The following is a 53,489-nucleotide window of genomic DNA, read 5'->3' as shown; positions in this document are numbered from 1 at the left end:
TGCCACTCCCTGCACCAAGTGCCTATCCGCTGCAGATCTTCCTGCATTTCGCTACAATTTTCTAATGCTGCTACTTCTCTGTATACTACAGCATCATCCGCGAAAAGCCGCATGGAACTTCCGACACTATCTACTAGGTCATTTATATATATTGTGAAAAGCAATGGTCCCATAACACTCCCCTGTGGCACGCCAGAGGTTACTTTAACGTCTGTAGACGTCTCTCCATTGATAACAACATGCTGTGTTCTGTTTGCTAAAAACTCTTCAATCCTTCCACACAGCTGGTCTGATATTCCGTAGGCTCTTACTTTGTTTATCAGGCGACAGTGCGGAACTGTATCGAACGCCTTCCGGAAGTCAAGAAAAATAGCATCTACCTGGGAGCCTGTATCTAATATTTTCTGGGTCTCATGAACAAATAACGCGAGTTGGGTCTCACACGATCGCTGTTTCCGGAATCCATGTTGATTCCTACATAGTAGATTCTGGGTTTCCAAAAACGACATGATACTCGAGCAAAAAACATGTTCTAAAATTCTACAACAGATCGACGTCAGAGATATGGGTCTATAGTTTTGCGCATCTGCTCGACGACCCTTCTTGAAGACTGGGACTACCTGTGCTCTTTTCCAATCATTTGGAACCCTCCGTTCCTCTAGAGACTTGCGGTACACGGCTGTTAGAAGGGGGGGCAAGTTCTTTTGCGTACTCTGTGTAGAATCGAATTGGTATCCCGTCAGGTCCAGTGGACTTTCCTCTGTTGAGTGATTCCAGTTGCTTTTCTATTCCTTGGACACTTATTTCGATGTCAGCCATTTTTTTCGTTTGTGCGAGGATTTAGAGAAGGAACTGCAGTGCGGTCTTCCTCTGTGAAACAGCTTTCGAAAAAGGTGTTTAGAATTTCAGCTTTACGCGTGTCATCCCCTGTTTCAATGCCATCATCATCCCGGAGTGTCTGGATATGCTGTTTCGAGCCACTTACTGATTTAACGTAAGACCAGAACTTCCTAGGATTTTCTGTCAAGTCGGTACATAGAATTTTACTTTCGAATTCACTGAACGCTTCTCGTATAGCCCTCCTTACGCTAACTTTGACATCGCTTAGCTTCTGTTTGTCTGAGAGGTTTTGGCTGCGTTTAAACTTTGAGTGAAGCTCTCTTTGCTTTCGCAGTAGTTTCCTAACTTCGTTGTTGTACCACGGTGGGTTTTTCCCGTACCTCACAGTTTTACTCGGCACGTGCCTGTCTAAAACGCATTTTACGATTGCCTTGAACTTTTTCCATAAACACTCAACATTGTCAGTGTTCATCCTGAGGGTTGGCGCCACATCACTGTCAACCTGCAATGACCAGCACTGTGTCCCCTTCCTAGGAGTTAGTACTACAGCGCCAGCCACCATCCAACTCATGCCAGGGAGCAACAGGTCGAATCCCACACAGCAGGTTCTGCACACTGTCGCAGCAGCCACATGTGGAGCCGAGGTACCATCCCAAGCACCATCATTGATGGAACCTTAGGTTTGCTGTCAGCATTGCGGGGTGCTTACACAGCATCCACTCACCAGGGCTGAAGCTGCTACATGTGTTCAGCACCAGCCATGGTCAACAGAGGAAGGTGTGGTTTCCATCCCAAGCCATGACGAATTATGTACCAAGATTGAATAAAAGCCTTCATCATTGTCAGCAGTGTTTCCACTGGACACTCCAGACAGTCATCATCGCCACTCACACCTCCGAGTGCAACTGCACTCTTCACATGGCGCTTTGTGGCAAAAAGAAACGCCATTCAAAGCAGAATTACATATTCCCTTCATGACAAGATGAAATAATATTGAATATCAATTCTGTCAAAAGCTGCTGACGCTGAGTTCTCCATTAAATGCGAGAAAATACAGAAACTGGATGCAAACAAAAATAAAGTTGAATAAAAGCTGTGTACTAACAATAATTGAGCAGTGCACAAGGGTTCGTAAGCAGTAACTTATATGCATAAACCCACAGAGCACCATGCGTTGAACAAGCTTCTGTCTCATATGAAACAAAAAACAAGTACGGAATCTTATACTCGACCCAATACTACGGACGGGAGCAGAAATCAAGCAGAAATCGCCCAACGTATTTAAAATGCAATTCAGAGTGCAAGACATAGCAGAAGTTGTAATAAGAAACACAATGCGATGAAACCCACTTGCTTACTAGGAAACTCAAACAAATTTTAAGACTTTCAATCACTCAATATAAACAACGAGACGATATATAAGTGTCCCCTCCTTGTTCAATGCTTCTCTCTGCGCAGAATGTGACTCACACCGGCAGATTTGAGTGGTTTTGCTCAAACCTCCAACTCCAACTTACATGTTTGTGGAGATCTCATTCTCCGCAAATGTTCTCTCCACACCCTACAATCCGTCTGCACCATAGTCTAACATAAACTGTGGTCTGCACAGACCTCATGTGCACACATATTTGTGCAAGCACATCGTTGAGTTGGACAGGCCTTTAGTCGATAGATCGATACTGTATTTTTGTACTGCTATTGTGATACACTGTTGAAATACTGTTGTGGTTAGTGTTTTGTTTCTTGTGTGGCGTAAAGTAAACAAACATACGAGTACGTGTGTACGCGGAGTAGTTGTTAGAGTTTAATGTGACGTGAATTATGAACTGCGCAACTGATTTTGACACCTCAGAATTTGTAGACCCTAATTTATTTTGCTATCTAGATATTTTCATTATGTCATTCGTGTTTCTTATATTCAGGATGTTAAATGAGTAGCGATCCACTGACAAAACAGTGAAGGTAATTACATACATTGTATACTTGCTGTAGTATTAAAGTGCGGGTGGGTTTTGCTTCAGAGTATTAGGATTGTACGAAACATTTCTTCTGTGTGGTGGCTTAATTATCACTGTGTAATGTTTAGTTGAAGTGACGTATGGCAGTTTTTCATAGTTTGTGGTAATATTTATATGAATTTTCTCTGTAGTTTTATAATATTGTTTACAGACCAGATTAGGTGATGTCCTACATGTGGTACTTGCCCTTCTAAAACGTATGCTTCGGATACAGTTGTCGAAGTACTCTGTGTATTATATTTCACTGATGTCCTCTTAGGGTAACATTTTGTGTTAATCCATAATTTAGATAAATGTGCTACACTTATGAAAAGAATCAAGAAATAGGCTAGTAGAAACGCCAACAATAGAGGATACATTCACTCCATTGACATACCGAACTATCAGACGCATTATTAAGGCACTCAACCGACATTCAGGAGGAGTGAAACATTGTGATTAATATATTGCTTCCCGTAATAACTTAAGGTTAACGCTTGGCTGCACACTTCCTTCCTATCAGTCTTGTCCAGTGAAAATAGACCCCCAAATTTAATGTTCTCGATTTCCCCCTCTCATGAAATGAAATGTGATGGGCAGCTCGTTTCATTTCTGTCTAGTGGAGACATTAAAGAGTGCAATGGCAGTTTTAAATATTATCTACAATGTCATTGGTGAATCTGTCTTTGGCTTAGAAAGGAGTGAACTACTCTGATAACCTTTCAGTAAAAAAGTTTGCAAAACAATGCATATGAGTTCAATGACAGATTTTTCGTTGTTTCTATTTTGATGATTCCTGTAGGCCGCCATAAACATGTTGTCCAATTGGAGCAAACAATTTTATATGTGTGCAACTGTGGGAGACAAGTAGCTCAGAATAGGGTGCATTTGTATTCATGGTGGAAATGTGGACATGATCAACATGTGTTTATATATGAAGTTCAATCAGACATGTTTAACTCTTGCATGAGAAATACATTCTGCTTGTCACATAAATAAGGAGTAAGATCACATTTTACTAGAAAGTCACAAAATTACTGGTGTTTTGTTCTTTGGAAAAATGTTGGCATTTTTTGTCGCTATCAGCAAATTGCAAACAAAATGAGTACACTCCACTGAAATATTAGAACACCATAGGTAGCTACAGGAATTGAGATGGCTGGGAAATACTGAGAACTATGAAATGTAACAAAACAAAATACACCAAAATATTGATATTGAAAAACATACCATCTTAGTGAAGTCAAAAAATGATATGTAAGTCATCTTGGAATGTAATCAGTGCTGGTAAAAAGAGACCAAACAAAGAAGAAAATAACAGGTCACTGAAAAGAGACAACACAGTGTTTACAGATAGAAAAGTAACTAACACTCCTAGTGATAATTAGGCCAATGTACATGTGTTAGAGATCTTAAAACAGGAAAGAAACTATCCTATAAAGAAAGGTACTAAGGTATCAACAAACTCATACGTTATCATATTCTTGAAATTAACACAAAAGTGACAGAGGAACGGTTCAAAAACTAAAAGCCAAGATTTGGCTGATGAATTGTTAGGTTTCTCAAAGATCCTGGAAACATTTGATAGATTTGTCACTTATCTTGACAAACATGGTTTAGAAAGGGAAAATCTATAGAATACAGTCATCACATGGGGAAAATGTTGTAGGCATATATCTGCAGTAATTCTGGATCATTTCAAAGAAATCGGTAGGCCTATCATTGCCCAGGAAACAGTTCTACAAAAACTGGAAAATTATGGAGTTTGCCATTGAGGAGGCGAGTGAATAGAGTCTTGCCTAAGCAACAGGAAATAGTATATGCCAATATGGAACTCATGCCACTCAGAAACAAAGTTATCAGATACAGATATGGATTGCCATACTGCAACAGCAAATGGATCAGAAAGCATCTTTCAACTTTTATTTCTGGAATGTCATGTAATGAATTACATTTTAATATCAAACTTTGTGCCTTTTTCTCAGTTCTACTTTTGAGAAAGGTGTAGCCTGCTGCAGTTTGCTGACATTTCTCGATTTCTTGCAAATTTCATGAAAAATAGGAATCCGTTGACTCTTGGCATAACTGCTTTTTACAGTATTGCTGTTCTCATAATTGCAAAGGTGCCTTGCATTTTGCTTTCATCAACAGTTGCTACCTCAAAATGTGGTATATGCGTTGTGGGAAGGTTTCATGTTGGACGTTGTAACTTTTCATTTTCTTTTTGTAGTTACTCATCAAGCAGTGGAAAATCCTGGATGGTAAACAACAATATGGAAAAGATAGATTGCTACTCACCACATAGAGCAGATGTAGAGTAACAAACAGGCATGATGAAAAAGACTGCTAAAATAGAAAACACCCATACATTCACCCAACCACAACTCATACACACATTACCATTGTCTTCAGGCACTGGATCCCAACTGCCCAGTACTCAGGGACAGTGGCCATGTGTTTGTTTTCTATTTTGGAAGAAGGACTTTGTCAGGAAGCTTAATACTTTAGCAGCCTTTTTCCATTGTGCCTGTCTGCAATCTCAATGCCTCTTATATGTGGTGAGTAGCAGTCTGTCCTTTCCATGTTGCTGTAGCTATACATCACTCAGATACTGCTTTCCTGGCCTGTAACAGGCGTTTTGAATTATGTTGTGTCAATTTAGTCTTACTATTAAAGAAATTTTGTGTATTCTGGAGAGCCCAAATGTTGAATCAGAAATTGCCTTTTTGGATACTATGGTAGTCATCTACCAGAGCCAGCTCACAATGAAAAAAGTGGGACTGAAAATGAGTTACCATCAGTAGATGTCTCCCCATGTCAGTTGTTTCCACAACAGTCTTCAGAAGTCAGGTATCAGGAGTCACCTGGTGCAACACTGAGGGTGGCAACCAGGGATGGAATGGAAATTCACTAACATGCCATCTCTATGGAGAAGAGCTCTTTGAACACCTGAAGGAGAGAGGAAGGCTCACTTCATATGTCAGTGAACTGATGCTGTTTTAAGAACCAAATGCTCAGAGTGGAAAAAAAAAAAGACACTGCTTGGTCCGTATCGTTGGAAGAATTGGAGACCATTATTGTTATCATGTAAGCCAGAGTAGCTTTTTATGCTAAAGGTGATGTCATTGGATGATCTTTTATAGCATTCTTACAAGCTTAATTTTAACAGGGATGAAATAATAATGGACAAATTCTGTAAACTTATTAGATTCCTCCTCGTGGAGCTATTTCAAAACCAAAGAAGGGACATGACAACAGACATATCATCTTCACAGCCCATCAGCTTGTAAAGAACATGGGCAGAAGAATATGTCATTAGTGAGAGTAATGAACAAAATTGACAAAGAAATCCCCAGCTGTGTAAAGAACAATTCTGGCTTACATTTCACTATCGTCTTGAATGAGACTACAAACAAGAGCGGCACCCTGACAGTGTACCAAGGGAAGAAGAACATCATTACTCTCAGCTCAGTAGATTTTGAAGTAGCAGAGAGCAAAGAAGGGAAGAAGAAACCAGAAAGTGTTACCTTCTGCAATTCCACAAAGTGCGATGTGGATGTTGTTGATCAAATGATTCATAAATATTTTATGAAGGTTGCTTACAGGAGATGGCTTATGCATGTCTGTAACAATATCCCAGACATGTTGTCTGTTGTGGTCTTCAGTCCAGAGACTAGTTTGATGCTACTCTATCCTGTGCAAGTTTCTTCATCTCCCAGTGCCTACTGCAACCTACATCCTTCTGAATCTGTGTACTGTATTCATCTCTTGGTCTCCCCCTACAATTTTTACCCTCCACACTGCCCTCCAATACCAAATTGGTGATCCCTTGTTGCCTCAGAATATGCCCTATCAACCAATCCCTTTTTCTAGTCAAGTTGTGTCACAAATTTCTCTTCTCTCCAATTCTATTCAATACCTCCTCATTAGTTACGTGATCTATACCCATCTAATCTTCAGCATTCTTCTGTAACACCGCATTTCGAAAGCTTCTATTCTCTTCTTGTCCAAACTATTTATCGTCCATGTTTCACTTCCATACATGGCTACACTCCATACAAATACTTTTAGAAACGACTTCCTGACACTTAAATTTATACTCGATGTTAACAGATTTCCCTTCTTCAGAAACGCTTTCCTTGCCATTGCCAGTCTACATTTTATATCCTCTCTACTTCTACCCTCATCAGTTATTTTGCTGCCCAAGTAGCAAAACTCCTTTACTACTTTAAGTGTCTCATTTCCTAATCTAATTCCCTCAGCATCACCCGACTTAATTTGACTACATTCCATTATCCTCGTTTTGCATTTGTTAATGTTCATCTTATATCCTCCTTTCAAGACACTGTCCATTCCGTTCAACTGCTCTTTCAGGTCCTTTGCTGTCTCTGACAGAATTACAATGTCATCGGCGAACCTCAAAGTTTTTAGAATGAGATTTTCACTCTGCAGCGGAGTGTGTGCTGATATGAAACTTCCTGGCAGATTAAAACTGTGTGCTGGACCGAGACTCGAACTCGGGACCTTTTTATTTCTTCTCCATGGATTTTAATTCCTACTCTGAATTTTTCTTTTATTTCCTTTACTGTTTGCTCAGTATACAGATTGAATAACATTGGGGATAGGCTACAACCTTGTCTCACTCCCTTCCCAACCACTGATTCCCTTTCATGCCCCTCGACTCGTATAGCTGCCTTATGGTTTCTGTGCAAATTGTAAATAGCCTTTCGCTCCCTGTATTTTACCCCTACCACCTTCAGAATTTGAAAGAGAGTATTCCAGTCAACATTGTCAAAAACTTTCTCTAAGCCTACAAATGCTAGAAACGTAGGTTTGCCTTTCCTTAATCTATTTTCTAAGATAAGTCATAGGGTCAGTATTGCCTCATGTGTTCCAACATTTCTACGGAATCCAAACTGATCTTCCCCAAGGTCGGCTTCGACCAATTTTTCGATTCGTCTGTAAAAAATTTGTGTCAGTATTTTGCAGCCGTGACTTATTAAACTGATAGTTCAATAATTTTCACATCTATCAACACCTGCTTCCTTTGGGATTGGAATTATTGTATTATTCTTGAATTCTGGGGGTATTTCGCCTGTCTCATACCTCTTGCTCACAAGATGGTAGAGTTTTGTTAGGCCCGGCTCTCCCAAGGCTGTCAGTAGTTCTAATGGAATGTTGTCTACTCCCGGGGCCTTGTTTCGACTCAGGTCTTTCAGTGCTCTGTCAAACTCTTCACGCAGTATCATATCTGCAATTTAATCTTCATCTACATTCTCTTCCGTTTCTATAATATTGTCCTCAAGAACATCGCCTTTGTATAAACCCCCTATATACTTCTTCCACCTTTCTGCTTTCCCTTCTTTGCTTAGAACTGGGTTTCCATCTGAGCTCTTGATATTCAAGCAAGTGGTTCTCTTTTCTCCAAAGGTCTCTTTAATTTTCCTGTAGGCAGTATCTATCTTACCCCAGGTGATCTGCGCCTCTACATCCTTACATTTGTCCTCTAGCCATCCCTGCTTAGCCATTTTGCACTTCCTGTCGATCCCATTTTTGAGACGTTTGTATTCATTTTTGCCTGCTTCATTTACTGCATTTTTATATTTTCTCCTTTCATCAATTAAATTCAATATCTCTTCTGTTACCCAAGGATTTCTACTAGCCCTCTTCTTATTACCTACTTGATCCTCTGCTGCCTTCACTATTTCATCTCTCAAAGCTACCCATTCTTCTTCTACTGTATTTCTTTCCCCCATTCTTGTCAATTGTTCCCTAATGCTATCCCTGAAACTCTGTACAACCTCTGGTTCTTTCAGTTTATCCAGGTCCCATCTCCTCAAATTCTCACCTTTTTGCAGTTTCTTCAGTTTTAATCTACAGTTCATAACCATTAGATTGTGGTCAGAGTCCACATCTGCCCCTGGAAATGTCTTACAATTTAAAACCTGGTTCCTGAATCTCTGTCTTACCATTATACAATCCATCTGAAACCTTCTAGTATCCCCAGGCTTCTTCCATATATACAACCGTCTGTCATGATTCTTGAACCAAGTGTTAGCTATGATTAAGTTATGCTCTGAGCAAAATTCTACCAGGCGGCTCCCTCTTTCATTCCTTAGTCCCATTCTGTATTCACTTACTACACTCCTGGAAATGGAAAAAAGAACACATTGACACCGGTGTGTCAGACCCACCATACTTGCTCCGGACACTGCGAGAGGGCTGTACAAGCAATGATCACACGCACGGCACAGCGGACACACCAGGAACCGCGGTGTTGGCCGTCGAATGGCGCTAGCTGCGCAGCATTTGTGCACCGCCGCCGTCAGTTTCAGCCAGTTTGCCGTGGCATACGGAGCTCCATCGCAGTCTTTAACACTGGTAGCATGCCGCGACAGCGTGGACGTGAACCGTATGTGCAGTTGACGGACCTTGAGCGAGGGCGTATAGTGGGCATGCGGGAGGCCGGGTGGACGTACCGCCGAATTGCTCAACACGTGGGGCGTGAGGTCTCCACAGTACATCGATGTTGTCGCCAGTGGTCGGCGGAAGGTGCACGTGCCCGTCGACCTGGGACCGGACCGCAGCGACGCACGGATGCACGCCAAGACCGTAGGATCCTACGCAGTGCCGTAGGGGACCGCACCGCCACTTCCCAGCAAATTAGGGACACTGTTACTCCTGGGGTATCGGCGAGGACCATTCACAACCGTCTCCATGAAGCTGGGCTACAGTCCCGCACACCGTTAGGCCGTCTTCCGCTCACGCCCCAACATCGTGCAGCCCGCCTCCAGTGGTGTCGCGACAGGCGTGAATGGAGGGACGAATGGAGACGTGTCGTCTTCAGCGATGAGAGTCGCTTCTGCCTTGGTGCCAATGATGGTCGTATGCGTGTTTGGCGCCGTGCAGGTGAGCGCCACAATCAGGACTGCATACGACCGAGGCACACACGGCCAACACCCGGCATCATGGTGTGGGGAGCGATCTCCTACACTGGCCGTACACCACTGGTGATCGTCGAGGGGACACTGAATAGTGCACGGTACATCCAAACCGTCATCTAACCCATCGTTCTACCATTCCTAGACCGGCAAGGGAACTTGCTGTTCCAACAGGACAATGCACGTCCGCATGTATCCCGTGCCACCCAACGTTCTCTAGAAGGTGTAAGTCAACTACCCTGGCCAGCAAGATCTCCGGATCTGTCCCCCATTGAGCATGTTTGGGACTGGATGAAGCGTCGTCTCACGCGGTCTGCACGTCCAGCACGAACGCTGGTCCAACTGAGGCGCCAGGTGGAAATGGCATGGCAAGCCGTTCCACAGGACTACATCCAGCATCTCTACGATCGTCTCCATGGGAGAATAGCAGCCTGCATTGCTGCGAAAGGTGGATATACACTGTACTAGTGCCGACATTGTGCATGCTCTGTTGCCTGTGTCTATGTGCCTGTGGTTCTGTCAGTGTGATCATGTGATGTATCTGACCCCAGGAATGTGTCAATAAAGTTTCCCCTTCCTGGGACAATGAATTCACGGTGTTCTTATTTCAATTTCCAGGAGTGTATGTTTCCTTCTCTTCCTTTTCCAACTATCAAGTTCCGGTCACCCATGACTATTAAATTTTCGTCTCCCTTCAATATTTGAATAATTTCTTTCATCTCATCATACATTTCATCAATCTCTTTGTCATCTGCGGAGCTAGTTGGCACATAAACTTGTACAACAGTGGTAGATGTGGGCTTCGGTAGATGTGGACTTTGTATCTATCTTGGCCACAATAATGCATTCACTATGCTGTTTGTAGTAGCTTACCTGCATTCCTATTTATTATTAAACCTACTCCTGCATTACCCCTATTTGATATTGTATTTATAACCCTGTATAATCAGAGACATATCAGCAATAAATTCGTGGATTGTGTACAATAAAATAACCTGTTGAGTGAAGCATTCATTCTTCGGGTGATAAATGAACTCGTGAGCAGAAACAAAAAAGAGCAGTACAGAAGGAGGAAGCCCAGTCAAACAGAGAAGTGTCTGTAGGACCAGGCAGGTCAAAAGTGCAAAAGAAGGTTTGAATTGGAATGTTGAAAGGAAACAAGATTGACGACATCCGCCTGAAGTGCATAAAAAAAGAGTTATAACTTTGAGATAAGGCTTTGATTGAAATATAAATAAACGGAAAATAAATCTTTCTTTACCCATGTTGTGGATTTTCAATGCAAATCTCATTAGGAGTCAAATGACCCCTCCACACTGATTTAGGTGTATAACATTTTCCACTGGTCTCATGTTAATCTGTTTATAAAAGACGTATGTGTGAAAGAGAAAGAGAAGCAAGTTTATTTTATGCAGGCGACATGACAACAAAGAATGTGTAACAGCTTGAGTGAAGAGCTCATATTTCTGCAAACATCTCAACACAGTGGCTTGTGGAAAATGAACTAATTATAAATGTGAGAAAAACATGTCTGCTATGTTCAGAAGCAAAGAAAAGTCTCAGCACGTAGATGTCAAGCTGTTTAAAATAAGTCTAGAGGAAGTAGAATGTACTAGGTCAGTAGGTATTACTGTGTATAATTGGCTAAAATGGAAAAACCGTATTAACAATATGTATAAGAGATTCACTTCTGTCATATGCATTATTGAAGCAACTTATCACCTTATGCTTTCAGCTTTTGTGCACCTAATACCATGGATTTTTTGAACTGCACCTGCGGTATGGAGTAAAAGTGTGGGGAAGCTCAAACATTCGAGTAACAAACAGAATGCTCACATTGAGAAAATAATAACAATAGTTGTGTTGATGTCATTGCACAAAGCTAAACACTACTACTGCAATATTCAATAGGTTCACAATCAGCGCCACACCAATTCAAACTATTGCCCCCCTCAGTGGATCATCTTTTCCACAAGTCTAAGGTGCCGCCCACATGAACTAAATAATAAAACACACAAACAACATGTACAGCTAAAACACCCAAACAAAAATATCACAGATGCCAGGTCCCGCACACCGTTAGGCCGTCTTCCGCTCACGCCCCAACATCGTGCAGCCCGCCTCCAGTGGTGTCGCGACAGGCGTGAATGGAGGGACGAATGGAGACGTGTCGTCTTCAGCGATGAGAGTCGCTTCTGCCTTGGTGCCAATGATGGTCGTATGCGTGTTTGGCGCCGTGCAGGTGAGCGCCACAATCAGGACTGCATACGACCGAGACACACAGGGCCAACACCCGGCATCATGGTGTGGGGAGCGATCTCCTACACTGGCCGTACACCACTGGTGATCGTCGAGGGGACACTGAATAGTGCACGGTACATCCAAACCGTCATCGAACCCATCGTTCTACCATTCCTAGACCGGCAAGGGAACTTGCTGTTCCAACAGGACAATGCACGTCCGCATGTATCCCGTGCCACCCAATGTACTCTAGAAGGTGTAAGTCAACTACCCTGGCCAGCAAGATCTCCGGATCTGTCCCCCATTGAGCATGTTTGGGACTGGATGAAGCGTCGTCTCACGCAGTCTGCACGTCCAACACGAACGCTGGTCCAACTGAGGCGCCAGGTGGAAATGGCATGGCAAGCCATTCCACAGGACTACATCCAGCATCTCTACGATCGTCTCCATGGGAGAATAGCAGCCTGCATTGCTGCGAAAGGTGGATATACACTGTACTAGTGCCGACATTGTGCATGCTCTGTTGCCTGTGTCTATGTGCCTGTGGTTCTGTCAGTGTGATCATGTGATGTATCTGACCCCAGGAATGTGTCAATAAAGTTTCCCCTTCCTGGGACAATGAATTCACGGTGTTCTTATTTCAATTTCCAGGAGTGTATTTCAAAGTGTGTATCAGTGTTTCTTGTTTTCTCACAGATATATTTTTAAATTGTCTTTCAAGCATGCATCTGGAACAGCAGTTTTCTTCTTCTGATATTTTGGTTGATAACCATACAGCCATCTTCAAGGAGAATCAGTCACTGAATTAATCCTTGAAATATGGGATGGGGAATGGGGACTTCGTGCCCATCATTTGAAAATATTGCAATCTAGTCAGGTAGACTGCTCAAAAAATATTATTGTTTCTAATTAATTCTCTTGCAGTACTAATGGGTGGATTGAGTAACATGTAAATGCTGCTGCCTGTCCCAAACCTGGATAAAGGTGGAGGGTTAGAACCCCAATAAGCCATAAAAGAGAAGCCAGCCACATCTCAAGGCACCTCTGAGGCTAATTACCCCAGTTGTAACCCTGTGAATGCCTGGGTTTTGACCCCAACATAAATTATTCTATTCAGCGTGATGGCAAGTTCACTTATAGAAAGCACTACCCCAGGTGGTAACCAATCCACCATTGTCAATGACAACATTAGTGAGCCAACGGGTTCTGGGGAGCTCACACCAGCATGCAAGAGATTGAAAAGTAAGAAAGTGTCATAGTTTGCTTCCTTCAATGTTAACTCACTCCTCAAAACTCCTGGGAGCCATCACTGACTTCAGCTCCAGAAACAGTAGACTTTCCACACTTACCTTTAGGGGAGCTAATAAGATTTATACCTTGGTCAATGTACATGCTCCCACAAATGAGGTTAATAGAACCGACCCAGAGAAAGGAGAAGAATTTTGGAAAGATCTGGAGGCAACATTATCCAAGATTCCAACTAAGAATGTTATCATACTACCTGGAGCCTTCAGTGCTTAGTTAGGGAGAGAGAGGAAATTCAGAAACATAATTGGCAACTATCCAGCCCACAACAGGACTAATTGAAATGGCGAACGACTAGTGGAAATTTGTAAGACCTTTTACCTGATAATGGAATCCGTGGCATTTAAACGCCTTCCAAGAAAACAGAAAACATGGGTATCTCCCAATCCATCACTGGGAGAGTTTCAGCTTGACTATGTAGCGATACCAAGACATGCAGAAAAGGAAATTCAAAATGTCAAAGTCCTCAGGGGTGCAAATTTAGACTCAGGTCACTTTCTATCCAAAATAAAAATCAGTATTCTACCAAGAGACTAAAATCACTACACGTATTGTGAAGTATGATACTGAGAAACTTACAGCTAGCAAAGATTTTAAGGTGAGCTTGAATCAGAAGAACTATCAAGGTTGGAAACAGTTGAAAGATGCACTGATTGACTGGCGCAAAGGAAACAGTTTGCCTGGAGAAGAGGAAAAAACATGCAGGGTGGTCGGTAGAAGGAGATAAAGCAATTGAAAAGCATTGGAAAGTGTGGATTGATTGGTGCTCTCATAAAACACCAGAAAATCTAAAGAACTTTCAAGAAGTAATGGAAACCACTGCTAAAACTATCAGAAATCTCAAGAGTAAATATTTGCAAGAACATTTAACTCAAATAGAAAAAGACTTCCAGAAGAACAACAGGTGAGACTTCTATAGATCGTCCAAGACCAACTTAAGTAGCTATGATGTTCCAAACCTCAACTTTAAGAAGAAAGAAGGAAAGACAGTGTATGGAGCCATGAAAAACAGTCATATCTCGGTGGAACACTTTGAAGACCTCCAGAATTGTGAAGCGCCATCCGAAGACATTCAATTACAATGAGAAAGAACCAAACCCCGACTCGGAACCACCAACTATAGAAGAGGTTAAGAACATTATAAGAACCTTGAAAAATAACAAAGCATCTGGGGGAGATGCGATCATCGCAAAACTCTTAAAGCGTGCGAATGAGAATGTGATCGTAGAACTAACACAAATCATATGAAAAATCTGGGAAGAAGAGCAACTTCCAGAAGGTCAGACATCGGCACTAATACATCCTATACACGAGAAAGGTGATAAGGTGGAACCTGGGAACTACAGGGGAATTTCTTTAATACCTGTAAACTATAAGGTATTCTCAAAAGCACTGCTAAATAGAGTGAAAGAACAACTAAATCCACAAATTGATGAGTACCAATGAGGCTTCAGAAAGGAGGGATCATGTGCAGAACAGATCCTGAATCTAAAACTGATAATCGCTTATCAAAAACAGAGGAGCAAAAACTTCGTGCTTACATTCGTAGACTTCAAGAAAGCCTACAATTCTGTTGACAGACATGCACCATTACAAATTTTAGGGAGATGAGTTTTGATAGAAAATCCAGTGAACAGGTTAAACAGATCCTAAGCAACACAACATTCAAGGTCAAGTTTAGAGGAAAACTGTCGGAGGCCTTTAAGATTAAAACGGGAGTGAGACAGGGAGACGGACTCTCCCCTTTGCTCTTCGTGTCCTTGATAAGGTGATCAGAGAGTGGTGACAAGGAATGAAAGGACTGGGTGTATACAACTGGGAGGGGGGGGGGGGTGTAAGAATAAAGGAGTACAGGTAGGTTGTCTAGAATTAACAGATGACATTGTGATCTCGAGGCAGTTAACCAAACCACAGAACTGCAGAGATAGACAGGCCTACAGATCTCTATCGAGAAGACACAATATATGACAAACATCATCACAGCGAGATGGATGACAATAGAAGGAGGTAAAATTCAGGAGGTGGAGAGTTTCAAATACCTTGGAGAATGGATAGACATTGGGCTGACCGAACAAGATGCAATGGGAGCATGAATAAACAAAATGAACTTAGCATATAAACTAACTATCAACACCTACAATAAGAAGAGTATTTCGATAAATGCAAAATTGAAACATTACCAAACAGTGATTCGCCCTGAAGCTCTATATGCAGCAGAAACTCTCAACTTAGCAAGAACCGAAGTGTTCAAGAGGGTAGAACTGATAGAACAAAAGATTCTCAGGAGTATGTTAGGACCTCTAAGAACAGAAGATGGTCAATTTAGAAACTGAGCCAACCAGGAACTGTAAACCGAGGTAGAAAAAATTTCTGACGTCATCAGGAAAAGGAGCGTGTTCTTCGGACACATCCTCGGAATGGACCGGGAGAGGTTAACTCACCAAATCACACAATTTCTGATGAACGAGAAAACCAAAGTACGATGGATGCGAGAAATGCAAAGAGATCTGGGAGAAATGAGAACACGGGAACCAAAGATATTACAACAGGGTGATTTTTAAATCGAAAATTCAGGCCTTCGAGCTTTCGAGGACAGAACGACACCCAGAACAAAATCATCTCGGACAGAAGAACAAAGAAGCTTGCAAAGTATAAGAATGAATGAATATTGGGAAAGAAAAAGACCAGAAGAAACAAAGCTGAAACGAATTAACGTGGTCCTAAGATGGCCAAAACGAAAGAAGAAGAAGAATTCTTTTACTAATTTTCATAAGTGGTTCACATTTTTCATTTAAATGGACCTAAAAATTTAAGTCAAGTTGTAGATGTCACTTTCTACAATGAATGTTATTGAATATTTTCAGCTTCAGAACCTTACTTACATAATAATTTCTTTGAAAAGTGTTTGTAAGTGAAAACCAAAATGAACAATATTTGCCTTTAAAAAAATTGATTGTTATGAGGTACCTCCAGCTCGGTAGTACACTTTATGGAAAAAGCATTAATATTCTTAAGAGTGTGGCAAAATATATTTTCATGTTGTTACTTACACACCAGTACTTCTTTAAAAAGTGTATTATTAACATAAGTCAAAAAAACAACTACTCTGGAGTAAATACAAATTTAGCTGTTCAGAGACTATCTAGTGGAAAAGGAGTATTACAGTGTTAAAGGTTACATGATAAATGAAATCTGTAAATAATATTCTGTGTAATTATTAGTGTTAGAAAGATTAATAAAAGTGTCACTTTTTAAAAAATATGTGCTACTGAATGATTTGTATTCTTTATATGTTCTATATTACATCTGCACTTGCTGCACACTTTATGATCCTACAGGATAAATGGATCAAATAAAAAGCAATTAATCAAGTACCCAACATTCCATTTGCAATTGCAATTGTCACGTATTGTCTCTCTGCAGATGATTCCCAGTAGTACACTTGTTGTCCGACATTTACCATCAGATTTCACTGATGAGGAAAAAGAAGACTTTCTCAAGCATTTTGGAGCAATCCAGGTGAAATGCATAAGTTCAAAAATAAAGAAGAGTAATCTTACATTTGCCAGGTAAAATAAAAAAAACATCGACTGAAGTAATGCATTTATTTTGAGTGAAAATTGTGTATGTTGAACATTGTTTGTTGCAGATTCAATTCAGAGATAGAAGCAAAACATGCTCTTCAGAGACTTCATCAGCTTGATGTTTTGGGACATCGGCTTACTGTTGAATTTTCCCGGGAGGCTAAAGGGAGTGTACTTTCAAGTGAGAAAGTTCCAATGTAAGTTTAAATTGGTTCATTAGATAATAGTTTTATGTCATATGTGATGTTGAAAAAAAATCTGTTGTGTGAGTAATTCTGTGATGATTTAATTATACAAATAATTGTGATGCAGGACTACACTTTTCTTTCTGCAAGTTTGTAATATCTATATAACAGTCTGGTATAGTGATGTATAGATTAATCCGTAGAATTACATCAAATCGGTATTTTCACGAAGACCACAATAACAACAGTCTAGTAATAGAAGTGCAGGAATTTTAAGTGTCGTGAGTTTGTACTAAGGGATCAGTGTGCGCATCATTGCTAAAATGGTATCTAAATGTAACAAACAGTGATCGAAAATGAAAATGAAGATGAGCTGAAAGAAAACTCAATCAAGGTTGAGAATATTAATGCTGCTGTTTGTTACATGAATTTTGTAGCTACAGTGGTGCTATTTGCTGTGACCACTAGTGCTTTCTTAAGAGCTTTTTCTGCACATGTGTGACACTGTGAAGTCATCTGTTCTATTTGGGTGTCCATATCCTGCCGAGTACAGTGTTGACGTTCTAACTGTTTCGTACGAACAATCCCCCAGCGTCCTTAGTGAAATAACTGCAACACTTCTTTTTGCAAAGCTTTAGGTATCAACACATATGACTGTCCAATATCAGTCTGAATAAGAATCACACCTTGCTGTAGAGCGAGGCCATGCTGCCATGCAAGGTATTAGCCCACTGCAGAGTTCTTTATGACATGCAATGAGTGAGGCCAAGATGTGCAAATGTGTTTTAGCAAAATGTTCAAACCTGAATCAGCTACCGTGGCCTGTACAATTTTCCTATAGTCCGGAGGAAAGGATTGAAGCAATTCAGAATCCTGAGCATCGATGTGACAAGAAGATGCAGCAGAAGCATCAAAGTCTGTATCAGGGCCAATCGGAAGATGTAAAAGTTTGTCGAGCTGTTGGACGATACACAATCTCATACTGATTTTGAGACAACAACAAAGCCTATCTTTGCAATTCTTGGGCAGTTGTACAGGAACATGCTTCATTGGATGAAATAAGGATTGCAATGGCTTGTGATCCGCCACTAAGTAGAATTTTCTGCCATACAAATAGTGGTGGTATTTAGTGACACCATACACAATTGTGAATGCCTCTTTCTCTATTTGTGAATAGTTACACTGAGCTTTGGACAGCAATTTTGATGCGAAAGCAATAGGCTTGTCTTTTATCACCAAATCTGTACAAAAGCTCTGCACCAATTCCGTAAGAGGAAGCATCTACTTGCAGCAAAACTGGTTTGTGAGGATCAGAGAGAAGAGCAAGGCATCTTTAAGTTTTTGAAAAGTGTCTTGGCACTCATCTGTCCAAACATAGGGGATGTTCTTGTGATGCAAGCGATGCAGTGGAGCTATGATTTGTACAGCATTCAGGATGAACCAAATATAATAGTTCATTTTCCGTAAGAATGACTGCAATTCTATGACATTGCGAGGAACTGGTAAGTCATGTATGGCTGAAAAATGTGACAGAAGAGGATGTACACCTTGACTGTTTGTGACATGACCAAGATACTGCAACTCAGGTTTTAAAAAATCACACTTGTCCAGTCTACACTTAAGTCCTGCATCAGACAACACATAAAACAAAGCACCCAAATTTGCAATGTGTTCTTCAGGTGCACGACCTGCTATAACAATATCGTCCAAATAGTTTGAACAGTTTCGTACTTGAGCAGTCAGCTGTTCCAAATACCGTTGGAAAATGATGGGTGTGGAAGCACTGCCAAAAGACAGACACAAATATTTAAACAAGCCCAAATGACTGTTCACAACACACACAGTTTGATATTCTTTATCTAGTAGTGTTTCAAGATATGCATCGCACAAATCAATTTTTGAAAAGTAGCAACCAGTGCGTAATCTGTTCATGAGATCCTCTGGGCGTGGCAATGGATAAGTATCAATCACTGTTTGTGGGTTGACTGTAGACTTAAAGTCAACACAAAGGCAAATGCGACCTGAAGGTTTGGGGAGCAAGACCAGTGGACTTGCTCATTTACTAGCTGATATGGGCGCAATAGCTGTGCTATCTTGCAATTCTTAAGTTCAGCCACCACTTTGTCCCATAATGCAATGGGAACAGTCCTGGCCCAGCAAAATTTTGGCTGAGCATTGTCTTTCATAGTAATATGTGCAACAAAATTGTTAGTCTTGCCTAAAGCTTCAGAAAAGAGTTCAGGGAATTCTTTCAGCAAGCTAGCTACACTGTCTTTAGCACTGAACGCAGTCACTGACAACACATTGTCCTGAATTTGAAATCCAAACAAATCAAGGCCAAATATATTCACACAATCACATGACAGTAGTACAGTGAAAGTCACAGTTCGCGTATGCAAGCAACATATGACAAGCAAAGTACATTTTCTGAGAACGGGAATGCCTTGTCCGTTATAAGCCGTCAGTTGCGTGCTAGTTTTAGAGAGGCATGGGGAGCCTAATAGTTCATATGTGTTACAACACAGCAGTGTAAGATAGGCTCCTGTGTCCATCTGAAATTTCACATGTTTCCACTAATATGTAAATGAACAAAAAGTTTGTTGGATTAGATTAGATTAGATTAGTACTTGTTCCCTATATCATGAATATGACACTTTGTAATGATGTGGAACCTGTCAGGTTAATAAAAGGTGTCTATACAATATATTACATTACACAAAATATTACACGACACATAATATTTTTATTTATTTATTCTTTTTTTTTTTATTTTTTTTGTGGGGGGGGGGGGGGGGGTGAATTACCCACTTACTATATCCAAAAATTCATCTAATGAGTAGGAGGAGTTGCCATTAAGAAATTCTTTTAATTTCCTTTTAAATGCTATGTGGCCTGCTGCCAGACGTTTAGTGCTATTAGGTAAGTGACCAAAGACTTTTGTGGGAGCATAATTTACCCCTTTTGAGCCAAAGTTAGATTTAACCTTGAGTAGTGAAGATCACCCTCTCTCCTAGTGTTGTAGCCATGTAAACCACTATTACTTTTGAATTCGTTTGGATGGTTAATAACAAATTTCATAAGTGAATATATATATTGCGAGGCTACAGTGAAGATCTCTAGCTCTTTAAATAAGTGTCTGCAGGATGATCTTGGATGAGCTCCAGCAATTATTCTGATTACACTCTTTTGTGCAATAAACACTCTTTTACTAAATGATGAGTTACTCCAGAATATGATGCCATACGAAAGCAGAGAATGAAAATAGGCATGGTAAACTAATTTCCTGAGATGTATATCGCCAAAATTTGCAATGACCCTAATAGCATAAGTAGCTGAACTCAAACGTTTCAGCAGATCTTCAGTGTGTTTTTTCCAGTTCAACCCCTCATCAATGCATACACCTAGGAATTTTGAATATTCCACCTTAGCTATCGACTTCTGATCGAAGTCTATATTTATTAATGGTGTCATTCCATTTACTGTGTTTAACTGTATATACTGTGTTTTGTCAAAGTTTAATGAGAGCACATTTGCAGAGAACCACCTAATGATTTTCTGAAAAACATCATTTACAATTTCACCAGTTAATTCTTGTCTGTTGGGTGTGATAGCTATACTTGTGTCATCGACAAAAAGTACGAGCTTTGCATCTTCGTGAATATAGAATGGCAAGTCATTAATATATGTTAAGAACAGCAGAGGATCCAAGATCGAACCCTGTGGCACCCCATTCCTGATTGTTCCCCAGTTTGAGAAATCACCAGTTTTTTGCATATTATGTGAACTGCTTATTTCAACTTTTTGCACTCTTCCGGTTAGGTATGATTTAAACGATTTGAGCGCTGTCCCATTAATACCACAGTACTTGAGCTGATCTAGAAGTATTCCATGATTTACACAATCAAAAGCCTTTGAGAGATCACAAAAAATCCCAACGGGTGACTTCCGGTTACTCAGAGCATTTAATATTTCATTAGTGAAAATATATATAGCATTTTCCGTTGAAAAACCTTTCTGGAAACCAAACTGACATTTTGTTACAACTTTATTTTTGCAAAGGTGTGAAGCTACTCTGTCATACATTACTTTTTCAAGAATTTTGGATAAGGCAGTCAGAAGAGACTGAATATTGGGCGGTAGTTGTTGACATCAGACGTGTCCCCTTTTTTATGCAGTGATTTAACAATGGCATACTTCAGTCTGTCTAGGAAAATACCCTGCTTCAGAGAGCTATTTCATATATGGCTAAGAATCCTACTTATTTCTTGGGAACAAGCTTTTATTATCCTGCTGGAAATGCCATCAATTCCATGTGAGCTTTTATTCTTGAGGGAGTTTATTATCTTTCTAATTTCAGAAGGAGAGGTGGGTGGAATTTCAGTTGTATCAAATTGTGTGGGTAAGGCCTGTTCCAGTAACTGCCTTGCTTCATCTATTGAACATTTAGATCCTATTTTCTCTACATTTAAAAAATGATTATTCAAAATGTTTTCGACTTCCAGCTTGTTGTTTGTCAAGTTTCCATTCACTTTGATGGTAATGCCGTCATCCTGTACTCTTGGTTGCCCTGTCTCTCTTGTAATAATATTGCAAATTGTTTTGATTTTGTTATCAGAGGTATTAATCTCAGACATGATGCACATGCTTCTGGACTTTTTAATAACCTTTCTTAATGTAGCACGGTTCTAGGCGCGCAGTCCGGAACCGCGCGACTGCTACGGTCGCAGGTTTGAATCCTGCCTCAGGCATGGATGTGTGTTATGTCCTTAGGTTAGTTAGGTTTAAGTAGTTCCAAGTTCTAGGGGACTGATGACCACAGATGTTAAGTCCCATAGTGCTCAGAACCATTTGATTTTTGATCTTAATGTAGCACAGTAGTTTTTATAATATTTGGCTGTTTCTGGGTCATTAGTCTTTCTTGTTGTTAGATACTGTTCCCTTCTGTGGTTACAAGATACTTTTTTTCCTTTAGTAAGCCAAGGTTTTTTGCATAGTTTCTTATACCGTATTTACTCGAATCCAAGCCGCACTTTTTTTCAGGTTTTTGTAATCCAAAAAACCGCCTGCGGCTTAGAATCGAGTGCAAAGCAAGCAGAAGTTCTGAAAAATGTTGGTAGGTGCTCCACAACTAACTTCTGCAGTCGAATACATGTAGCGCTACACAGGCATGCTTTGTAGGCACAAAGATAAATACTGGCGCCAAAACCTCTGCGTCAGTAAATAAATTTTAAAAAAAGGTTGAAGACGAGCTTTTTTCCCCGCCCTGAGTTTCAACCACTGCATTTTCATACATTATCCAACGAAGTAAATACAAATTCCGTATTGTTCATCTTCGAATGTAGCAGCATTTCAATGTACTATGAAAATCCAACTGGCAAGACTGTTAGGGATGTTTGTCAATATGGCCAACTCTATGTTCTGAATTTTTTCCTACCTGTGAGAAGAGATGGTTGCTAATAGGAACTTTTATTAGTTGTGAATCATATGCAGTATTCACCATAAGAATAATACAAATATAAACATTTTGCCATGTATTGTTTCGTGTTTGCTGCTATCTCATTTAAATCCCGTCTGCCTGATAAACTACAAAACTAGAGTGAGACAACAGCAAACGTGGAAGAATATACATATCATGTCATGTTTATATTCATATTATTCTTATGCCTAATAGTGAAACAGTCAGAAATGAAGCACGGCAATTGACTAGATTTTTAAATCTAAGCTGACTCTAATTTCTGTGCAGAATGTAATCTACTAAAGAAGCGCCTGCAAAGATTTTCAAATGGAGAAAAATTTTCTCTAAACTCTGGTTCAGAACATCTTCTATCATACGCTGTCTATTATTTGGTTCTTGTTGATCATTATCAAAGAATGGATAGTGTAAGTAACAACAAATGGCAGTCTCTTGCCATCGTTTTGCTAATGAGACGATTCCTCTCTTATTTTTTTAAATTGTAAGCAGCGGTAGCGCGTACAAAAGCAAGCCGTGCTGCGAGCAGCAACAGGCCGTAAACACTCATTATCATTATGTGAGAAACAATGCACAACACAGTACAGTAATGGATTTTCAGCTTAGTGTGACGTAAACACCTATAACAAAGAGAACGACACTTATCAGATCAAAGGAAAATAAGCAAACAATTCAAACCAGACGAAGCACGTGAAAAAGGAAGGGTTCCCATATAAATACGGACGGAGCGCCTGACGCATAGCAATGGCTACCTGGTAAAGCTTAACTGCTAAGCTTACGTCTTGAACCAAACTACTGTAGCTGTATCGTCATTCATTCGACCTAAATTGTGTCTCATATTACAATGGACCAACTTTGTTTCGATTTGGAGGTGCGGCCTAAAACTTTTCTCTCCCCTCAAATTTCAAGTCTCAAATTTCAGGGAAAATTTTTTTTCCTCGATTTCGAGTCTCATTTTTCAGGTGCGGCTTAGATTCGAGTGCGGCTTAGATTCAAGTAAATACGGTAATTAGATTTAATTACTTTCTTGGGGAAACAGTTTTCAAATTCTTTTACAAGTTTATCATGAAATAAGTTATATTTTAAATTAGCATCAGGTTCCTTGTACACCTAATCCCAGTCTAACTGCTGAAGATTTTCCCTGAAATTTCTAATTGTTGAGTCATTAATTGAAGCTGGCTGGTGTGGCCGAGCGGTTCTAGGCGCAACAGTCTGGAACCGCGCAAGTGCTACGGTCGCAGGTTCGAATCCTGCCTCGGGCATGGATGTGTGTGATTTCCTTAGGTTAGTTAGGTTTAAGTAGTTCTAAGTTTCAGGGGACTGATGACCTCAGAAGTTAAGTCTCATAGTGCCCAGAGGCTTTTTTTTCCCCCCCATTAGTTGAACAACTTTGGAGGGTAGTTTTGAATTACTGAAAGGAGCTATGTCATATACTGTAACTAGCTGAGCACCATGAGCAGAAAGGCCATTCTGAACAGGACAAGAATTGATGTTTTTAAACTTATCTTGTTGAAAGAACCGAACAAGACTTCCAGATCATTCTTTCAGTGAATCAACATTGAAGTCCCCACAAATAATAATTTGCTTTCCCCTATTTGACACATAGTTCAACAAGGCATCCAAGCTTCCCAGGAATAAATGAAAGTTCCCTGAAGGGGACCTATATATTGTTACACTAGACAAACCTTTTTTGTATCTAAGGTTTTTTCACAGTGATAACTTTTGACATATATGGCAACTCCTCCTCTCACCTTATTCTTTCTACTCATATGTGCAGCTAGTTTATAACCACTGATATTTACCTTTTCCATATCAGACACAGTGTGATGCCCAGACAGGCATAGTGTATCTATTATATTATCAGATTAAATGTCATCTAAACAAACCAGGAGCTCATCTACTTTATTCTTCAATCCCGGGATATTTTGGTGAAAAATGGTAACATTATTTTTTACTTTACTTTTGTGAGAATCTACTTTTTTCTTTAATCCACCAATATTTTTGTTAAATATGGTAACATTATTATTTACTTTACTGTTGTGAGAATCTTGTGAGTTTTGGACCTCTGTAGCAACTGCCTGTCTGAACTTTCTCATTGGACACTGATATTAGTCTAAAAAAGAGGTACATCCGTGAGTACTAGTGTCCCCCCTTATGGATTTCGCTAACAACCCTGCCAGTTTACCCTTCCCTTTCCTATTGAGGTGTAGGCCATGCCTTGTGAAATCCCCCCTATCAATAGCCTCGACAGGAACAAATCCAATGTCTGACAGAGTGGCCACCCTACGCAACTGGTCCAACTCCATATTTACCCTCCTGACAGAGCAGTTCAGCTGCGGCTGATCATGCCGCATGAAATCAGGCTGCAGCACAACATTGGTATGGGTCGTTGCAGAGGCTATTTTCACCAGGTCACTCTCAATACTGTAAGGGCTACAGTATTGAGAGTGACCCGGTGAAAATACTGTTTCCCACTCCACCCATTATCATCACATGATCCTGCTTTGAGAAACCCTTGCACAAGGAACCTATATCCTCTACCACCTGGCTAAGACATGCACTTGGCTTGAAAAAGTTTGTGACGTGGTACCTGTCACCTAATTTTTCCTGCAAAATCTGGCCCACACCTCTTCCATGACTGCTACCTAGCAACAGAACTTTCTTCAGTGGACTGGCATAGCACTGAAGAAACTGTTTGCTTGCTAGTTTTGCTAATGCCTGCAGCAGGCTTTGAATACACTACATTGATTAAATGGTCTTTGTGACTAAATTTTTGTGAATTAGCGGAATTCTTATGTTTGTTCCTTTGCAAACATATGGATTGTACGTGACCTTCCTTGCCACAAGCATAACACTGTGCTTGTCTGGACAGACAATCTTGGCGGTTGTGCCGTGAATAGCACTGAGGGCATGACTTAATTCTGTTTACCTGTTTAGAGAACTGTTTAGCACGCGTGACGCTCGAGAGCTGTTTCTGTCTACTTGGCCGGTCGTGTGCAAGGGGCGACTGAACGCTACAAATTGTTGGTTGCTCAATTTCATCAGCCGCTACAACACCTGAATCATACTGATCTAGAGTTTGCACTACAGTTTGAAATGATGGATCTAACTGTTTCAAAATCTGTTCTTTAAGTCTGACATCAGTTACATTATACACGATTGCATCATGCAACATAACATCTGAATGTAAAGCACTACAAGCATGTTTGAATTTGCAATTCCTCGTCATATCCTGCAAATCTATTACCCACTCGCGATAAGTTTGTTCTGACCTTTTCTTACAAGTAAAGAATTGGTACCTAGCTGCCACCACATTCGCTTGTTGGTCATAATTGTAGGCTTTGAATACACTACATTGATTAAATGGTCTTTGTGACTAAATTTTTGTGAATTTGTGGAATTCTTATGTTTGTTCCTTTGCAAACATATGGATTGTACATGACCTTCCTTGCCACAAGCATAACACTGTGCTTGTCTGGACAGAATCTACAACCTGATCACAGGAAATTTCATTCAGAGTGATATCAGGGAACAGTTTCTGAATGAGGCAAAAAACCTGCACTTCCTACCATTGACAAAAAGTAATCTAGCTTCACAGTACTTGATACATTCTGAGAAATGTGGGCTTCATACTGTTGCAACCACTCAAGCCATTCCTCCTCTTTTTCATTAAACTGTCGAAAAGGCAGTATGGCACTCTGAGCTACCATTGTTGCATTTTGCGCTGTGTTGCTCACTTGAGTGGTTAGTAACTGCTGTACCGCATGTAGTAGAGTTGAGATCTGTTGCATCTGAAACTGAAACATCTGTGTTATCTGCACTGCATCTATTGCTTGCAGCTGTGGCACCTGAGCAGGGGGTGGGAGAGGTGAGTTGCTCATTGTGAAATAGGCAAATGCAATAAATAGACAATGCAAGCTATAAAAGTAAGCAGACAGGCAAAGAAAATTTCTGCAACACCCACCTGGAAACACTGATTAGCAAAAAGGCTATAAGAGATACTATTAAAACATGTAAACACACCTCTGCAAAGGAAAAGACAAAGTAGAATTAAAGTGCCAGCAAAACAGAAAAGCCCATGACAAAAAAACTTTGTGGCAGCCAGCCTCTGGGTTGTCGCATTAGTGTTCATTCACCTTCTCATCGCAAAAAAATGTGGTGTCTAGGAAGCCTGCTTCTCAGTTTGCTAGACAAACACTCCAACAATTCGTATTAATGAATTTTAGTGTAAAATGAAATTTATAATACTTAACTTCTGCAATTACACAGATGTGTTGCAAGCAAAGGGCAGAATACAAAATAATGAATCTTGTTCAGTGTAAACAATTCCAACTCTGTGCTATATACAGGATGTATCATAATTAATGGCATAAACGTGTACAGTTGAAAGTACATGATACTAGAAGCAAAAAAGTCTCAGGAAACACAGGGTCGGAAATGCATACCTTAAGAGCTACGAGCAATTTTTCATCTTCGATACTGTGAAACAAATCACTTCTACTGCAAGTTCTTTGCTTTCCATATTTGGGGAACTGGTAGTATGGACCAAAATAAGAAAAAAAAAGTCTCGAAAACATGTGCTCTAAAATGCATTCCCTAAGAGCTATGAGCATTTGTTCATCTTTGCTACTTTGAAACACAACTCTTCTAATGATCAAGTGCTCGTAACTTTTAAGGTGTGCGTTTTAGAGCACATTTTTGCTGGACATTTTTTTCTTATTTTGGTCCATCCTACCACTACCCAAAATATGGAAAGCAAAGAACTTGCAGTGGAAGAGATTTGTTTCACAGTATCGAAGATGAAAAATTGCTCGTAGCTCTTAAGGTATGTTTACTGAGACTTTTTTGCTTCTAGTATCTTGTACTTTCAACTGTACACATTTGTGCCATTAATTGTGATACACCCTGTAGAGTGTACAAGCAAAGTGAATATAGTTTATGCCACTATACAGAAAAATTGGGCGATTTATTCAACAGAAAGAGCTTCACAGATGGAGTAAATCAGTATGTTGGTTCCCCTCTGGCCCTTATGCAAGCAGTTATTTGGCTCAGCATTGATCGACGTCCTTAGGGATATTACGCCAAATTCTGTCCAGGTGGCTCGTTAGACTATCAAAATTGTGAGATTGTTGGAGGGCTCTGCCCATAATACTGCAAACATTCTCAGTTGGGGAGAGATCTGATGATATTGCTGGCCAAAGCAGAGGTAGGTAATCACAGAGACTAGCAGTAGAAACTCTCGCTTTATGCAGGTGGGTGTTATCTTGCCGAGATGTAAGTCAAGGATGGCATGCCGTGAAGCACAACGAAACAGAGTGTAAAATATCGTCAACATACTGCAGTGCTGTAAAGCACTGTGGATGACAACCAAAGGGGCCCTACTGTGAAGAGAGGCTGCACCCAAGGGCAACACTCCTGGTAGTTGGGCTCTATTGCAGGCAACATTCAGGTGCTATCTCACCACAGTCCAGAGTGCCTCAAGACACATTTTTGACTTGGAATCTCAGTCACTGGAGTAGAATTGTCTTCAGTGATAAATCCCACATTGATTTGTAAATCCCACATTGATTTGAGCTCCGATGACCTGTGAAGATGTGTCTGGATATTTCCCAGAAAGCAGTAGAGTGTGAATGTAACTGTTGCCCACCTATGGCTCGACTACTGGGAGTGGAGGCATGGGATGCCATTTATTTTCATAGCATGACCCCTTTGGTTGTCATCTGAGACACCCTTATAGCCCAATGGTATGTCAATGAAATTCTACACTCCATTTTTTGCCCTTGATGGCATGCCATTCTCGCTTACATTTCAACAAAATAATGCCCACCTACACACAGCGAGAGTTTCTACTGCTCGTCTTTGTTCTTGCCAAACCTCGTCGGCCAGAAAGGTCACTAGATCTCTCTCCAATTGAGAATGTTTGGAGTGTTATGGGCAGGGCCCTCCAACCGGCTCAGGATTTCGACAATCTAACATGCCAACTGGGCCGAATTCGGCACAATGTCCATTAGGAGGACATCCAAAAAGTTATAAATACCTAGTTGCGTAAGAGCCAGAGGTGGACAAACCTGTTATTGACTTGTTCAATTTGTGAAGCTCTTTCTCTTGAATAAATCACCCAGTTTTTTTTCGGAAATTGTATTCATTTGTTTGTTCGTTTGTACAAATACGTCATATCTGCCAATTTCGGCACCATTCGGATACTTCCTGAATGATACATCCTTTTTCCCCCCCTCAGAGTGTGTTTCTGTAAGGCACTAAAAATTATAATCTCTTAATGTAATGTTCGTAGCCGTATGAATATCGTTAATTCGATGTATTATCCCAGACAGATTCACTAGTCCATTGTTGGACTTCTCCATAATAAGATGAGTCCAGACACTGAACACATAACAAATTTTTAAATGCTCCAGCATCACAGGTTGCGATATTATCCAACTTTACAAAGGCATTTAGTTGTGTCAGTCGTAACTTTCTATTAGGGATGTAATGTTTTATAGTAAATGTGATTCACCTCATGCCATACATAATTCCTATTTCAGAACCAGGATGCATTCACATTAGACTGTTCAAGTGATACACAGCAGAACACCTCGTTAATAGCATGGGATGAAATTATGAGTTTTCAGCAGTGTTTGATAACTGGATCAAAATCAGTATTTTTATAGATGGTACAATTGTCGAAATCTTCTTAAGCTTCCATCTATCTGGCTGCATTGAAATTCCACAACATTTGAATGAGTGACACTCTCATCATCTTCTGGTGAAGATGACACTCATTTAAACATTGCAGAATTTCAATGCAACCACCCACATGGAAACACAAAAAGATGTCATCAGCAGTATACACTACGAAAGCCTAAAGTGAAATATTGCTATCAAGTACACTAAAAGTGTCAACAGAGAAAATACACGGGTGTGCAAAACTTAAGGATGAAAGCAACTTTCAGATGTGTCATTGCCAAATAACATAGCTCAATGAAAATTTGACTGTCTATAGAAAGAAGTGTTGCAGTATATTACAGAAGGTAACTGAAAGAAATACACAGTGAGATGAACAGAAGCAACACTTTTATTCAAAGACTATAATTACACTGAATATTATAAATGGCACGTATGATCATCACGGATGGCAGTACATGCTCTGCAATGTGCTCCCATGCTGGCTACAAGGATGGTAAGGAGTTCTTGCAGTGGGGCATTCCATTCCTCCTCGAGCACAGTTGATAGCTGCCGGATAGTGATTGGTGCATGTGGACATGCTGCAATACGTCTCTCGAATGCATCCCACATGTGCTCGATGTGATTTACACCAGGGGAACAGGCGGGCGATCTGTTCACTGAATATCTACTTGTTCAAAGAGCACTTGCATCTGCACTGTACAATGTGGGCATGCATCGTCGTCCATAAAAATGAAGTCAGGCCAAATGCACCCTTGAAAAGACACACATAGGGCAGGAGTACAGTGTCACAATAACACAACGTTCAAAGATTTGGAGGTCAGTATGCTCGTGCAACATTACAACTCCCACAAGAAAACACCTGGACCACCGAATTGGTCATGTCTGACTGTATTCCTGGGTACATCATTTGTCCCCATCCCTCGTCACGTAAGGGTACATCCAGCATTGTCGAACATGATTGTTCTAGTGGTTCAGCTGTTATGGGGAGGAATAATGTTGCAGATGTGTGCTGGCCTCCAAATCTTTTGCAATGTTATTGTGACACTACTCCGTCCCCGTGTGTATCTTTCCAGGGATGCTTTCAGCCCTGACTATATTTCTACGGACGACAGTGTGTGCCCGCATTGAACAGCACAGTGGAGGATCTCTTGTAAAGACAGAATTTGTGGCAGATGGACTGGCCTGTCCATTTCGCTGACTTAAATCCCATCAAGCACACGTGGGGTGCACTGAGGAGGTGTATTGCAGCACGCCCATATGCACCTATAACCATCCGGCAGTTTTGAACTGCATTGGTGGAGGGATGGAATGCTCTACCACAAGAACCCCTTACCCTTCTTGTAGCCAGCATGGGAGCACATTGCAAAGGAGGTATTGCTGCATTTGTAATGTTCACAGGACCATCACGATTCGTGTGACTTCATTGTAATTATTGGTCTTGAATAAAAGTGTCACTTCCGTTTGTCTCATTGTGCATTTCTTTCAGCTACCTTCTGTACTTTACCAAGCAGTTCTTTCTATGTATGGTCCAACTACCATCAAGATATGTTACTTGGCAGTGAAACTTCATGAAAAAGTTACTTTCGTCCTTACGTTTTAGCTGCCTGTTGATAAAACAGTGTATCCAATTTCTTACTATCAATAATAGCCTCTTCTGGTTAATGCACTCTGCTGACAGAAAGCAGGAACATGAGTAAAACTTTTTAAGTTATTCGTGCGTAATGATGAAAACGTGAGTAGGAGACCTATGAAAATGTTTTAGTTCAACTTTTGTCCATAATTTAGGAACATAGGAATAAGTGACTACATATTTTCATTCATTCATCTCCTATGAAATAATTTTCTGGGGTGACTCGTCATGTCACCTGCGTACCTAACTGTGTTTCTGTAAGATATATCTGTTTTACATCATAATATTGGTCATGAATACGATGTGTGGCTCCCTTAATTAACTTCTTCTTTGTTGTTCTTTCTTAAAGAAAAAGTGCTTGACTTAGAAATTTCATTCTAATTTCAGCATTCAAGCAACAAAAGAGGAAAAAGAAAATTCTCAGAAATACTATGAAGCATTTCTTCACAAATTAAATTCGTGGAATTCATCAGTCAACTTCCTGCAGCCACCACCAGCACATTTAAGGTATCAGTACCCACCTCCTACTGTTGCAATACTCACAAACATTTCGCGGGCTCTTGCATCTGTGCCAAAATTCTACACTCAGGTGCTGCACTTAATGAACAAAATGAATCTACCATCGCCTTTTGAAAATATATTTCCTGAAGCAAGCGTATCTTGTAACTTAAAGGACGTATTTCCTGAAACTAACGAGGGCACTCGCCATATGACAGATATTGTGGAAGAAGAAGATATACAGTCATCAGAGGATGAGTCTGAGATAGAAAGTGATCTTGAAAACCAAATGCCGAGAGAGATTGTACCAATGAAACGAAAGTCTTCACAAAACAAGAAGATAGTTAAAAGACCAAAATTTGTGAAGCCCTTACCTGCTGCTCCAAGTACATTAAAACCAACTCATAAACCAGAGGAAGTTTTTGAAAAACCTCCATGTGAAATGACTGTAAAAAAAATTGAGTTGCCAGCAAAACTCATTCCTGCATCTGCAGAAAAAACAGATGATGTGCAGGCTGCAGCCCAAAATATAGAAGCAGAAGCTCATGGAAGTTTTGGTCTTATGTTCCCTGAGAACAAACCAGTTTCAGATGAAACCAAAGAGGAAAGTGAAAAGAATGAGGATGACGGCAGTATTATTACAGCTGAAGAATTGGCAGCCAACCGTATTTCATCCCGAGGTAATTGTATATTTGTATTGCTTTGTTTCAGTGATAGCTGAAATTTACTCCATAAGCAAAACAGCAGCAAATTATGTGGAGGTGAAGGGTTTGTAGCTTTTACAGCATTATGTATGTAATTATAAAGTTCCCTGTATTTCACTCAGAGCCCATCCACATGATTCTTTCCTTCCTGGTAGTAAGAAAGTATTGTCTTCACTTACCTAGGACACTTAAATTCATATTTGATGATAATTGTTTAATCTTGTAGCTGACTCTATCACAGAAGTCATATTTTTAATTTTTTCAGTTTAGTATCTGTTACCTACCCTGGAATACAGCACAGTACCGAAGTAAACTCAGGATTATTTAATGATACACCTTCAGTCAGTCAGCCACCATTACTATTCATGTGCAGTAAAATAGGTCCATTGGAACCTATGTAATATTTTCTTGCTATGATTAATGCCATGTGTTGATTTCCGCAAGCTTCTTCCTGTGTTAGTTACAGATCAAGCTAAGTGGTTAACAAGAGTTTTGTAAGTGACTCAATATTTGATGTAGTGCATGTGAAATGTAGGCACATTTGTTCTTCCTCGTTAGTGTCCTGAAATATTTTATGGTGATTAATTTTGTGCCAGCCATCTAAATATACATTTTTTACTCAATAAATTGTGTGACCACTGAATGAAATTGTTTCATGAATGTCATTTGACATTATTATGGTGTCCCATTTGTTGCCAAGTGGGATAGAGCAGCAGTAAGAGTCTGGACTTATATTTGGGAAGAGTGGGGTTCAAATCCCTATTTGGCCCTTGAGGTTTTCTGTGGTTCCCTAAATCAGTTAAGGCAAATGCCTGGATGGTTCTTCTGAAAAAAATACATCCAGTTTCCTTTCCCATCCTTGAAATGTCATAACTAGTTGCCTTTCCTCTAATGACAGTGTCATCTTCCTTACTCCATCATGTTTGTTGCGTACAGGATTGAAGTATCGTAAACATTCCACAAATTGTATAAAATTTGTTTGTTATATGATAATTTTTTTTCTTCTTCTGAAGGTTTTTAATCACTGGAATGCAAGAATAACACAGTATTACAGCATAAGTCTGTGTTGTAACTGATCACTTTATAAGGGTTAGAAAATGTGTTTCAGTCGACATTCGTAATAGTCACAGTTAGCACTAACACAAAATATTCAAATTTGAAAAGATGATCTATCAGGAACTTGTAGTGTGTATGGTTGTTTCTCCTCACATTGAACCAACTGCTTCTCATTAGGAATCCCATAGGAAGATGTCTGTTCTGAAACGAAAGTTTAACTGTGATTAAGTATTTGCTGACAAAATCCCACTACATGGATTCATACAATTTTAATCCTAAATCCCAAATTGTGAAATAGTGTGCTGGATATAAACTATCTGCAACTTATCAGTGAAGCAGATATTGTACATTTTATAGAATGTGTCACTGGAAATAATCCAACACAATTGTTTATAAGACCCACATGTCTGTTATTTTGGTTGGTTTTCACTTCATTAAATAATGCTCCTGCGCACACTCTGTTAATGATAGTTTCTTCTTGCATTTGTTTAAACCAAATTTTATATAGGCCTAACATTGTTTGTCATAAAATTATCCTCAAATAGTATTTTCCTTGTAACAAACAAAACATTTGTTTGAATTACTGATAGTGATGTGAGAGACAGTAGCAGTTATGATTTACACACTTGTCTGTGTAACACAGTGCCATTTAGTTTGCTGTAATAAAACAAATTTGTATGTAAAGTATAATGAAAAAATCACTAATAAATGCCAGACTACAGCACAGTTCAAATTGTGTTTACTTGCAAAGATAAGTATGATTGTGTGTATAGTGGGATGTTTGTGGCATACCCTGCTGCCATTCTCTTACGATTACCTATTAGCCAGGCAACGTAAGATGTTCTGTGCATTCTTTCAAACAAGAAATCGTCAAATTTAGAATAAAATAACAAAATCAAGGATCAGTAGCCCATAACATTAACTCGTATCAACAGCATATCTTTATAAGGATGAAAAAACTACTTTTTATTGCAAGTGTTTTCATAGTTCTCACCTCTTTTCAACTTGTGCATCTTCATATCTTTGTGGAACCCTCCTTAAATCTCTTACCTCACGAACATCTTAGAACCTTGTGAGGATAAATGAAAGTAGATTATAAAAATATTAGTGTGGGTCTCCTTCCATGCCTTGAGAGAAGGAACAGAGGAATTCCATGTAGAAGCTAATATGAAAATGTTTGGTTCACAAAAATATACAATCCTCTAAAGATACAACATTATACACATTCAGTGTCAGATACAAGAGAGAGATACAGAAACATAAGGTAAATACAGAGTGGCGCACATAAAACCGGCCCAAACCAGAATGCAAACACGCTTGAGTAGCATTACTTGCTTGTCAGTTTCTTTGCCACCTTCCAACAGCAGTAGTGTGTGAGTAGTTCATACAGAAAGTAGTCGTTATAAACCATGTACTTCATTGTCATGCCTTACTCCATTGAAGAACATGTGTTCATTGTTGAAGAATATGTGTGGTCTGAATCCATTAAAGTTGTTCGTGACACCTTTCATGAAAAGTTTCCTGAAAGTAATATTCCTGCAAACTCAATGATTCAGGATCTAGTGAGAAAGTGGTGTTCGACAAGCAGTGTTGTTCATTCTAAGAGAAATAAGGCACCGACTGTACGTACACCTGAAGTTGTGGCAAACATGACGGCACACATTGAAAGAAGTCCATACAAGTCAACACGACAATTATCAAAGCAATGTGGAATATCTCGCAGGTCATGTCAAAACATCCTTCGTGGCCTACAAATGAAACTTTACTGTGTGAGTGTTGTTCAGCAGATAGAAGAAGCGGACAAGGGTAAGCGTTCACATTACTGTAATTGGTTGCTGAAAAATGTCGCCGGGGGGGGGATCTTGATCCATTCCTCCTTTTTTCAACGGATGAAGCTTGGTTTCATCTGTTGGGTTACATTAATTTACAAGACACTGGGCTACAGAGAATCCCCATGGTATACTGCAAAAGCCGTTACACAATTTAAAAATTGGTGTATGGTGTGCTGTATCTGGTAATAGAATTATCAGGCCATTGTTCTTCAATGAAACTGTCACACACATGTTTACTTGCAACTCTACAATGAATTTTCGGCTCTGTTAACTCCAAACAAAAAATGTTGTGCATATTTCCAGTAAGATGGGGCAACTTCTCATACATCGGATTTGTCCGTGGCTCATATACATACTGATTTTACAGAAGAGAAGACCATTAATAAGGGCTTGTGGCCACCCCGCTATCTTGACTTTTCACCATGTGACTTTTACCTCTGGGGATTTCTAAAGGCTAGAGTCTACCGCAACAATCCCAGAACACTTGACACACTAAAAAAAAGCAACATATGTGAAGAAGTTTCAAACATTCCTCAAAGAGTACTGAAAAGTGTTTTCCTTACCATGCTTCCACGTACACAACTTTGCTTGGATGTTGGCAGAGAACATTTTGAACACAGACTTTAAATTCCTTCCTAAAATATGCTTATTAAATTAATAAAAGTAAATCTGTTACTTAAACTGTTAATTACACAGTTAGTAATGAAACTGTACAATAAAAATGTAAGGAAGTGATGACGTACATTGGTTTTCTTGATTCATATTCCTTTCAGTGGGGGGGCCTGTTTTATGTGTGCCACTCTGTACAAGAAAAAATGGAACTTATTATGTCCCATCAGAGATTGTGGGTCACATTACGAGAATTTAGGCACAAGTTGTCAAAAAGCAACTACATTCATCTAACTTTATAGCTTCTCTGGAATCAGTATTTCCAGCAGGTGGTGCCATCATCCATCTTGTGTTAACATTTTCATCTCTGTTTAATTCTTGCACACATCCTCAGTATTCTCATTTATGTATTTAAACTTTGATCCTACAGTTTTTCTCCTCCAGTGGTTTTTCCTGTGCCAAGTTGAACATTCCACTGAATTGTAATGTTGTTGGGCCTTCAGTCTACAGACTGGTTGGATGCAGCTCTTCACACTAGCCTACCCTGTAAAAGTCTCTTCATTCCTGCTTAACTACTGCTGCTTATGTCCATCTGCTTGCTTTATTTGAGCCGTGGTCCCTCTGTACAGTTTTTACCTATACAGTTCCCTGTGTTACCAGTTCGACAATTCCTTGGTTCCTAAGTGCATATCTTATTGGTCATATCCTCCTTTTTGTGAAGTTGTGCCATATTTTTTTTCTCCACTTTGATTCAGTACTACCTCTTTATTAGTTCAAGATTGTTGAGTTTTTCGTGGTCACTCACAGATATTGCATACTGGTTTTTGCCTCAGGAGCTTTGGCCGTCATTTATTTAAACAAACAGCAGCCAAAGATCCCACGACAAAAGCCAGTATTCAAGAGTTACCTGATCTACTCTTCTTTTGTTCAGTATTCTCCTGTAACACCACATTTGAAAAACTTATATTGTCTTCTTGTCAGAGGTGCTTATTGTCCACATTTCATTTCCATACAAGGCTACACTCTAGGCAGATATGTTCAGAAAAGACTGCCTAACATTTAAAGTTATTTTTTTATTTTAATATATTTCCTTTTTTCCAGAAATGCTTTGTTTATTATTGTCACTCTGCTTTTCACATGCTTTCAGTTTTGTCCATCATCAGCTATTTTCCATTACCAAGTAAAGCTCAAATACATCCTCCATCAAACTTTTCTCTCAGATTAATAATTGCACAATAAATATCAACCTTTAAACTGATTCTCCACCATGCAGTCTCATTTCCTGTTATCCGGGAGCAGACACAGGCACATAACTTCACAGTTTGCTGTTCCATCAAAATTCTCCTTTTTTTCAGCGTCATTTCATACAACATGTTACACTTCTCAACAATTGTATTAAAACAGGTGCTATGTTGGAGAGTGAGTGCGCCTGTTACAAATAGGATAGTGCATGCTGTCGGTGACTGATATGTTACCAGACATTGTACTAGTCATTGACATGACAAGTCAGCTGCAGGATGAGCAACCAGATTATAGGAGCAGCCATACCATCCAGAACCATCACCTTGCTCATGGATACTGTCTCCTCGTGTACCTCTGCTCACCATATATTGTAGCATATAGAGAGTATTGTAGGATACCTGAAAATCAAATGAGCCAGTATTTCCTGCTTGCCAAGAGGGCACTGATCAGATGGTTGGTAGAGGTACTTAAGATGAGGTCCCTGATATGTCTACATCATCTCTTGCCAGTGAACATTAGGGAATCTACTGTCCAGTCATGAGCAGTTGTTTGTTCATCAGCAAAACCCCACAGAAGCATGCACTGCCCTTCTTCTTGTAAACTGTCAGTATGTTTCGAGGAATGCTCCACGATTATGAAGATGCTAGCATGACACCAGGTATCCTGATGTCAGACCTATAAACCGGGATGCTAGCACTGAGACCAGCTCATACCAGTTATCATGTATTTTTAATAGCAGTTGAACCAGTCCTTTCAGTGTCTCAAAGAGTCTATGCAGCTGTGTACTGTCATTGTCATAGGAGCAAAAGGGAATTACCATGTGCTACGAGATAGGTGCATTTAATTTAATTGCTCATAAGTGTAATTCTTCCATTACTTAATAGTAAAAGGGCAAACTTCACTTCATTAAGTTTTCTCAGTTGCTTACCCTTGCAGCAGGTAAAATTAATAACATATTAAACTCATTTTGCTTATGTAAACATCTGAAATTTTACACATAATGATTTTATGGAAACTCTCAAAAGTTGTCATTGGACAATGCTAATTTTCTACAAAGCAGATAAATAAGCAGGTATGACTGTGAAATATTCCCCCGCCACCTTTCGTGTATATTTACACCAACTTGTTTTCGCATCTTAGACCTCGGTCAACAGAAGCCCTCAGGCACGTGTGGCAACCCGAACCTGGCAAAATTTGCTATTAAACAATACTTTCAGCAAAGCTGTTTGGCACATAAGATGATTACTGAATCATCTGATAACACATTGTAATAAACATTTACAGCCGGAACCGTGCAATACCTGCCTTTAAATAAATTATTATGGCTGCAGAACCATATGTAAAAAAAAAAAAGTTTGAAATTATTGCTGCTAAATAGTAGCTATATCTCCAGTCTCGAATCTTTCCATTTTAATGTGAATTGTAAGATATACTGTTACTGTTCATCTGTTAATTAATGGAGCAACATTTAATCATTTATTAGATCTGCACATACGTTTTTTTCTCAGTAAAAAGCAGAAAACAAGGGTCCTAAGTCCCCACAAATAAAATTGGCAAACTTGCCAGCACAATCAGTGTATGCCTGCTGTCTGTTCTACTGTGTATTAATAAAGTTTTGAGAGGAGATGAGAAAGAAACTGGAAAACTTTCCAAGAGAGGCAGTAGTTTTACATGTTTGCAGAAGAGAAAGACCAGAACTTAACAGTTCATGCAGTTTATTGTTACTTAACTATCCTGTTGTGGAGAATTACATGTATCCAAAAATTCAGTAGCTGCTGAGTCATTTTAAGCAGTGACAATTCCTTCTATTGAAATTTCATGGATATTTTACTTCACAAGTCCTTTTCTTGCAAATTCATCTGGGATATACACTGAATCCAGTCTACCACAGCAACATTGTCAATAGCTTCATCAAGTACGTTATTCACATCTTTCATTTTGAACATGTTATTTTAGGGCACTACTTTTCTTTTCACTTATTCCCATAGATTTTCAATCAGGTTGTATTGGCAGTGGTAAAGGAGAAGCCTCACAAACCCGTTGTTCTGTTCTGAAAAGTAAGCAGTCAAGTTCAAAGTAGTTGTAAAGGTGCTTGTGGCACCTGACTCCCTCCAACATCTCTGCTTTTATATAGCAGTTAAAAAAAAATTCTCTTAAGGCACAGACAGTTTCCTTTCACGTGTTCGAATTAGGTATATTTTCCTTATTTTCCTTTATCATCGAGTGATAACTGACATTATGCTTGACAGCAGCTTCTAAACCGTGTAATAAATCCAAAAACCAATGTCTAAACACATCACTATTTATCTCCTAGTGATTACCACTGGATTTGCTGTATATAAATATTAGCTTTGCACACATAGCCATAATCTGAAAAATGACAAGTCTCCTTCCTTTGCCACTTAGCACTTTCGAGCCTTCATATTCTTTCACATGAGCTTTCTGACACGATTTTAATCAGACCTTATTAAGAAAAATAATGATGTACATTTTTCTTAGAGAAGTTGCTCTTGTTTCAACAATATTGTATCTCTCCATCAGGCTGCATCTCCCAATTTCACATTTTCTCTATCTGGATTCCAAAGGTTTGGTAATTCTATCAATCAAATGAGCATCTTCTGTGCCTTGTAAGACATCTGTCACCCTTTACCATGAGGGATGCTAGGCAAAATTGTAAAATTCCAGTTTAGTGCAGTCCTTCCAGGAATCATATAAATCAGTAACATTCTTCTTCCACTAATTACTTTCCTCGGAGAGTGAAACTTCGTTTCTTGATCATAAGTTTCCATCCCCTATGTTTCTGCACTTATTCTCTGTACTGTTCAGAGGGAGTCATCATACATCTTTGCTGTTGCAGTCAATGGGGCCAACAAGAATCCAGCTGTTCTGGGATTTTCATCACAAAAAAATTTTTTACGCTTTGTATATAACTTACTTCAGCTGACTCTGTGTGTCTTTTAACTGAGTCACCTTAACCCACAGACAAGAATAGCAGTATTAGAAAATGAAAATCAAAAGTCTCTCAGCAAACAAATAACTCTTCAGTACAAGGAACATGTAAGTAACTGATTGAGTGAAACACAGTAGTATGAAAAAAGACTTGAAGTGGGTGGTGCCTGAAGGAGGATGTAAACTGCCCTGCCAAAGGCTACTTACAATGTTTCAGTACCATTACTAAGTGAGTAATCTAGGAATACTCTACAGACCCGTAGGTATGACTCCTCTTGGGACCATAAATACAAGATTAGACTAATTACAGTGCCCTCAGAGACACTTAAGTAGTCCTATTTCCCACACTCCGTATGTGAATGGAACGAGGAGAAACCCTAATAAAGTGTGGCCCAAAAAAATTTACTCTCTGTTTCCTTGCTCATACTTTCAAAATTAAATGACAGAAATGTCTCATTTCAGTGTAGTTTAAAGTTCAGGTTACTGAAACCACTGTAGGTGTTTGAAGAGGTCACTACTAACATACGTACACAGGTGATGCCACTGAACTGCTATGTGAACTACCAGCTGCAACATGTTCGGCTGGATATCTGCACACGAATGTTCGATGCTTACTTGAAGTTCATCCAACGTACATGATTGTCACTAAATAACACACTTGAGTATTGTCTTTAGGCAAAATTCCAGAAGCATTAAGTCTGGAGAATATAATGCATACTCAACAGCATCTCTTTGGCCTGTCCACCATGTGGGTAGATTTTTGTTGAGGTACACCATGACATAATTGTGGTAGATGGCTAGGGCCCCATCTTGTCGAAAGTAAAACTTTTCATTGTCATAGAATTCACGGATGGCACATAAAATGGGTGTCTCAAGCACCTCTAGGTTCACATAACCAGTAACTGTGCTGTTAAAGAAGATGGGCCCAATCAAATCCCAATAAGATAATCCACACCACTTGTTCACTTCCCATAAATTCACAGCTTGCCCGCATTAATATGCAGATTTGTAGTGGCTCAGTAGATGCTATTGTGACAGTTTACTCTACTACTGAGTTTAAATTGAACGTTATCAGACCATACGGTCATCTCTACAAACACTTCATTACTGTGAATCATGCTATTAAATCACTTGCAGTACTTCATTGTACGATCTGTATCATCCTAATTCATAATTGAGCTGTAGCGCTTAAACTTCGCAGTCTTAAAAATCTGCTGAACACTTGAGCGCCTCACCCTGGTTTCCAGGGCATATTGTCTCACAAACTTGAGTCATGAGCAAGCGAATTGTCATAACAAAGCACAGGAGTTCACTGGGCTTGTTGCTGTTAAAGGTCGTCCAGATCATTGATTGCATACATCTGTAACACGGCCTTCAACTTCAGGTTTGTCTTGAATGCACACAGTTGTTACACCTGTAGGTGGGCCTGTTTGAAACACATTATGCTATTGGCGTTCAAACTCATTAATGTTGTCGTGCTTACTGTACCACTTCAGAACTGCCTTCATTTCATCAAATGTCAGCTTTGCACCTAACTAAAAACAAAAAAAAGCAACACTTATGTGAGGGCTCATATAACAATAGAAAACAACATTATTTGGTGACTATAAAACAAAACAATGATTATATGGTGACTCCCAAATAGATAAACTATTAAACTACCAAAAATTACATGTTTCCAGAATATAATTTGGAAGTTATGGACAATTAAACAATGTATACATTTTTTTGCGATCGTATTGATACAATGTAAAGTACCCTCTGCTATGAACTTCACAGTGGTTTGCAGAGTATAGATGTAGATTAAGAAATTAAGCACAGTGTGACATGTGAAGCAAGTCAGTGATGAATGTCCTTTTGCTAGTCATTGTGGGGGAAGGGGGGGGGGGGGGCGACTGCTGCCAGTTATGCTGGTCCCAAGTATAGTGATATGTGCGCCTCATACATAGTTTTGTCACATGTTCTTCAAAGAAGATCAAGTGATGTGCTGCTGTACTGGTGCCAAAGCTCCAAACCCATTAACCTTATGAAATATTTCTGTGTGCCAAAATACTTACAAGAAACAGCTTAAAAATAATAAAATTCATGCACATCTGTTCTAAAAAGTTGTGTAGTATTAATATACATTTTAATTTTATTTGTATTTATGTTTCAAGGGGTCTTTGCTTATTTCTTACCAATACCTTGTTATTGATCTTTACTCTTTAACATTATGTATTTAATCAATTCTCTAGATCAAAAGCATTTGCCAGTGTTCAAGAATTACCAACCTGGAATTCCTTCCTGTCGCCTCTATATAAAAAATATAGCCAAGCAAGTAACAGAGAGAGAGTTACATTATATATATAGAAGATACAACGAACCCGATTCTGAAGAGCAGGGAAACATGTAAGTATTCTCTGTTGTGGTATATTAAGAAACATTATTGTGTACATCAGAAAAAAATGTGTTACAGTAACTAATGTTTCTTAGAGGATGAAACAAAGTTCAAAATATTTAATAATTAAAAATAATTAAGTCTGTTTCTTCTCAACATTTTTGTGTATCTTGTATAATATCCTTCTCAAGTGTACTTTTTAAACTGTGTTCACAGAGATTTCCATTTTGTTGATGCCAAGAATATTTGCAGTTATTCTCAGTGTCTACATCTATTTTGTACAAATCTGGAGGATAGACATTGTTACTGTCATATTAACAGTTATTGAGTACATGGTGTTAAATGAAAATCATTTTTATTTACATGATTCTGATTGTAGTAACATATTAACAGTATTATGAGAAGGATAGATTGCTACTCACCATACGGAGGAGATGCTGAGTCACAGATAGGCACAATGAAAAGACATTATATGCATAAAATATGATGACAAATACATAGAAGGAATAGGCTATAGTAAATTCTTGGGACTGAAACTTGATTATAAATTCATTGAGAGGAGCATACCACAGAACTGTTGAAACAACTAAACAGATCTTATATTTGCAAAGAGGATGCAACAAGTACAGGTGATATGAAAGTGATATGAAAATAAAAAAGCTAACATGCTTCACTTACTTTCATTCCATAGTGTCATATGGGACCATTTTTTAGGGCTACTCATCAAACACTGACTACTGCTTGTAACATAAAATTTGCTGCTACATGCGGCATAACAGGATGTGAGATGAGTTATGGCTATGCTCACCTACTTAACAGATGAGGTCCAAATTGTACCCTTTCCAAAATATACTGAATACACTGAAGCCTCAATTGTAAACATCCCCCCCCCCCACACACACACCTAACACATTAAATTTATACCATATTGCAACAAAAATTTCTTATTAGTACCAACAGGTGCAAGAAGTGTGTTGTAAGTTTTGCAACAAATGGCAAAGGTTGTGGTGCCTGCACCTTTCCAGTTTGTGTGGTAAAACTTCCTGTTTGGAGATCCTGTGTGCAGTCCATAACTAATTAGGTATTCTAAATCAATCTAGCTTGCTTATGAGGCAGCAGACACTTTAGCAAACTTTAAAAAAACTGAAGATTGAGATGTTGGGAATGTGAGAAAACATAAATGATTGGGATTATGGAATTATTCATTAGCTCCAACTTTCTGTGCTTTTCCACAAAGTATTGATCACAGAATGACGATTACCAATCAACCGTATCCCAGACATGTTTGATGGATTCCTGTCAGACAAAATGTGAAGACCAGGGAAGCAGTCATATATGCGCCTACAAAGAAGACATGCCCATTACTTACCACATGTGGCCGTATGTTATTCTGCTAATATATGGTGTCTGAAGATGCCTGAAGCTGTGGTAGGACACACAGGTGCCCAATTGTGGCACTGAACATGCATGCAGACTGTGTTGTAGGGCTTAATGAAGTGTAATTCATTTAAAATCACTACATTTTGCTGTCAGTACACCTCTTACAGCGTTTATAAGATGATTATGATCTGAGGCACTTGTAATTTCTGGATAATAGGAACCAACATAATGACATGTACCCTGCAGATGACATCAGTCAACTGTTGATGCAGATAGGTCTACACAGGTTTAGTTTTAGCCTACGCTGTGGACGAAAGAGTGCAGTCTCTTACCACCATGTGAAAAATTCGACAGCCATTCCGTACTATGATCAGATTGCATTGTCCAGTACTGTCTTTCCACTGTACTTCTCCTCTTTTATCCACTTATTCTACATACATATCATTTGTGTGTCAGCATCTCCTGTACGAACCAAATTGTCACTGAATATCAAACTTTCTCTTAGAAAGCTACCTTTTAGCCTCTTTCAAGCTTGCTCATGTGCTGCTATTGTGTTCTTTGTAGTCAACAGTGTTGACTGGCACCTGTTTTCATGTCTCCACTTTATTTGAGGATTCTTTACAGAGATTAGGGTAACAATCATGTAGCCTGTTGCAAAAAGGAAATTTTTGAGGGGCCTAAGTCATCTCTCTCTAGTTTTAATCTTGCAATATTATGAAAAGGAAAATTTCCACTTACCATATAGTGAAGATGCTGAGCTGCATATAGGCACAACAAAAAGACTATCACAAATAAGCTTTTGGCCAACAAGACCTTTGTCAAAAATAGATGACAGCTGCATCCACAATGTGTGTGCTATATGGTGAGTGACAACTTTCCTTTTCATAATATTGTTACATTCCATCCCGGATTTTCCATCGTTTGATTTAGTTTTATTCTCTTATTGCCAGGTCATTGTTGTACACATTGTCCAAGTTAAGATTAATTTGAGTCATTATTTCTGGGTATGGTAATTTTACAAACATTAGTGTTAACTCCTGATAAACACTAATGTGTCTCAGGAATTACTAGAGGACTCAAAACAAAATAAAATTAATTTTATTTCACTCTCACCATCTGATCCTCTTGCCCTCTTCCTCACAGTGCTGTCCCTTGTGGTTCTCTTACCATCCATTCCCTAACTGCAGCTTTTTACAGGAACTGCTTTTGGCATGACACATACTGTCCTGTGTCATAAATTATCAAGTAAGGTGGTGCATTGGTTTAGGTCCGAGGTTCATATACTGGATGGTTGGAGTGCAAATTGCCATCTGGCTATCCAGATACAGGTATTTTCATTTCTCCGAAATCATTGCTGCAAATGCCAGGCTGTTTCTTCAACATGACCACAGTTGATTTCTTTCCCCATTTTTCTCCAGTCCAAGAAAGTGCTTCACGTGTAATGACGTCAGTATCAACCATATCTCAGATTCTAATTCGGCTTCTTAGCAAATATCCATAGAAGTTTTTGTGTGTAACTATGTTTTGTAGTTGTGGTTTTGCAGCAGTTAAAAATTAATGTTACACTGCAGGTTCGACATACGTTTAATGAAGGAAGGTCGAATGAAGGGTCAAGCTTTCGTCACATTACCAAGTATGAAGCAAGCTCAGTTAGCACTGAAAGAGACAAATGGTTACATACTCAAGGATAAACCTTTGGTTGTGCAGTTTGCTAGGTCAGCGATAGCAAAAGATAAAATGTAGAATAATACACCATTTGAGTTCATTCATCCTTGGTAAGTCATTAGACTTTATTTTCTATCATAAATGAATCTCATTGTGGCCAAATCATCCTTATATGCACATTTATGTTTCAGATGTGGCACTCACATACATTTCTACCATTGGAGATAATGAAGACAGAAGAAGCAAGAGATGCAGCAGAAACTTCCCTGACATGTAATAGAAATTTCTTTTTGTACTGTTATATAAATATCTGGTTCTGTATTTGCTTCCTTATGAACAAGGAGAATTTACGAAATAAATCAAATAATCTGTAAGAAGGCCAACATGTGAAGTTATAAGAGAGAGATGAGTAAATATGCGAGTGCTCCTATAAAGGACATAAAGCATACCTATATTCACAAAATGTTGCTAGTGTTTGACTTCTCAGAATATTATGGAAAGCAAACAGTGCAGCCTCATAACATCCTTTTGTACATTATACAGTGTTTCTTTCTTTTATAATTCTGTCTCCACCTGTTTGAACTGTATTTACATATATATACTGATGTGCAGTTGTATCTTAAACATATTTTCAAGTAATGCTGGAATTTTGTTTTATGTAAATATGGATTGCGCCAAGTACGAAGAAAGCTCACTTGGCAATAAAAGAAATGAATTCTTACATACTGAAGCATAATTATTCCCAGAATAAACAACAAATTCAGTTACTAGGATGGAAGAAACAAGTGAATAGTATGAGGAATGATTTCGAAGATATGACAAATTTTGAATGGATACTTTTGGTTATGAGTGAAGGGCAATGGTGTTATTCAATTGACATTTTTCTCTTTTAACATAGTTTATTACACTTGGAAATTTTAATATCAAATTAGATCTAAGTTTGTCCCTATAGACGGTAACAGTGCTTTGCCGACTCAACACTGTTTAAAAGTAATAAATAGTCTAATTTAGATTGTTTTGTATTCAAGGTCTAGTGTTGTAAAAAGGTGATTTTTATTCAGGGAGTAAACAGGTAACTTGTTTTAACATAAAAGTAGACCAGGGGATTTTTCATTCCCACTTTACATTGCTGTGTGTGAAGTAATTATGCAACCCACTATTTCACGTCATTGTACTACCTGAGAAACCTAAATAATGTTGTTAAGTAAGATATTGGGAAACACTTTTAATACGCCAATAATGTGTACACTGTTTGCTGCTTAATATTACCACAGTAAAAATAGAGCCCTCTTAATATATTATAACTAGCAGTCTTACAAACCAAGTTCTTACAACCTTCAAAAGAGTGAAAACAGCAATAGCTAACTCCATCACTCTCATTGTCTACAGTGAAAATATTTTTGGAAGTCATCCATCTGGACTCTTATAGGTTAGCGAGTCTTGAGCTAGCTGTTTTAGAAACCACATACTGTACTAAACTCACAGCCTAAACACTGAGTAACCCCCGGCCCCCCAATTATACTCTAACCTCTCATCATTATTTACCAAAAAAGTAAACAACTTCACTGAAGTGCATCATAGGCAGACTGGAATGTAATCATTACATTTGGACATTAAAAAACAAAGTAAAAAATAATCCATGATACTGACTCAAAAGTTTCAGTCTACCACCATGACTTAAAATTAAACTTTGTAGACATGTATTGCCCATGATTATTATTGAACCATTGTGAACACTTGTTGAATGTGGCTAATGAAATAGATGAAGATAATTGAAGGAGGAAGGAATGTGTTTAGTGAGAGTTTAACTAATGCAGTGTTTGGAATGCTTAATTTATATTAAAGATGTATACTGAATGACCCAAGTTAACTACAATGCTGAAAACAATTAGGCAGGCCTTACACACACACAGAGAGAGAGAGAGAGAGTCTTTTCTGTCAGGCTATTAACGTTTTAGAACTTGGTAACGATAGCACATCTCATGTCAGATTTGTTTTGCACATTCATCTCCACTGAACACCAGCAGCCAATGAGATTTAGTCCCCCTCCAGGTACCATGCTGTGCATAATGGTGTTTGACATTATGGTACTTACCGTGCTCCAGTCTTCTCCATTAAAACACTTTATTCATTGTTGTCAGCAGTATAACTCCGTAAGACTTGGCAATGTGGAATGTCTCTCTCTTTCCTTTCTCTGCCCACTGAGTGTAAGCAGACCCTTTCCGCTCAGGTTCTCATAGAGTAGCTGGCACTTCCAATGTCTTAATGGTAGTACATATGCATCTGACATTTTTTGGATAGTATTTATGTTTGTCATAAATTGTGTTTGATGCAAACAGTGAAGAATTCATGTCAGAATTTCTACCACCAGTTATGTGTCAACATATCTATACCAACATTGGTTATTTACAAGTTCAAATTCGTCCAACAGATATCACACAAGTTTGCTGCTCGTTTACTTTTCTGCCCCAGAGCAATAAGTTTTGAGTAAATGTAGGTGACAAAAATGCATGGTTAAAAGTTGAAGTGTAAGAATTAACATGCATCATGATAAACGTGAGCCATGGAACGTTAAGATTTTCAAAAAAAGTGCAAAGACAAAATCTGTCCATGACACCAAAGAGTTGCATGTATCCAAACGGCCATACAATAATTTTGTGTTGTTTCTGCAAGGAGGTTCAGCTTGCAAACCGGCACTTGGAAATTTACCAACAGTAACAAAAACAAATGGGCTATGTTTTACTTGTTTGTTTGATATTAATTGTTTACATTAATCTGCTAATAAAATATTCGCTATACTCTTCCCCTATTTCTTTGAGTGGTTATTAGTACCTTTTTGTTATAGTGGTAGCAGGTTCAGCTAGCAGATCCTGATTCGCCAGCTTCCATTTCTTATTTTGTTTGTTTTTCAGTTTTGTAGGTCGCGTGTGGCTTTGGGAGTGTCTACATTTGCAGACTATTTTTCAGACAATAATGAATTCTGTGTACTGCAAACTGCTTTCAAAACTACAGATGCCACATGTTCTGGACTGAGGAGAAGCAATTTCCTTAATACTGTAAATATGCTATAGATAATACCAAAGGCAGTACCCACCATTCTTCTTGCTCTACAGTGCCTGTAGTTATAAACTGTGATGGAACTTTGACTATTAAATGGATATGGTTACATTACTGCCACTACACTGTGGAGCCTGTGTAAGAAAATGTTTAACAAGAGCACCCAAACATTTGGGGAATGTGCACTTCAACTCGAATTTCTTGGCAATGCTGTGCTAGTCTTATGATGTAGACAGTGACTATAAAAGAAATGAAAAAATAATGTCATTTGTTACAAGTTATACTTCATTTATTTATTTTATTATATTCTGACCAAGATGTTGCAGTGGAGCAGGCCGCAAATGAAAACCAGACACCATCTGACAATCAAGATATATCGGAACAGACTGATTTGTTCTGACTTAACACCTGTATTGGAGAAAATTAAATTAATCCCAAGGTGAATAGTTAATTTGTTTCAATAAGTGATTTATCCATACAAAAAGTTATATCCACATCAAATGAAGACAAAGATTAATATGAAGTTTTTGGAAAATATGTGGCATCCAAAATTAGAAGTCTCTCTGCTGAATATTTACTTAAAAAAAGACAAGAAAATTTCAGAAAGTCATGCTGAAGATAAATTAGGAGGGTGAACTACTATCAAATCCTGCTTCCCATAGAGCTACAATAATCTGAGATCAGTTGTTTTGGGTAATGGATTTATCTAATCATCAAGCAATTCTGAAAGTTATATAATTCTAAAACCACCACAAACCTTAGTATTTTACGTATTGACAACCTGGAAGTGCTTTTTCACCTATTAAAAAACAGTTACCTTAATGTAATATTCTTATATTGCTGACATAATTGCTCTACCTATCTCAGGAACAGTGAGATTTATTGTACATTTTGCTCTTCCAAGTAAATAAAAGATTTGTGTAAGAACCACGTGTAAACATATAGTGTTCAGTTTCGAACAATGCACTTTTAATAAACATTTCATGCAGTAAATTGTATTTCATCTAGCACCTGCTAAAAATTGCAAAGTTACAAGAAGTTGTTCTTTCATATTAATAGCTTTTCTGAATTTAGTATATTGCTTTGATATAAGTGGGCCAATTTTATAAGCAAACTTTTGAAAATCAGCTTGTTTTTATTCTTAAAAGTCTCAAAAACTGTGTTGGATGCTCAGACACTGACTGACTGTAGGCACCAAAATTTTACATCTCCATCTAGATCTACAGCTATACTCTGCAGACCATCCTGAGGTGCATGACGGAGGGTACGTCCCATTGTATCAGTTATCAGGGTTTCTTCCTGTTCTGTTCACATATAGAGCCCAGAAAGAGTGATTGTATGGAGTGCCCCTGTGCGTGCAGTAATTGTTCTAATCTTGTTCTCACGATCCCTATGTGAGTGATATGTAGGGAGTTGTATATTCCTAGAATAATAATTTAAAGACAGTTCTGGAAACTTTGTTAATAGACTTTCTCAGAATAGTTTATGTCTATTTTCAAGAGTCTGCCAGTTCAAATCCTTCAGTATCTGTGCAACACTCACCCACAGATTAAACAAACCTGTGACCATTCGTGCTGCTCATCTCTGTATACATTCAATATCTGCTGCTAGTCCCATCTGGTACGGGTCCCACAGACTTGAGCCATATTCTAGAACTGATTGTACGAGTGATTTGTAAGCAATCTCCTTTGTAGGTTGATGGCACTTCCCCAGTATTCTACCAGTAAACCAAAGTCTACCACCTGGTTTAGCCATTAATGAACTTCTGGGTTCATTCCATTTCATTTCCCTATGATGTGTTGCACTCAGGTATTTATATGAGTTTGCCAATTCCAGCAGTGACTCACTGATAGTATAATCATAGGACACTATGTTTTTTTTCATTTTGTGAAGTGCAAAATTTTACATTTCTGAACATTTAAAGCAATTTGCCATTCTCTGCACCACTTTGAAATCTTATCAAAGTCTAATGGAATATTTATGCAACTTATTTCAGATAGTACTACATTACAGATAACTGCATCATCTGCAAAAAGCCTGATTTTACTATGAGTATTGTCTGCAAAGTCATTAATATACAACATGAACAGCAAGGGTCCCAACACACCTAATGGGGCACACACAAATTTACTTCTACATCTGATGATGACTCTCCGTCCAAGATAACATGCTGGTCCTCCCTACCAAAAATTCCTCAATGCAGTCACAAATTTCTCTTGATATCCCATATGACTGTACTTTTGACAATAAGCTTAGGTGTGTTAGTGAGTCAAATGCTTTTCAGAAATCAAGAAATAAAGCATCGGCTGTTTGCCTTGATCCAAAGCTCTCAGTGTACCATGTGAGAAAAGTGCGATTTGAGTTTCACATGATTGATGATTTCGAAATCCATGCTGTTTGGCATTGTGGGAGGCCATTATGTTGGGGACTGATGACCTCAGAAGTTAAGTCCCATAGTGCTCAGAGCCATTCTGTTCAAGGTTCTTCATTATGTTTGAGCTCAGATTATGTTCTAAGATTCTACAACAAATTGATGTCGAGGATATTGCATGATAGTTTTGTGGATCACTTCTGCTACCCTTCTTGTAGACGGGTGTGACCTGTGCCATTTTCTAAGAACTGGACATGGCTTTTTGTTTGAGGGATCTACAATAGATTATAGTTAGAACAGATCTTACTTAGCTGCAAATTCAGTATAGAATCTGACAGGGATTCCATCATTCCGTGGAGCTTTGTTCAGTTTTAACGATTTCAGCTGTTTCTCAACACCACTGACACTAATACGTATTACATTCATCTTTTCAGTGCCATGAGCGTTAAATTGGGTATTTCTCCTTGGTTTTGTTTTGTAAAGGAACAATTTGAAAACGGAGTTAAGCATTTCAGCTGCCTTTTTTTTTTTTTTTTTTTTTTTTTTTTTTTTTTTTTTTTTTTTTTTGCTGTCTCATTCACTAGGGACTGGACACTAATTTTGGTGCCACTAACAGCCTTTGCATATGACCAGAATTTCTTTGGGTTCTGCGAAAGATCACTTGACAATATTCCGCTATGGTAGTCATTGAAGGCATCACACATTGCTCCCTTGACAGCAAAATGTGTTTCATTCAGCATCTCTCTACTGATAAACCTACACTTTCTTTTACAGCTATTATGCAGTAATTTCTTGTTTCCTTAGAAGTTTCCTTACAGTGACTGTATACCACAGAGGCTCCATCCCATTATAAATTGTTCTACTGGGTACATATGTATCCGTTGCGTGATCAACTATTTTTTTTTTATTGAACTAGAGTTGCTCCTCATGCTCCTGCCCTGCACTGAAAGTTTCAAGTTCCTCATGGAGATATAACACTACTGATTTTTTTTATCAAGCTTACTGAACATATATATCTTTATGCTTATTTTAGTTGTACTTTGGTAATCATTGTTCCCACAAGTGGTCACTGATACCAGTTTCAATGTGGACACCTCAAAGAGGTCAGGTCTGTTTTTTGCCATTAGATCCCATATATTCCCATCATGAGTGGGGTTCCTAACTATCTGTTCGAGGCAGTTTTCAGAGAAGGCATTTAGTAATGTTTCAGAGGGTGTCTTATCATGTGCACCACTAATAAAACTAATTTTCCCAATTAATTGTTGTATGATTAGTCTCCACTGATGATTACAGTATGATTGGGAAACTTATATACTAGTGAACTGAGGTTTTTCATGTCTCAAAATCCACTCTCAAACCTTCAGAGAACATTTTTCTTCTTTCTGGCATCTTTAGAAAAATTACACAGGCCATGATATTGTGTTTTGATGCTGTCAACGAGCCAAGCAGGATGAAAGAGATGTACGGCACAGGAACATTTGTATGTATCATGCAATAACTATCAGATATGAACATACCTAATTGAGCCATACATTTATTACAAATTTTAGCATTTCACGAACTATCATATACATATCTGTGAAATATGTTTCCAGTGATTTCTATGTTTATGCAAACAGTGAAAGAAATTTTCTTCCCAAACACAAGATATATTTGGAGATGAAAGTGTCAGATGTAAATGCATCTTTACAGAACACGGGAAATTAACAGACCTTGACTGTTTGCTATTGTCTCTCAAAACGTTTTAGTAATTGTTGCTTTGAAACTTACTGGCATATTAAAACTGTGTGCCGGACCGAGACTCAAACTCGGGACCTTTGCCTTTCGCGGGCAAGTGCTAGAGCACTTGCCCGCATTCTAGCACTTGCCCGCAAAAGGAAAAGGTCCCGAGTTCGAGTCTCGGTCCGGCACATAGTTTTAATCTGCCAGGAAGTTTCATATCAGCGCACACTCCACTGCAGAGTGAAAATCTCATTCTGGAATTGTTGCTTTCATTTATCAGTCCATTCAACATCTACATAGCCAACAATTTTAGATGCTTTATTACATAAAGAAATTATGCTGCCATTCACCTGATTCTCAATGTCATTGGACTTCTACAGATATTAGATATTTCAGAGTAACTTACTCATCCCCACAAATAAAGTAATCGATGAATATTGAATTAGCCAATAAACAGGGCAACACTTTGGCATATTTAGTTTAGTTATAAATGATAGGACACTACAGTAAGCATGCATTCATAAGAAAAATTAAATGTCAGTTCTCATAGAAAACCTGTGAAGTAGCCAGGAATAACATCTAAGATTATGGTTACAACCTAGTCCAATAAGGAGTATGTCCTTTCAAAACAACATAGGAATCTCCAAAAAAAAAGCAGAATCTATTAATGAGGATGAGAGACAGCTTCTTTATAGCCTGTAGTTTTTGGAGAGCACTCTGCACCTCTCGTAAGGTTCCCAAATGGTGCTAGAGCCGTATGTTGATCGTAAGCCTCTCACATCCTCTCTCAAGAAGATCTGGTGGCATCCCTAATCCTTATATCGTTTTAAGTATTGCACTCTACCAAATAGTGACTAACCAGTCATGATGTTTGTGAACTTGCATTATCACATTCAAAACAATTTCATGTTATTTATTGCAAAATTACATCATGTTATAACTTTGTCTTACTGAACAGTTATGGATATACGTGGGAATGTCTTAGAGCTCATGACTATCTGCCATGACGGACATCATCTTAAACAAGTATACTTGCCTTACCATACTGCATTGGTACGGTATCAGCTACCACCAACTGAAAATCACAGCTCGCTGTCCAGCTGCTGTAGTCCGTTTCAATGCTCATGTGAGTAAGTGATATGTACATATT

At 38.9% G+C, this 53,489-nt stretch overlaps 1 protein-coding gene across 2 annotated transcripts; it reads left to right on the top strand.

Moving 5' to 3' along the window:
- The first annotated feature begins 2,539 nt into the window (after positions 1-2,539).
- On the top strand, positions 2,540-45,869 carry LOC126252875 (RNA-binding region-containing protein 3-like). 2 transcript variants are annotated; one of them, XM_049953832.1, is made up of 7 exons: positions 2,544-2,802; positions 16,748-16,893; positions 16,974-17,105; positions 31,265-32,055; positions 42,002-42,155; positions 45,096-45,299; positions 45,381-45,861. In XM_049953832.1, the coding sequence occupies exons 2-6, from the start codon at positions 16,748-16,750 to the stop codon at positions 45,265-45,267; spliced, it is 1,395 nt and encodes a 464-aa protein (XP_049809789.1). In that variant the 5' UTR covers positions 2,544-2,802; the 3' UTR covers positions 45,268-45,299; positions 45,381-45,861. The 2 variants fall into 2 exon arrangements, with proteins under 2 accessions (XP_049809790.1, XP_049809789.1); XM_049953833.1 differs by lacking the exon at positions 45,096-45,299 and having other exon boundaries at positions 2,540-2,802; positions 45,381-45,869.
- The last annotated feature ends 7,620 nt before the right edge of the window (positions 45,870-53,489 follow it).

The sequence above is a fragment of the Schistocerca nitens genome, chromosome 4, assembly GCF_023898315.1.
Source record: "Schistocerca nitens isolate TAMUIC-IGC-003100 chromosome 4, iqSchNite1.1, whole genome shotgun sequence".
NCBI lineage: Eukaryota > Metazoa > Arthropoda > Insecta > Orthoptera > Acrididae > Schistocerca > Schistocerca nitens.
The sequence above is the reverse complement of the archived record's forward strand: the minus strand, read 5'-3'. Positions and strand labels throughout refer to the sequence as shown.

Excerpts from the sequence above, each read along its gene's own strand:
- LOC126252875 (XM_049953832.1), top strand. The coding sequence starts at position 16,748 with ATGATTCCCAGTAGTACACTTGTTGTCCGACATTTACCATCAGATTTC. Across the intron at positions 16,894-16,973 it reads AGTAATCTTACATTTGCCAG|ATTCAATTCAGAGATAGAAG; the intron begins GTAAAATAAAAA and ends TGTTTGTTGCAG. Across the intron at positions 32,056-42,001 it reads CAACCGTATTTCATCCCGAG|ATCAAAAGCATTTGCCAGTG; the intron begins GTAATTGTATAT and ends TCAATTCTCTAG.